The 71,845-nt window shown below is 49.3% G+C and overlaps 1 protein-coding gene and 6 non-coding genes across 7 annotated transcripts; 5 read left to right on the forward strand and 2 right to left on the reverse strand.

Moving 5' to 3' along the window:
• Window positions 1-22,498: 22,498 nt before the first annotated feature.
• Window positions 22,499-22,580, forward strand: trnas-uga (transfer RNA serine (anticodon UGA)). Its single transcript has one exon. It is a non-coding gene; the product is annotated as a tRNA-Ser (tRNA).
• A 5,232-nt stretch (window positions 22,581-27,812) lies between these two features.
• On the reverse strand, window positions 27,813-27,886 carry trnai-aau (transfer RNA isoleucine (anticodon AAU)). Its single transcript has one exon. It is a non-coding gene; the product is annotated as a tRNA-Ile (tRNA).
• Window positions 27,887-30,437: 2,551 nt separating this feature from the next.
• On the forward strand, window positions 30,438-30,511 carry trnai-aau (transfer RNA isoleucine (anticodon AAU)). The gene has a single exon. It is a non-coding gene; the product is annotated as a tRNA-Ile (tRNA).
• A 586-nt stretch (window positions 30,512-31,097) lies between these two features.
• trnas-cga (transfer RNA serine (anticodon CGA)) lies at window positions 31,098-31,179 on the reverse strand. The gene has a single exon. It is a non-coding gene; the product is annotated as a tRNA-Ser (tRNA).
• Window positions 31,180-36,564: 5,385 nt separating this feature from the next.
• Window positions 36,565-36,638, forward strand: trnai-aau (transfer RNA isoleucine (anticodon AAU)). The gene has a single exon. It is a non-coding gene; the product is annotated as a tRNA-Ile (tRNA).
• A 330-nt stretch (window positions 36,639-36,968) lies between these two features.
• On the forward strand, window positions 36,969-37,039 carry trnag-gcc (transfer RNA glycine (anticodon GCC)). Its single transcript has one exon. It is a non-coding gene; the product is annotated as a tRNA-Gly (tRNA).
• Window positions 37,040-47,431: 10,392 nt separating this feature from the next.
• LOC147085526 (uncharacterized) lies at window positions 47,432-50,286 on the forward strand. Its single transcript, XM_085979105.1, is given in 2 exon segments — window positions 47,432-48,073; window positions 48,076-50,286. Coding segments are annotated over 2 exon segments (2,853 nt in total).
• The last annotated feature ends 21,559 nt before the right edge of the window (window positions 50,287-71,845 follow it).

Raw genomic sequence — 71,845 nt, forward strand, 5'->3', positions numbered from 1 at the left:
AGCGAGAGGGTGGACTCCGGGCCATTGGGGTACCACACGTGCACATACGTGGGGTTTACCTCCATTAAGTCCACCTCATCAACGAGAGTGTCGTTCTTGGCCGACCGGACGAACCTCCGGAGTAGCACAGGGCCTGGAGCCAACAACCATGATGGTAGAGATGTCCCATGTGTAGAGCGACGCCAGAACTTGAAGAATTGCTCATGAGGTGTGACATTAGTGGATGTGGAGAGAAGAGACCTGATAGAGTGTAACACGTCGGGGAGCACAGTTTCCCACTGCTGGTCTGGTAGGTTGCATGACCACAGTACCAGACGGAGAGCGTTCCAGATGATGGCATTGTATCAGTCAACCTGTCCATTGCCGGTTGGGTGATATGGTGTCATCTTACTCGAGGCGATTCCCAGTTGGGTGAGATAACTTTTAAGTTCACTCGACATAAAGGAGGGACCCTGATCCGTGTGGATAAAATTGGCCATCCTGCAAAGTGAAAAGACCTGATCGAGGCAATTAATTACCGTAGAGGTAAGCATATTAGGACAGGGGAAGGCAAAGGGAAAGATTGAATACTCGTCTACCATCGTAATTAGGTAGGTGTTCCACGTCGATGAAGGCAATGGCCCTTAAAATCTATGCTGAGCCTCTGCATGGGCTGCATTGCATGTATGATTAAGTCATCTGATGGGCGGAAGAATTGTGGTTTCAATTCTGCACATATCCTACAGGAGGAGCATGTTTACTTTACGTCCTCTGTTGAGATTGGTAGATTTTTGGAGTGCACAAAGTGCAACATACGGGTAACGCCAGGATGGCATAAGTCCATATGCAGATCTGCCAGAGTCGACGTTGACATTGAAGTGCAAAATGCCCGTGTGAAGGTAACTGGGGCCACATTCTGTTTGCCGGGTCGGTAAAGGATAGTATATCCAAAGGCGGCCAGCTCCATCCTCCAGAGTTGAATTTTATTATTTTTGATATTCGTGCGCTTCCAGTTATCCAACATCAAGGCCACTGAGCGGTGGTCAGTTATGAGCGTGAAATGAAAACGAGCAATAAACTGACTCCATTGGCGTACAACCTCGATGATGGCTGTAGCCTCCTTCTCAGCGGGGGGGGGGGGGGGGGGGGGTTATAGAGCTCGCTACCGTGTAAGGTTCTGGATAGGAATGTCACGGGCCGACCAACTTGATTCAAGGTAGCTGAGATCACCACCTCCGATGCATCGCATTCGACCACAAAAGGAAGTCTTTCATCAATGGAGTGAAGCGTGGCTTTCTCCAGCTGTCGTTTGAGGAGGTTGAAGGCAGAAATAGCCGTTGCTTCTAATGGAAAAGACTTTGCATGAAGCAGCGGCTGTATTTTATCGGAGAAGTGAGGTATCCTCTTTGCATAATAAGCAAACATGCCAAGTGCCCGACGAAGAGAGCCGAGATTTGTAGGGGGAGGGAGCTCCTGAAATGGACAAAGTCGCTCTGGGTCCGGTTTATAACACCGTTGCCCACCCAGTAGCCGAGAATGTTCACTGATGGCACCGATTTCACCGATTTGGATTTGTTTAACTTTAAGTGGCGACGGCGGAGAATGTCAAAAAATCTCTGAAGATTGGCGTCATGCTCCTTTTGATCATGGCCAGCAATAGTGATATTGTCTAAATACGGAAAGATATCTGTCAAGTTCTCTTGCCGGACTAGGCCATCCATTGCCCATTGCAAGACGGCCACCCCATTGGTGACCCCAAATGGAAGGCAACAAAACTGATAAAGCCGACCATTGGCCCCTAAGGCCGTATACTTTTTGTCAGAGCATTTCAGCGGTACCTGATGGTACGTGCTCTTTAAATCAAAGTTTGAAAATACCTTGTATTTGGCAAGGTTGTTGACCGTGTCATCTATGCGTGGTAGAGTGTAAGCATCCAGATCGGTATATTGATTAATAGTCTGCGAATAATCAATACACAGACGTTTCTTATGTTGTTTTAAAGGGTTTTTCACAATGACCACTTGAGCCAGCCAGGGCAATGAACTCGGTTGGATAATACCTTCAGCTAAAAAGCGAGAGATTTCTGCCTTGATAAATGCTCGGTCGTCTTGGCAGAAGCGCCATGATTTGGTGGCTATGGGTTTAAAGCGGGGGGAGAGATTGGCAAACAGGGAGGGCTCACTAAGTAAGGCCACCGAGAGCGCACAAAACGGCACCTTAGAAATGGTAAGCTAAGGCTTCGACCCTCCAAACTCAAAAGTGAGTCTTTTGTGCTGCTTCTGGAAGTCCTGTCCCAGAAGCACATCGCTACATAAGTTTTCGAGTACTCCGAGTCGGGTGGAGGGATACGTGCGACCATTGAGGATGAGGTTGAAAAGACAGAAGCCAGAAGAATTGGTGGTCAGAGTCGTCAGAGCCATTGCAATCTCCCTGTCCGAGAGAAAAATGCACTGTTTTAACCTGCTGACAGCCTGCTTACTAATGAAGCTCTCAGAGCTGCAGGAGTCAATTAGCACGCTTGGATTGTGCCCATTTACTGAAACCTTCGTGGCTGCATGGGACAAACTTTGGAGAAAAACAGCTGTGATGGGAGGAGGGGTAATTTTCCATTCGGCAGCTGTAGCATTAGCAGTGGTTCTTGGGGGAGGAGCAGCTCCATAGATATCAGCTGTGATGCTAACAGGAGCTCTCGACTGGTATACTTTAGAGGAGTGGCCTTTCTTGGTAGCAGAGGCACGCGACTGGCATACCTTGGAAAAGTGTCCATTCTTGCTGCAATGATTGCAGGTCGCATTACAAGCTGGGCAAAATTTTCTGTAATGGAACGTACCTCCACACAAGAAAAGCTTTATTCCTGATTGCCAGGATGCTGCTAGGACGGGGTCGTCATCAGCAAAGGCCTCCAGGGTAGGGTCGTCGTCCATTAGAGTAGAGTCATCATCAGCGGGGGCATCCGCCCGAGACCTATCGAAAGACTTATTACAGGTGATAGCCGCCGCCCGTGCACGTGGTGGGAGATAAGTGTCTGCATTCTTCTTGGCCAAGTCCAGGGAACACGGCTGGTCAAAAGCAACCCATAAATTGAGGATTTTATTTTTCAGCAGGCGCTGACATATAAAAGGGGACGCAAACCCATTGATAAAGGAATCGCGGATTAGTTCCTCTTGATACTGTTCAGCTGTGACCGCTTTAAGGTTACAATCTTTGCTGAGCCTGTGGAGTTTCTGGAGCAATTCATCGAGTGCTTCCCCAGACTGCTGCCGAGTTGTGGCCAGTAGGTGTCGTGCAAAGATTTCATTATGGGACTTGACATATAGCTGCTGTAAAATTTTGATAGCAGCGCCGTAGTCTATACAGTCCTCAATATAATCATACACATCAGGGGATACATAGTTAATAAGCATTCATAACTTATTAGGGGCATCCGCCCCACATTCATCAAGAAAGTTGCTAAAGGTACGAAACCAATGCTTCCATACCTTCGCTGCTGCACGTGCATTCGGGTACAGGTCGAGACGAGCAGGTCTAAGGAGTTTTTCCATGATGGATCAGTTTCTTGGCAAAGTTCTTTTCTGTGGTTCGAGTTGCAGCTGGTTGTTCCGAATCACCCAAAGCGTGGAGACGATAACAAGTCGATTAAATTGACGTAATAAAGACTGACTACGCACTTGGCTGAACATAAAGCAAGGCTTTAATCGACTTGTAACAAAACATGGAGTTCTAGTTAGCAGTCACTTGCTTTCTGTCTCCAGATTGTCTCTGGCCAAGTTGGGCCCACGCCCGAGCATTTATACTTCTCGGATGGCGCCCTCAGCTGGCCATCCAGTAGTACTTCCTGAGTTACTTCTTGTAGAAGTTGCAATTTATGACAGCCTGTATGGGGCAGAAAGCACCAATCTATAGACCAGTTAGCCTAACAGCTGTCGTTGGGAAAAGGCTGGAGTCCTTCATTAAGGAAGCAGTAGCAGGCTATTTTGGAAAATCATAATGCAGTCAAGCAGAGTCAGTATGGTTTTATGAAAGGGAAATCATGTTTAACAACTTTGCTGGAGTTCTTTGAAGATGTGACGAGAAGGATGGACAAACGTGAGCCAATGGATGAGATGTATTTGGATTTCCAGAAGGCAATCGATAAGGTGCCACATAAAAGGTTACTGCATACGATAAGACCTCACGGATTTGGGCGTAATATATTAGCATGGATAGAGAATTGGCTAACTAACAGAAAGCAGAGAGTCGGGATAAATAGGTCAAATCCGGTTGGTGAACGGTAACTAGTGGGGTGCCACAGGGATCGGTGCTGGGGCCTCAACTATTTACAATCTACATTAACGACTTGGATGAAGGGACCAAGTGTAATGTAGCCATGTTTCTGGATGGGTGGGAAAGCAAGTTGTGCAAAGGACTCAAAGAATATGCAAAGGGATATAGGCAGGCTAAATGAGTGGACAAACATTTGGCAGATGGAGAATAATGTGGGAAAGTGCGAGGTTATCCACTTTGGCAGGAAAAATAAAAAAACGAATTATTATTTAAATAGAGAGATTACAAAATGCTACAGTTCAGAGGGACCTGGGTGCCCTTGTGCATGAAGCACAAAAAAGTTAGCATGCAGGTACAGCAAGGAGTCAAAAAGGCAAATGGAATGTTTGCCTTTATTGCAAAGGTGTTGGAGATAAAAAGCAGGCAGTCCTGCTCCAACTGTATAGGGAATTGGTGAGGCCACAACTTGAGTACTGTGTGAAGTTTGGGTCGCATTATCTGAGGAAGGATGACCTTGCCATGGAGGGAGTGCAGCGAAGATTCACCAGGATTATTAATAGGATGGCAGGAATGACGTATGAGGAGAGATTGGGTCAATGGGCTTATACTCGCTGAAGTTTAGAAGAATGAGAGGGGATCTCATTGAAACTTATAAAATTCTACCAGGACTAGAGACACTAGATGTAGGAAGGATGTTCCCGATGGCGGGGGAGTCCAGTACCAGGGGCCACAGTCTAAAGTTAAGGGGTAAGCCATTTAGGACAGAGATGTGGAGGAATTTCTTCACCCAGAGAGTGGTAAACCTGTGGAATTCACTACCACAGAAGGCAGTTGAGGCCAATTCACGAAAAATTTTCAAGAAGGAGTTAGATATAATTCTTAAGGCTAAAGGGATCAAGGGATATGGGGAGAAGGCAGGGGCAGGGTACAGAGTTTGGATGATCAGCCATGATCTCATTGAATGGCGGAGCAGACTCGAGGGGCCGAATGGCCTACACCTGCTGCTATCTTCTATGTTTCTATGTTTCTATGTTTAATACAAGTAACGGCATGTGTGCACACCCCCTGCAGGTCAAAGTTGCGCGGTGCTTGTTAACAGGACTGCATTATGTGTAACAGCAAGTGTTCGACCCGTGCTGGTCTTTTGCGCATGGTATACATTAGCCGGTCTGCAGTATAAGTAACGGCAGCATGCCCCTCCTGCTGATCGAACGTGCATGGTGCATGTTAGCAGGTCTGCAGTAAAATTAACGGCAAGAGAGCGCCTCCTGCTTATCTAAGGTGCGCGGTGCATGTTAACAGGACTGCATTATAAGTAACGGCGAGTGTGCGCCCCCTGCTGGTCTAATGTGCACAGTGCACGTTAGCCGGTCTGCAGTACAAGTAATGACGAGTGTGCGCCCGCTGCTGGTCTAAGGTGCCCGGTGCATGTTAGCAGGTCTGCAGTATAGGTAACGGCAAGAGTGCGCCTCCTGCTGATCTAAGGGACCTGGTGCATGTTAGCAGGCCTGCAGTATAGGTAATGGAGAGTGCGCGCCCCCTTCTGGTTTAATGCGCACAGTGTACGTTAGCGGGTCCGCAGTAAAAGTAACCGCAAATGTGCGCCCCCTGCTGGTCTAATGCGAACAGTGCACGGTAGCCGGTCTGCAGTATAAGTAACGGCAAGTGTGCGCCTGCTGCTGGTCTAAGGTGCCCGGTGCATGTTAGCATGTCTGCAGTATAAGTAACGGCGAGTGTGCGCCCGCTGCTGGTCTAAGGTGCCCGGTGCATGTTAGCAGGTCTGCAGGAGAGGTAATGGAGAGTGTTCGCCCCCTGCTGCTCTAATGCTCACGGAGCACGTTAGCGGGTCCGCAGTAAAAGTAACCGCGAATGTGCGCCCCTGCTGGTCTAAGGTGCACAGTGCACGTTAGCCGGTCTGCAGTATAAGTGCGAATGCAAGAGCGCCCTCTGGTGGTTTAATGCGGACAGTGTGATGCCTTCAACCATTAACGTGCTTGTGTTTGATAGTTATTTTTTTTTTTAATAAAGTGTTTATGAAGACATTAAGTTCCTGACACTGAAATAATTCAACTCAGAGGGAAAAAATGAGCAATTCTTACAGCAGATAATTTATTCTATGGGTGGAAGGAATGTCTAAGGGGGTTACCGAGTGATGTTGAAAACATTATTAACTTTTCTGCCATTCAGCCGAATTGTGATGAAATTTGAGGTTTTTCTCAATTTAAAGACTGTATTTTAAGGGGTTCAGTAAAAATGCTCAGTGTTTATGACACCGGGGCTCTGTTTGAGGAGCTGGTGAGTTTAACAGGGTCAGCACTGAATGCTGGAAGTTCTCTGAGAGTCTCTGTCTCTCTGAATGGTGCAGGTGGTGTGGGCGGGTCAGGGTTGATTGACAGCTGAAGGCTGTTTCTGGTTCAGTAAATGCAGAATGTTCCTTCCAAATGTTTTTTGATTGACAGCTGCAAACGACTTCTTTGTCTCAGGTCACATTAAGTGAATCATTCTTTGATCATTCCGTGTCTGCTTTAAAGGGGTTTGATATCAGTCACGGAACATTCTGAAGCTGCTTGACACGGGTTTACTGTCATTCTCGATCATTCTCTGTCTTCTTAAAATAGATTAACTCTCAGTCCCGGATCATCCACTCGGAGCAGCAGGGAGCAGCGAGGAGGAGCCCGGCTTAAAAACCGGCGGCAGTTGCGAGGCCCGACCACTCGGAGCAGCAGGGAGCAGCGAGGAGGAGCCCGGCTTAAAAACCGGCGGCAGTTGCGAGGCCCGACCACACGGAGCAGCAGGGAGCAGCGAGGAGGAGCCCGGCTTAAAAACCGGCGGCAGTTGCGAGGCCCGACCACTCGGAGCAGCAGGGAGCAGCGAGGAGGAGCCCGGCTTAAAAACCGGCGGCAGTTGCGAGGCCCGACCACTCGGAGCAGCGAGGAGGAGCCCGGCTTAAAAACCGGCGCCAGTTGCGAGGCCCGACCACTCGGAGCAGCAGGGAGCAGCGAGGAGGAGCCCGGCTTAAAAACCGGCGGCAGTTGCGAGGCCCGACCACTCGGAGCAGCAGGGAGCAGCGAGGAGGAGCCCGGCTTAAAAACCGGCGGCAGTTGCGAGGCCCGACCACTCGGAGCAGCAGGGAGCAGCGAGGAGGAGCCCGGCTTAAAAACCGGCGGCAGTTGCGAGGCCTGACCACTCGGAGCAGCGAGGAGGAGACCGGCTTAAAAACCGGCGGCAGTTGCGAGGCCCGACCACTCGGAGCAGCAGGGAGCAGCGAGGAGGAGCCCGGCTTAAAAACCGGCGGCAGTTGCGAGGCCCGACCACTCGGAGCAGCAGGGAGCAGCGAGGAGGAGCCCGGCTTAAAAACCGGCGGCAGTTGCGAGGCCCGACCACTCGGAGCAGCAGGGAGCAGAGAGGAGGAGCCCGGCTTAAAAACCGGCGGCAGTTGCGAGGCCCGACCACTCGGAGCAGCAGGGAGCAGCGAGGAGGAGCCCGGCTTAAAAACCGGCGGCAGTTGCGAGGCCCGACCACTCGGAGCAGCAGAGGAGAGAGGTAAAAAGTCATCAGTGTGTGACGTCACCAGGGAGCAGGTAAGTGATTGGTTGGTGAGTATTTCTCTTTTTTAAACTTTAACTCTGTAGTTTATACTGACTAGGGTCTTTTCTGATGTAGCAGGGACTGTAGGTAGACTATACAAGCGCCTTAGAGGTATCTTTAATTGGTGATAGTGAATTTAATTTAAATTAATTAAAGGGTAAGTCATGCCAGGAGAGCCCAGCCCCGTGATGTGCTCCTCTTGCTCTATGTGGGAATTCAGGGACACTGCCCCTGATGACCACGTGTGCAGGAAATGCATCCATCTGCAGCTACTAGCAGACCGCATTGAGGCGCTGGAGCTGCGGGTGGATGGGCTGTTGAGCATTCACGATGCTGAGAGGGTCGTGGATAGCACATTTAGTGAGTTGGTCACACCGCAGGGAAGGGTTGCACAGGAAGAAAGGAAATGGGTGACCACCAGGCGGAGCAATAGAAGCAGGCAGGTAGTGCAGGAGACCCCTGTGACCATTCCACTCTCAAACAGGTATACCGATTTGGATACTGTTGAGGGGGATGACTCACCAGGGGAAGGCAGCAGCAGCCAACTTCCTGGCACTGGGGGTGCTCCTGCTGCCCAGGAAGGGAGGAAAAAGAGTGGGAGAGCAATAGTAGTAGGGGATTCTATAGTAAGGGGAACAGATAGGCGTTTCTGTGGCCGTAGGATGGTTTGTTGCCTCCCTGGTGCCAGGGTCAAGGATGTCACTGAGCGGCTGCAGGGCATTCTGGAGGGGGAAGGTGAACAGGCAGAGGTCGTGGTCCACATTGGTACCAACGACATAGGTAAAAAGAGGGATGAGGTCCTGCAGCAAGAATTTAGGGAGCTAGGTGGAAGATTAAAGAGCAGGACCTCAAAGGTTGTAATCTCTGGATTACTCCCGGTGCCACGTGCTAGTGAGTATAGGAATAGGAAGATAGAACAGATGAATGCGTGGCTAAAGGGATGGTGCAGGGGGGAGGGCTTTAGTTTCCTGGATCACTGGGCCTGCTTCTGGGGAAGGTGGGACTTGTATAAGTCGGATTGTCTACACCTGAACCAGAGGGGGACCAATATCCTTGCGGGGAGGTTTGCTAGCACTGCTGGGGGGGGTTTAAACTAACTTGGCAGGGGGATGGGATACAGAGTGGAGCTATAGTAGGGGGTGATTTACAGCCAAATACAGAGGAAAAAACAAGTCAGCTTGGAAGGCAGAGAAAATATGTGAGGGCAAAAGGGAATATGGCAAGGCTGGAAGGCATTTATTTTAATGCAAGGAGTCTTGCAAATAAGGTGGATGAACTGAAGTTGTTGTTGAACACATGGGAGTACGATATTGTTGCTATCACGGAGACATGGTTGAGGGAGGGTCAGGACTGGCAGCTCAATATTCCGGGGTATAGAATCTTCAGGAGAGACAGAGGGGGGTGTGAAAGGGGAGGGGGTGTTGCAATATTAATTAAGGAGTCGATTAATGCTGTAAGGAGGGATGATATATTAGCGGGTTCCTCTAATGAGGCCATATGGGTAGAAATTAAAAACAAAAAGGGGGCAAGCACCTTGCTGGGAGTGTACTATAGGCCCCCAAACAGTCAGGGGGAGATAGAGGAACAGATATGTAGGCAAATCTCAGAGAAGTGCGAAAATAATAGGGTAATAATAGTGGGGGATTTCAACTTCCCCAATATTAATTGGGATAGTCAGAGTGTGAAAGGCTTAGAGGGTGCAGAATTCTTAAAGTGCATCCAGGAGAGCTTTTTGAGACAACATGTAGAAAGTCCTACAAGAGAGGGGGCGGTACTGGACCTAATTCTAGGGAATGTAGCCGGGCAAGTGGTGGAAGTGTCAGTAGGAGAGCATTTTGGCGACAGTGACCATAATTCGGTGAGATTTAAGGTGGTCATGGAAAAAGACAATGACGGCCCGGAAATAAGGGTTCTAAATTGGGGGATGGCCGATTTTAATATGATAAGGCAGGATCTGGCCAAAGTGGACTGGGAGCAGCTACTTATAGGAAAATCCACATCAAAGCAGTGGGAGGCTTTCAGAAGGGAAATAGAGAGAGTACAACGCCAACATGTTCCTGTAAAGGTCAAGGGTGGGACCAACAAGCAAAGGGAACCTTGGATGACAAGGGATATACAAAAATGCATTAGGAAAAAAAGGGGGGCTTTTGGCAGTTACAAAAGACTAAAGACGGAGGAAGCCCTAGAGGAGTATAAAAAGTGCAGGGGCATACTTAAAAAAGAAATTAGGAGGGCGAGGAGGGGCCATGAAATAACACTGGCGAGCAAAATAAAGGAAAATCCTAAGATGTTTTATAAGTATATTAAGGGCAAGAGGATAACCAGGGAAAGGGTAGGGCCCATTGGGGACCAAAGTGGCAATCTGTGTGTAGAGCCAGATGATGTAGGCGGGGTTTTAAATGAATTTTTTGCATCTGTGTTCACTATGGAGAAAGATGATGTAGACATATAAATCGGGCAAGGGGACTGTGACATACTTGAACATATTAGCATCGGGAGGGAGGAGGTACTAGCGGTTTTAGCAGGCCAAAAAGTGGATAAATCCCCAGGCCCGGACGAGATGTATCCCAGGCTGTTGTGTGAGGCAAGGGAGGAGATTGCAGGGGCTCTGACACAAATTTTCAGAACCTCTCTGGCCACAGGGGATGTACCAGAGGACTGGAGAACAGCTAACGTAGTACCATTATTCAAGAAGGGTAGCAGGGATAAACCAGGGAATTACAGGCCAGTGAGCCTAACATCTGTGGTAGGGAAATTATTGGAAAAAATTCTGAGGGACAAAATTAGTCTCCACTTGGAGAGGCAAGGATTAATCGGGGATAGTCAGCATGACTTTGTCAAGGGTAAATCATGTCTGACAAATCTGATTGAATTTTTCGAGGGGGTGACTAGGTGTGTGGATGAGGGAAATGCTGTGGATGTGGTTTACATGGACTTCAGTAAAGCTTTTGATAAAGCCCCGCATAGGAGACTGGTCAAGAAGGTAAGAGCCCATGGGATCCAGGGTGCCTTGGCGCGTTGGGAAACAGGAGGCTGAGAGGTGACCTTTAAAATTATTTAAATTATGAAGAGGTTTGATATTTCAAATTAATGAACAGATCCGCTTCGAACAGTGTTCAAACCATCACGCCTAAATCATATTGAACTTCAAGACCAACGCCGCAACCAATCAGATATCGCAGCTGAAAATACTCCTCTTTGAAACAGGCCCAGATGCAGAATGATCATAGAATCATAGAATGGTTACAGCACAGAAGGGGGCCATTCGGTCCATCAAGCCCGTTCTGGCTCTCTGTACGAGCACTTCAGCTAGTCCCACCCGCACACCTGCCCGTGCCCCGTAGCTCTGCAATTTTTGCTCATTCAGGTACTTATCCAAGTCCCTTTTGAAGGCCGTGATTGAATCTGCCTCCGCCACCATTTCCAGTTACAAACCAATCACTGCGTAAAAAAGTTTTTCCACGTGTCGCCTTTGGTTCTTCTGCAAATCACATTAAATCTGTGCCCTCCGGCTCTCGACCCTTCTGACATAAGAACATAAGAAATAGGAGCAGAACTAGGCCATTTGAACCTTCGAGCCATTACCTGCTCTGACTAGGCCGCTCATGATTTTGAAATGGCCCGGGACTGACATGATCTGTACAAACAGCACATCCCGTTTAAACAGACACGGAATGATCCGGGACTGACAGTACAACTCTTTTAAACAGACACAGAATTACCCGGGACTGACAGTACAACCCTTTTAAACAGACACGGAATGACCCGGGACTGACAGTACATCCCTTTTAAACAGACACAGAATGATCCGGGACTGACAGTACATCCCTTTTAAACAGACACAGAATGACCCGGGACTGACAGCACATCCCTTTTAAACAGACACGGAATGATCCGGGACTGACAGTACATCCCTTTTAAACAGACACAGAATGATCCGGGACTGACAGTACATCCCTTTTAAACAGACACAGAATGACCCGGGACTGACACCACATCCCTTTTAAACAGACACAAAATGACCCGGGACTGACAGCACATCCCTTTTAAACAGACACGGAATGATCCGAGACTGACAGTACAACCCTTTTAAACAGACACAGAATGACACGGGACTGACAGCACATCCCTTTTAAACAGACATAGAATGATCCGGGACTGACAGAACATCCCTTTTAAACAGACACAGAATGATCCGGGATTGACAGTTGATCCCTTTAAACAGACACAGAATGAATCACTTTCGCACTGGGACAAGTAAGTCGTTTGTATCATTCAGTCCAAAAAAGCTGATGGTTAGGAATTTCCTGAATTGATGAACCACAAACAGCCTTCAGTTGTCTGTAAATAAACAGACTTTCTACCATGCACCGTGCACATTCACCCACCGGGGCGCACAATCGCCTTTACTTACACTGCAGACCTGCTTACATGCACCGTGCCTGTTAACCCACCAGGTGGGGCACATTCGCCATCATTTTTAAAGTATACTTATATTAATAGCAATTTTTGTTAAACAAGTCTATTATTTTCCCCTAATACCCTGGTCCAGCAAAAGACTATCGAACTAAGATATACAATCATTAAATGATCTAGCAAAAACTGCCTTTTGTGGGAGGGAGTTCCACACTTCGACCTTTCTTTGTATGAAGAAATGTTTCCTAATTTCTCTCTTGAACGGCCTGGTTCCTATTTTAAGGTTTGGTCCCCTTGACCTAGACTCTTCCTCACCCCCCCGCACCCCACACCTGCCCCCCCCGCCACCCCCCATCCCTCGCCCCAGTGGAAAACGTTTCCCTCTGTCAACTCTATCAATTACCTTCAATATCCAAAAATCAGAACCTGCCCACATGGCAGACTGGTAAGACAGGTAAACGCCCAAAGGATCCAAGGAAAGTGACAAGTTGGAAGCAAAGGGTCGTGGTCGATGGGAGTTTGTGACTGGAAGACTGTTCAGTGGGGTTTAGGAGAGCTCAGTACTAGGTCCCTTGCTTTTTGTGTTATATATCACTGATGTAGAATTCAATGTAGGATTAAGAAGTTTGCCGATGTTGTATAAACATTGTCCATGTGGTTGTTAGTGAGGAAGAAAGCTCCAGACTGCAGGACGTTATCAATGATTTGGTCAGGTGGGCAGAAAAGTGGCAAATGGATTTCAATTCGTGGAAGTGAGAGGTAATGCATTAGGAGAGGGCTAACAGGACAAAGGAATACACAATAAATGGTAGGATATTGAGAAGCGTAAAAGAACAGAGGGACATTGGAGAGGATGTCCTCAGGTCCATGAAGGTAGCAGAACAGGTAGAAAAGGTGGTTAAGAAGGCAATTGCAAAAGACTGCGGATGCTGGAATCTGAAATAAAAACAAAAAGAGCTGGCAATATTCAGCAGGTCATTATTTCAGATTGCCTGCTGAATATTTCCAGCATTTTCTGTTTTTATTTCAGATGAGCTGCTGAATATTTCCAGCATTTTCTGTTTTTATTTCAGATGAGCTGCTGAATATGAGAATACCAAGGTCAAGGAAATAGAAACAAGAAACTGTGAAGGCAGCAAGAAGTAAAATAAAAAGGCTAAACTGATCTTTGGCTGCTAATATGGCTGGCGCCCACAATGTTACACCTTGCTGTTAGAAACACTGTAAGGCAGAGTGCAGAAGTTATACAGACAATAGGCGATCAGAAAACACATTACCGTGATTGCAAACGCATTACCATAATGTTTAGGTGATCAGGAACCCATTACCAGGATATTTACTTAACTGTAACCCATTCAGTAAAATGTGACTTCTTTATTTCAAACTGCCAGGCCAGGAAATCAAATTAACTGTCTACGTGCACAGCTCGGGATTGGTGCAGACTGTACGATGTGTTAATGTCTTCTCAAATGCAAGTATAATAATGTAACACACTGTAGGACAAACTGCTTGCTCTGTTGGATTCGCAGACTCTTGCAGGAGTCGGTGTCGATATATCAGAGTAAGACTCCGCGGATAATAAATCGTTTGAATTCTCCAGTTGTTCGACTCAGTGTTTACTGAGCCAGACTGAGGGTAAAAGAATCCGTTCTAACATTTGGTGTCAGAAGTGGGATCTCAACGGGCAGTCACCGAGAGTTTGCGAACTAGGAGCAGAATCATCTCGGACATGGAGGGAGGAAATGGGCCCCCGATGTGAGTAACTTTTGTACTGCCTCGGTTTTCCTCCGATTCCGCCAGCCCGACGATGAGTCGGCCAATCGCTAACTCCCGTGTGGTGTCCCGCCGAGATCCAGGTCAGTCTGGCGAACACTGGAAGGGATAGGTGATTAGGTCAGTGATCGGATATCACTGAGGGTCAGTGATCGGATATCACTGAGGGTCAGTGATCCGATATCACTGAGGGTCAGTGATCGGATATCACTGAGGGTCAGTGATCGGGTATCGCTGAGGGTCAGTGATCGGACATCACTGAGGGTCAGTATATGTACTGAGGGAATAACTAGGAACTGTGTAAACTTAGAAATAACACTTGTGTCAGGTAAAGAGTGTCGACCATGTATCTCACTTGGCCCGCCTAGGCTCTGAACAAGTTTAAAACGCGACTGTGTAAAGTTCACAAGGGGAGTAAGATGGGCGACTGTTTAGATACCACGACTGAATCGGGTAGCGCCTTACAGACCCTTTGTGAACAACATCCTGACAAAGCGAAGCAACTCAGACAGTTGTCGGGAGGATTGAATAAGAAATTAGGAAGTGATCAATGGCCACTAGGAGGAACTAAGAATCTAGATGCCGCTAAAAAGGCTCAAGAACTAATTTGGAAAAGTAACAGGGGTACCACAGCCAAAGAACTAATTGCCCTATGGAGACAGTACTGTCAGGAACTGAAAGAAACTTCCTTGTTAGCAAGCTGGCAGGATAATGCCTTAAAATTAGGAATAGCACTTACAGGGGGAGGGGTAGTCAAATCAGTAGAGGTATTGAAAAAGGAATGCGCTCATGAGAAACGCTCAAAACAGGAGTCTGAAAAGACCACGAGCGAGCCTGGAAAGGCTGATAAGAGTGGATTACGTAATCCAATGGTTGGCCTTGCCTTGACAGAGGGAGATGGTGATGATGATTTGGACAAATGGAATCACAGGGCTCAGGTTGTTCCCCACGCTCCCCCCCCCCCGTACGTTAACATTTATCCCCCGGTGGCACCCGCACCAGCTGTACAAACCACCGCGCCGACACCTCAAGTATCTGCCAGTGCCGTTTCCCCACCGCCGTCAGTCACAGTTCAAGTAAATAATCCCCCGCCGGTCCAGATGGGAGACCAACAACCGGGTCCCCAGTATACCGACCCTGTTGCCTTTTACACCCGACTCAGGACTAAGAATAATCGGCCCCCGACGACACCCTCCCCACCCCAACCCAGTCCATCAAGGTCACGAAAACGGAGAAATCAAAGGCAGATGATTCAAAGTCAGAGACTAGAGAGTCAGAGCCAGAGTACCCTCAAGGCTTTAAGGTCCTTTTTAGAGTGCCGGGACCATAGTGACATTGACAGTGGAGATTCAGGAGACGACTTGTCATCCCTGGAATCACGATCCGATACCGAGAGACCCGCCAGACATAAACCGACACCCCGGCAGTTGCCGGTGAGACAAATGCCTAACCCTGCCTTTAATGCAAATATTCCAGTGGCCGCCGATAACCCCCGAACCATAGGTATCTTCTACCCCTAGAAACCTAACGAGATAATGGCTATCTTAGCCGGGATGCCAGACAGGAAGAAATCCCCCACCTTGTTTGTAGAATTCCTCCGGACTACTGTACTCGTCTATAATGCTGAATCAAGAGACTTATGGGCGTTAGTACAGCAGATCTTGAATCCCGTCGAACATGCAAGGTTAACCTAGGCTTTGAGGATCATGCCACATTAGAGGCTCAACACACACAGAGTGCTGCTCGTGAACGCGCCATACTCACAGCTTTAACCACCACCCTGCAGAAACCCATTGATATATCCAAGTTGTTGGATACTGTACCACGAAAGGGCGAGGGAGCAGAGGAATTCCTAGAGAGATTCTCTGAGGTATATCGGAGTCAGTCAGGAGATGCTAATTACCGGAACGGAGCAAACTCGCCGCAATACTGTGCTATTCTGATAAATTGTCTACCAACCTCGGTGTCTGAAGCAATTAAGACTAACAATATGGACTGGTCAGAGAATAGTCCCAGCCAGATGGCCAGGGCAGTGAAATATTATTGGAAAGAGAGTAAGAGTCAGGAGAGTCAGCCCCAGGTCAAGGTCAAGACTGAGTACGTGATAAAAAAGGAAGAGCCAAAGCCCACCCAAGATGTGATACGATATCAGACGGAGCCCCAGTACTGCGTCCCAGGGTGGGTTGATAGACAAGGGTACAGAGATACCAGCCATCCCAACGGACCAACCGTCCCTAATTATGGCCCACCCTACGCTCCCCCAAGACAAAATTTCGGCGATAGAGGAAGAGGAGGGAGGCAAGCAGGGTCAGATACCTGTTTTAATTGTGGCCAGCAAGGCCATTGGAGCAGGGAATGTCCCTCCCGAAGACAAGGAAGAGGGGGCCACATGCAAGGACAACGGGGAGGTTGACAGGGAAATCGGGGACGAGGAAGATATACAGACTTCTCCCAGAATAATCCGTTTCCCCAGCACTGACTAGCCAACCTCGTGGCGAACGGGTTCCAGTCAGACAAGGAGCCCCTTTCTATCCCTGCTGATTGAAGGGAGCCGACATACGTTTCTGGTAGACACCGGAGCTGCTATGCCATCTGTCCGATCAGAGCTCAATCTCCCTAAATCCGGGGAGACACAAAGCCTGTCCGGATTCCAAGGACAAGTGTGCCAGTACCCAATATCAGAACCAGTTGAAGTAACATTTCAAAATGAGTCTGTGAAACACCAATTCGTGATCACAAATGGGCTGGATTGCAATCTCATGGCCAGAGACCTGTTATGTGCATTTCAATTAAGAAGCATTGTACTACTATCAACCCAGCATGTTTTCTCACAGAACCACCCCTCGAACAAACAGCCCCAGGACATGATTGTCTATTTTTAATCACGGAAGGTACCTCCGTCAGTGAGGATCTATCTGATGCCCCAATGCAGAGTCCTGACACAACCATGTATGTAGATGGAAGTGCGTCCGTCAGTCCCCTTGGGAAAAGACTTTCTGGATATGCAATCGCAGATCAGGACAGTAATACTTTGGAGTCTGCCGCCTTTGAGTTTCCGTATTCCGCCCAACAAGCAGAACTGTTCGCATTAATACGAGCTTGTATCTTAGGGAAGGACTTAAAGGTTAACGTTTATACAGACTCGAGATATGCCTTCGGAGTGGTTCATGATTTCGGACAATTATGGAAAAACAGAGGGTTCCTAACCTCTGCCGGAACACAGATATCCCATCAGAAATTAGTATCTGATTTGCTACAAGCCCTCATGCTACCAAAACAGATCTCCGTGATAAAGTGCTCCGCACACACAGCAGGACAGACCCCTGTAGATATAGGGAATAGATGCGCAGACCAGGAAGCTAGGGAAGCGTCCCAGGAACAACGAGTGGTTGTGACTAGAATGATGAGCCAGACTAAAAGCTCAAATAAAAGCAAGTCTCCCTCGGAAAAGCCAATGCCAACCATCCAAGACATCATTAAGTTACAGGAGGACGCTCCTGACCGTGATAAGGGACTGTGGAAACAGTTCGGTTGTACATATGATTGTGTGTCTAAATTATGGGTCACCCCTGCCGAGCAAAACTTGTATGTCAGATGAGCTAGCATTATGGGTTATTGAATGTATACACTTTGCAACTCATTGTGGTACCAGAGCAACTAGTGACACGTTATTAGCTACATGGTGGCATCCTAGATTACAAGCTCTGGCTCAAGGTATTAGCAGTCGCTGCCTCATTTGTCAGCAGCATAACCCGGGAAAAGGCATACCTTGTGAAATGGGTAAGACGCCATTACCCACGGGTCCCATTGAGACCCTCCAGATGGACTATATTGAGTTAGAAAGGTGTCAGTGTTATAAATATGTACTGGTTATTGTTGATGTATTTAGTAAGTGGATTGAGGCCTACCCGACTACGGATAACAAAGCCTCCACTGTTGTAAAAGTTTTAATGAGAGAAATTATTCCAAGGTACGGAATTCCAAACCGATTAAGTTCAGACAACGTCCCTCACTTTGTGGGTCTGGTAAACAAGGAGTTCTGCACTCAAATGGGCATCCAACAGCAGCTACATTGTGCCTACAGGCCACAGGCCGCCGGACTGGTCGAGCGGGCTAATCAGACCTTGAAAAATAAACTTGCCAAATTACAGGCCGAGACGGGAACTACATGGCTCAAATTACTCCCCGTGGCCTTGTTCCAAATACGTATTATCCCGGCTGGTGCCACCCCAACTGTTGCCAAAGTAGAGGGAAAGAGTGCTTGGGTCCACCTCCACCACTGTAAAATTGTCAGTAATGCTATGCCTAAAACTTAAAGAATGCTAACCTCTCTTGCTTCCAAGAAATCTCTCCCTAAACAGACGTGCTGCGCCGACCAGCCATGCAGACGTCGCTGTGGATCCTCTCTATCAGTGCCCTGATCACCCTTGGGAAAACTCAACGGCCCAGAAGGTGGACATGCCGGTGGAACCAACCCAAGCGGGTACACCACCTATGCCACGGAGACGTGCTTCGGTGCAATGATGATAACCCAGGCGGGTTCGGGAAATGGAACGTGATCAACTGGGACACCTACATTGGGCTTATTAGACAGCCCCACCGCTCGCTAATGCTGAGATACATACACAGAGGAACATTGCCATGCCATTGGACCAAGTGTAAATTTGATTACATCTGTTGACGCCAGGTGACCAAGTCTGTTACTGCAGGACCATGCAACCGAACTACCGATACCAAAGGACAAAGCTGTTATCCAAAGTCCAACCAGGAAAAGAAAAGAAATGGACTGCCCCCTATGAGCAGCTTCGACTATTCGAGGGTAGAAGGTATCCTCACAAAGAGATGTAAACGAGATCTCCAACACACTTTCCCTGAAGAAAACCCGACGGGCAACCTATTCCTCCAGACTCACGCAGCCCTATACTCACCAGAGTCAATTGTTTGTTATCCGCCCCTGATATCTGTTGAGGGGGTGTTTACCCCAACCCCGGTTATTGTTCCCCCGGACTTTCTTTTAGATGCTCACCTTCTCCCTCCCACAAACAATATAACAATACCCTATACCTTAACCCCGCCCGCCAATTGCCTGAAACCAAGCAGGAACCCTGGTGGCTATGAGAATTGTTGGATTGGGACGGGCTATGGCTGTAGGTCGGTATGGGTTAAGCAGAACTACACCTGCTTCATGACACGCTGCCTCCACCATCAGTGTACGATAGGACCAGACACCGGTAGCTGCACATGTGAGCAATCCGTATGTGTGTCAATAACCGAAGGAGTACAAGTTTTATGTGGAGAAGGGGATGGGACAACTCTGAAGGTAGGGGGGAAACCTTTATGCTAGTAAAAATAGCTAATACCCAGCCTACTGATACTCGTGAGATCCAAGGTTTTGACTATTTCCTTCCCCCGAGCCATTTAAGCACAAGGCAGAAACACGTATCTGTGATATATACCAAACCAGGCTACTTTTTCTTGAGCCAAGGAAAAGCCACTAATTTCATGGTAGTAGATACCGCCCCCAGACGGTAACCATCGCTACCTTAACCCCTATCACAGTACCCTGCCCCTCCCAATGGACATCCCACCGAAAAATAGTAGTCAGTGCAGCCTCGAAAGAGTTTTGCTCCAAGTGGAAAAATCCTGAATCCCTAGGAGGACACAGAACCTCTGTAGGATATGGATTTGCTGGCCTGTTCTCTATAGGCTATATTGGAGCCTATCTGGCCGCCAATAACCGGAACTACCTTATCTGTGGCCTCACCATCCTGGGTATGCTACCATGGGGGCCCTCGACGCAGTCACTAAAGAATTGTCGGAACTCAGGTTATTCACTATGCAAAACAGATATGCCCTAGACTACCTGCTGGCCCGAGAAGGTGGTGTCTGTGCAATAGTGAAAGGTAAATGCCTTATGGGAGTCCGAGACCAGACAAAGAACATCACCCGCTTTATCACTAAGCTAAGGGAGCAAATGGATAATATGAAGGAAGCAAGTAACTGGGGAGATTGGGGATTTGGAGGATGGTATGACTGGTTGATAAATATGGCTATGTACCTAGTAGTTGCAATCGCCTGTATTTTTATTGGACTAGCAATCATGAAATGTGTGCTAGGAAGAATGCAGCTAGTTTTGGAAAAAATAGGTAGCCCGAAGATGTTAATGGTAAGACTGACCAATGAATGTGAAATGAAGGAAGTAAAGTACGATGACAATGAAGAATTTGATCGACTAAATAAGATAGACGTAACCGAATAACGGTTGGTTATCATAGAATGATAAAAGGAGGGATTGAGAATACCAAGGTCAAAGAAATAGAAACAAGAAACTGTGAAGGCAGCAAGAAGTAAAATAAAAAGGCTAAACTGATCTTTGGCTGCTAATATGGCTGGCGCCCACAATGTTACACCTTGCTGTTAGAAACACTGTAAGGCAGAGTGCAGAAGTTATACAGACAATAGGTGATGAGAAAACACATTACCGTGATTGCAAACGCATTACCATAATGTTTAGGTGATCGGGAACCTATTACCAGGATATTTACTTAACTGTAATCCATTCAGTAAAATGTGACTTCTTTATTTCAAACTGCCAGGAAATCAAATTAACTGTATACGTGCACAGCTCGGGATTGGTGCAGACTGTACGATGTGTTAATGTCTTCTCAAATGCAAGTATAATAATGTAACACACTGTAGGACAAACTGCTTGCTCTGTTGGATTCGCAGACTCTTGCAGGAGTCGGTGTCGATATATCAGAGTAAGACTCCGCGGATAATAAATCGTTTGAATTCTCCAGTTGTTCGACTCAGTGTTTACTGAACCAGACTGAGGGTAAAAGAATCCGTTCTAACAAATATTTCCAGCACTTTCTGTTTTTATTATTGGTTAAAAAGTCCTAGGGAATATTTTACTTTATTAGGCGGCAGGTGGTTAAGGCAAATGGTATCTTGGCCTTCATAGCGAGAGGGTTTGAGCACAGGAACAGGGATGTCTTGCTGCAGTTGTACAGGGCCTTGGTGAGACCACATCTTGAGTATTGTGTGCAGTTTTGGTCGCCTTATCTGAGGAAGGACATTCTTGCCATGGAAGGAGTTCTGCATAGATTCACCAGGCAGATAGCTGGGATGGCAGGAATGATGTATGAGGGGAGATTGTGTCGATCGGGCTTATACTCACTGAGGTTTAGAAGAATGAGAGGGGATCTAATTGAAACGTATAAAATTCTGACAGGACTGGACTGACTAGATGCAGGAACGATGTTCCCGATGGTCGGTGAATCCAGAACCAGGTGTCACAGACCAAGGATAAGGGATAAGCCATTTAGGACAGAGATGAGGAGGAATTTCTTCATCCAGCGAGTGCTGAACCTGTGGAATTCTCTACCACAGAATGCAGCAGAGGCCAATACATTAAATATATTCAAGAAGGAATTGGATATATTTCTTAAGGCTAAAGGGATCAACGGTTATGGGGAGAAAGCAGGGACCGGGTACTGTATTTGGATGATCAGCCATGATCTCACTGAATGGTGGAGCAGGCTCGAGGGGCCGAACGGCCTACTCCTGCTCCTATCTTCTATGTTTCTATGTTTGTATTAGCCAAGGCATAGAATTCAAGAACAGTCTGGTTATGTTTGAACAGTATAAAACACTTGTTAGGCCACAGCTAGAGTACTGCAGACAGCTTTGGTCACCACAGTACAGGAAAGATGTTATTGCACTAGAGAGGGTACCGAGGAGATTTACTAGGATGTTGCCAGGACTGGAAAATTTTAGCTGTAAGTAAAGATTGAATAGGGTTGGGTTGTTATCTTTGGAGCAGAGGAGGTGGAGTGGAGACATAATTGAGGTGCATAAAATTCTGAGGGGCCAAGATATAGTGGATAGGAAGGACCTATTTCCCTTAGCAGAAATGTCAATGATCAGGGGCGTAGATTTAAAGTAACTGGTAAAATGATTAAAGAGGAGTTGACAAGAACCATTTTCACACAGAGAGTGGAGCGGATCTGGAAGTCACTACCGATCACATTAATAGAAAGCACTATGGACATGTACTTGAAGTGCTGTAAGCTACAGGGCTACGGACCCAGAGCTGGAAAGTGGGATTAGGCAAAATATCTCTTTTTCATCTGGCAAAGACACGATGGGCCGAATGGCCTCCTTCTCTGGCGTAAGTTTCTGTATTTCTATGATCACTGCCCTTAATCTTCAATATTCCAGGGAATACAAGCCTAGATTATGTGATCTCTGCTCATAGCCTAACCCTTGGAGCCCTGGTAACACACTCGTGAATCTGCACCACACTCCCTCCCAGGTCAATATATCCTTTCTAAGGTGCAGTGCGCAGAACTGTAGACAGTGATCTAACCAGGACGCTGTGCAGCTGTCACACAACTTCCTTCCATTTATATTGTGCAGGGAAGTTGTCTAATAGTTTGCATAGGTCATTTCACTGTTGAAAAGTTACATTTGCACAGCTGCGATGGCCGAGTGGTTAAGGCGTTGGACTTGAAATCCAATGGGGTTTCCCCGCGCAGGTTCGAACCCTGCTCGCAGCGATTCTACTGCAAATTCTTTATTTTATTTCATCGGTTCCCTGTGGAGATCACTGGCCCCCGAAACTGATTAGAATTCCCTCCACTGCACGTTATGACACTGATTAACCCAAAGCTGTTGTTCCAATTGGAAACACTAATTTGTCCTCAATTAGAAATTGTGGATTTGTTTGAAACTATTTGCAAAGATCAGTGAGAAATTTACACATAAGACAGCACGTAAAAATTCCATTTAATAAAGAACCCTGCAATGTTTGGAAGGAAAAGAGTGGAAACGCAGTTTGGTTTTCTAAAGTTGAACCCGAATTAAAAAGTGTGTAAAACGACCACGGCAGGACTCGAACCTGCAATCTTCTGATAGCATTCAGAATTTACACCGAAGTCAGACGCCTTATCCATTAGGCCACACGGCCACACAAAAGTTGACTCAACAAATCCTAATAATGAGTGATTAAACTCCGTTACTGTGTTCATTTCATTAACAACAGAGAATACTGGAATCACTCAGCAGGTCAGGCAGCATCGAGTGAGGGAGAAACAGAGTTAACCTTTCAGGTCGAACCCTTCGTCAGAACTGGAAAAGGTTAGGGAAGAGGGATTTTTAAGCAGGGGTGGGTGGAGGCGAGGTAAGAACAAAGGAAATGTCTGTGATAGAATGGACGGCAGGAGAGATTGACTTACAAAAGGGATGATGGTGCAAGGCAAAAGGAGAGGTAATAGGACAAGTTAACGAACAAAAGATGGCTCAAGATGAGGTGTGAATGATTATGGCAGAAACATTAACAACTGTCATGTGAGGAAAAATGAGAACAAATTAAAAAAATTAAAGAAATACAGGGGCCAATTTATAGTCTGAAATTGTTGAACTCAATGTTAAGTCCAGAAGGCTGTAAAGTGCCTAATAGAAAGATGAGGCGCTGTTCCTCGAGCTTACGTAGAGCTTCATTGGAACAGTGCAACAGGCCAAGGAAGGAGAGATCAGAGAGGGAGTGGAGCAGATAATTATCGTGACAGGTGACCGGAAGCTCGGGGTCACACTTGCCGACTGTTCTGCAAAGCGGTCACCCAATCTGCATTTGGTGTCACAATGTAGATTCAGCGAATACAGTAACTAAATTGTAAGAAGTACAGGTAATCGCTGATTCACCTGGAAGGAGTGTTTGCTGCCCTGGGCGATGGGAAGGAAGGAGGTAAAAAGGGCAGATGTTGCATCTCCTGCACTTGCATGGGATGGTGCCGGGCGAAGGAGAAGGGGTGTTGGGGTGATAGAGGAGTGGACCAGGCTGTCATGGAGAGAGCGGTCCCTTCGAAATGCTGAAAGGGAGGAGGGGAAGATGTGTTTGGTGGTGGGATCATGCTGGAGGTGGTGGAAATGGCGCAGGATGATCCGTTGAATGTGGAGGCGGGTGGGGTGAAAGGTGAGGACAAGGGGGGAACCCTATCATGTTTCTGGGAGTGAGCGGAAGGGGTGAGAGCAGTCGTGCGGGAAATGGAACAGACTCGGTCGAGTGTCATGTCAACCATGGTAGAGGGGGATCCTCAGTTGAGGAAAATGGAAGACATACCGGAAGCACTGGTATGGAAGGTGGCCTCATCAGAACAGATGCAACAGAGACAGAGAAACTGGGAGAATGGAATAGAATGGAATGGATAAATCCCCAGGGACTGATAATCTACATCCTAGTGTACTTAAGGAAGTGGCCCTAGAAATAGTAGATGCATTGCTGGTCATCTTCCAAAATTCGATAGACTCTGGAACAGTTCCCATGGATTGGAGGGTAGCTAATGTTACCCCACGATTCAAAAAAGGTGGTAGAGAGAAAACGGGGAATTATAGACCGGTAAGCCTGACATCGGTAGTGGGGGAAATGCTATGTGGATGTGGTGTATTTGGACATTCAGAAGGCTTTTGAGAAGGTCCCGCACAAGAGATTAGCGTGTAAAGTTAAGGCACATGGGATTGGGGGCAAGGTACTGACTTGGATAGATAACTGGTTGGCAGACAGGAAGCAAAGAGTTGGAATGAACGGGTCTTTTTCCGAGTGGCAGGCAGTGACTAGTGGGGTACCGCAGGGATTGGTGCTAGGACCCCAGTTATTCACAATATATATTAATGATCTAGAGGATGGAACTAGATGTAATATCTCCAAGTTTACAGATGACACAAAGCTGGGTGGGCATGTGTGCTGTGAGGAGGATGCCGAGAAACTCCAGTATGATTTGGACAGGTTGGGTGATTGGGAAGAAGCATGTCTGATGCAGTATAATGTGGATAAATGCGAGGTTGTCCACTTTGGTGGCAAAAACAGGAAGGCAGATTATTATCTGAATGTCAATAGATTGGGAGAAGGGGAAGTGCAACTAGACCTGGGTGTCCTTGTGCACCAGTCGCTGAAGGTAAGCATGCAGGTGCAGCAGGCGGTTAAGAAGGCAAATGGTATGTTGGCCTTCGTAGCGATAGAGTTCGAGTACAGGAACAAGGATGTCTTGCTGCAGTTGTACAGGACCTTGGTGAGACCACATCTTGAGCATTGTGTGCAGTTTTGGTCGCCTTATCTGAGGAAGGGTGTTCTTGCCATGGAGTGAGAGCAGTGAAGATTCACCAGACTGATACCTGGGATGGCAGGAATGACATATGAGGAGAGATTGGGTTGATTGGTCTGAGACTCGTGGAGTTTAGAAGAATGAGAGGTGATCTCATTGATACTTATAAAATACTAACAGGACTAGACAGACTAGATGCAGTAAGGATGTTCCCGATGGCCGGGGATTCCAGAACCAGGGGTCACAGCCTAAGGATAAGGGGTAAGCCATTTAGGACAGAGATGAGGAGGAATTACTTCATCCAGAGAGTGGTGAGCCTGTGGAATTCTCTACCACAGAAGTCAGTGGAGGCAAATTCATTAAATATATTCAAGAAGGAGTTAGATATATTTCTTAAGGCTAAAGGGATCAAGGGATATGGGGAGAAGGCAGGGACAGGGTACTGAATTTGGATGATCAGCCATGATCTCATTGAATGGTGGAGCAGGCTCGAGGGGCCGAATGCCTACTCCTGCTCCTATCTTCTATGTTTCTATGTTTCTATGAGTCCTTACAGCAAGCGTGGTGGGAGGAAGTGTGGTCCAGGTAGCTGTGGGAGTCAGTGGGCTTATAGTGGATGTTGGTCGATAGCCTATCCCCAGAAATGGAGACAGAGAAGTCGAGGAAGGGAAGGGAAGAGTCGGAGATGGACCATGTGAAGGTGAGGGAAGGGTGGAAATTGGAGGCAAAGTGAAAGAAATTATCTAGTTCAGAGCGAGAGCAGGAAACGGCACCAATACAATCATCGATGTACCGGAAAAAGAGGTGAGGAAGGGGACCTGAGTATGACTTGAACAAAGAATGTTCCACATATCCCACAAAAAGGCAGGCATAGCTAGGGCCCATGCAGGTACCTATAGCAACATCTTTAATTTGGAGGAAGTGAATGGAATCAAAAGAGAAGTTGTACAATGTGAGAACAAGTGCAGCCAGGCGGACAAAGGCGGTGGTGGATGGGGACTGGTGGGGCCTCTGTTCAAGGAAGAAGTGGAGCCGCTTAAGGCCGTCCTGGTGGTGGATGGAGGTGTAGAGGGAATGGACATCCAGAGTGGAAAGGAGACGTTTGGGGCCAGGAAACTGGAAACTGTTAAAATACGGAGGGTATTGGAAGAGTCGCGCATGTCGGTGGGAAGGGACAGGACAAGTCGAGAAAAAATAGAGTGAAGATAGGAAGAAATCAGTTCTGTGGAGCAAGAACAGGCTGCAACAATTGGTCAACCAGGGCAGTCCTGTTTGTGGATCTTGGGAAGGATGCAGAAGTGGGCAGTGCAGTGTTGAGGAACTGAGAGATTGGCGGCCATGGGGGGAAGATCTCCAGAGGAGATGAGGTCAGTGACAGTCTTGGAAACAATTGCTTGATGTTCAGTAGTGGGGTCATGGTCCAGGCTTAAGGTAGGAGGAGGTGTCATTGAGTTGCCGTTCAGCCTCCGGATGGTAGAGGACGGTTCTCCAAACAACAACAGCACCACCTTTGTCAGCAGGTTTAATGACAATGTTAGGGTTGGATCGGAGAGAACGGAGTGCTGCAAATTCAGAGGGAGATAGGTTGGAGTGGGTGAGGGGAGCAGGGAACTGGAGGTGGCCGATATCATTTCAGTCCCATTCTTTGCACTCCAAACCAACAGAGAGAGTAGACAATGGTAATGCAGTCGATGTAATTTATCTGGATTTTCAGAAGGCCTTCGATAATGTACCCCATAATAGACTGATGAACAAGGTCATAGAATCTGGAGTCAGGCGAGAAATAGTGGAATGGATTGCTGGCTGGTTTAAGGAGAGAAGGCAGATAGTCCGACTACCGGGTAGTTTATTCACAGTGGCAGAAGGTGGGTAGTGGTGTTCCACAAGTATCAGAGCTGGAGCCACTGCTGTTCGCAATTTATATTAACGATTTAGACTTAGTAATCAGAAACACAATTTATAAATTTGCAGATGACACCAAATTGGGGGGGATAGTCAATAATGAGGAGGACTGCAACAAGTTACAGGAGGACATTAATAAACTAGTAGAATGGGCATAGCATTCTTTAAAATTATGAAAGGTTTTGATAGAGTGGATACAGGGAGAATGATTCCACTTGTGGGGAAGAGCATAACTGGACGCCATCAATATAAGATAGTCAGCAAGAAATCCAATCGGGAATTCAGCAGAAACATCTTTACCCAGAGAGTGGTGAGAATGTGGAACTCGCTACCACAGGGAGTGGTTGAAGCGAATAGTTTAGATGCATTTTAGAGGAGGCTAGGTAAGCAAATGTGGGAGAAGTGAATAGAGGGTTATGCTGATAGATTTAGATGAGGAAAGACGGGAGGAGGCTCGAGTGAAGCATAAACTGCGGCATGGACTGGTTGGACCGAACGGTCTGTTTCTGGCGGTATGTTAATAATGAGTGATTAAACCCCGGGATTGTATTTATTTCAGTTCTATTCTTTGCACTCCAAACCAATCAGCAGCTGTGAACCGTTCACTGATTGAAATACGAGAAGTCCCGATGGATCTGGAATTGTTCATTTAATGTTGGAAACCTCCGCAGGTCATAACTCAGGATTTCCAGCTTTGCTTCAAAGTATTGCAGGTCCTGTGTGAGTTTCCATCCAAACTTTTCAACAAATAACAAAATCAAGAAACTACCCTCTCTACCAAAAATCAAATGGCCCGTACGGGGATCGAACCCGCGACCTTGGCGTTATTAGCACCACGCTCTAACCAACTGAGCTAACCGGCCATCGGGTTTGGGTCATGTGTATAAGCTTATATTTTCGAGACTCTAGCTGACGATTTCCTGCATTAATCTTTCAGCCTACAACCTGCAGTTGTCAATCATACACTATCCTATCGGCAAATACTGTACATATGTCACTGTGTGCCACACATGACAACAGCCAACACAAGTGCCAGGCAATGGCCAGCTCCAACAAGCGAAAGTCTAACCACCGCCCCTTCACATTCAACAGCAAGACCATCACCGAATCAGCTACCACCATTACCAACAACAACTTGCATTTATATAGCACCATTAACGTAGTAAAACGTCCCAAGGCCCTGCACAGGAGTATTTTCAGACAAAACATTTGACACCAATCCACATAAGGAGAAATTCGGGCAGGTGACCAAAAGCTTGGTCAAAGAGATAGGTTATAAGGAGCGTCTTAAAGGAGGAAAGAGAGGTGGACAGGATTAGGTAGGGAATTCCAAAGCTTAGGACAACAGGAAGGTTGAGCGATTATAATCAGGGATGCTCAAGAGGGCAGAATTAGAGGAGCGCAGATATCTCAGGGGGTTGTGGGGTTGAAGGAGATTACAGAGATAGGGAGGGGCGAGGCCGTGGAGGGAATAGAAAAGCAAAATATTATTAAAATGGAGAGAGACTACAGAATGCTGCGGTTCAGAGGGATCTGGGTGTCCTCGTACATGAAACACAAAAAGTTAGCATGCAGTAATTAAGTAGGCAAATAGAATGTTGGCCTTTATTGCAAGGGGCATGGAGTATAAAAGCAGGGAGGTCTTGCTACAACTGTACAGGTGAGGCCACGCCTAGAGTACTGCATACATTTTTGTTCTCCTTATTTAAGGAGGGATATACTTACATTGGAGACAGTTCAGAGAAGGTTCTCTAGGTTGATTCCTGGGATGAAGGGATTGTCTTATGAGGAAAGGTTGAGCAGGTTGGGCCTATACTCATTGGAGGTTAGAAGAATGAGAGGTGATCTTATGGAAACGTATAAGATTCTGAGGGGGCTTGACAGGGTAGATGCTGAGAGGGTGTTTTCCCTCATGGGGGAATCTAGAATCAGGTGGCATAGTTTCAGAATAAGGGTTTGTCCATTTAAGACGCAGATGAGGAGGAATTTCTTCTCTCAGAGGGTTGTGAATCTTTGGAATTATCTTCCCCAGAGAGCTGTGGAGCCTGAATCATTGATTATATTCAAGGCTGAGATCGACAGATTGTTGAACTATCGGAGAGTCAAGGGTTATGGAGAACAGGCAGAAAAGTGGAGTTGAGGCCAAGATCAGATCAGCCATGACCTTATTGAATGATGGAGCAGGTGTGAGGGGCCGAATGGCCTACTCCTGCTCCTATTTCTTATGTTCTTATGTTCTTATAAGGGTAGCCGGTGCATGGGGACACCATCACCTCCAAGTTCCCCTCCAAGTTGCACACCATCCAGACGTGTAAATATATCACCATAACTTCATCGTCGCTAGGTCAATATCCTGGAAATCCCTCCCTAACAGTACTATTGGAGTACCTTCACCACATTGACTGCAGCGGGTCAAGAGGGCTTCTCACTACCACCTTCTCAAGGGCAATTAGGGATGGGCAATTAATGCTGGCCTTGCCAGCGATGCACAAGTCCTAGGAACAAATTAAATTAAATTAAAATCGTCACGACTGGATGTGGCAGGATTGCAGAGCTTTGATCTGATCCGTTGGTTGTTGGATCGCTTAGCTCTGTCTACACATGCTGTTTCCATAGCTTAGCATGTGTGTAGTCCTGTGTTGTAGCTTCATGAGGTTGGCAGCTCATTTTCAGTACGCCTGGTGCTGCTCCTGAAATGCTCTTCTACACTCCTCATTGAACCAGGGTTGGTCCCCTGTCTTGATGCTAATGGTAGGGTGAGGGATATGCCGGTCCATAAGGTTACAGATTGTGGTGGAATACAATTCCAAAACTGAGGCCCCCTCTGCCCTCTCGGGTGGACATAAACGATCCCATGGCACTATTGGAAGAAGAGCAGGGGGTGGTGAGGTTTACCCCGGTGTCCTGTAGCCAATATTTATCCTGAAATCACCATCACTAAAACAGGTGATCCTCGATTATCACATTGTGGGAGCTTGCTGTGCACAAATTGGCTGCTGCTGTTTTTCCTACATTACAACAGTGACTACAACTACAACTACAACTACATTGCCTGTAAAGCGCTTTGAGACATCCTCAGGTGAAAGGCGCTGTAGAAATCAGAGTCTTTCTTTTACAGCCTTCGAAGTCACAGAATCACAGAAACCCCACAGTGCAGATAGAGGCCATTTCGGCCCATCGAGCCTGCACCGACACATATCCCACCCGATCCCCATAACCCCTGCACCAACACATATCCCACCCTATCCCCGTAACCCCACGTATTTAATCCCCCTAACACTAAGGGTTAATTTATCATAGCCAATCAACCTAACCCGCACATCTTTGGACTGTGGGAGGAAACCGGAGCACTGACAACTGACAAAAACCAAAAATCAACATAAATTGAATTTAACAGCAAAAGGAGTTAAGGCAGGCCGGTTAGCTCAGTAGGTTAGAGCGTGGTGCTAATAACGCCAAGGTCGCGGGTTCGATCCCCGTACGGGCCATTTACTTTTTGATGCTGTGGGTAGTTTCTTAATTTTGCTGTTTGCTGAAAAGATTGGAGCTGTAATACTTTGAAGCAAAGCTACAAAACCTTAGTTCTGCAGAGAGCTCAAGGAACTGGAAGGTTGACCTTGTGTCTATCTGTCCACAGATGGCGCTGATCTACAAATTGTTCTAACTGGTCGCGTGGCCTAATGGGTAAGGCGTCAGACTTCGGTATTAATTTCTGAGGTTATCAGAATATTGCAGGTTCGAGTCCAGCCACGGTCTTTTTACACACTTTTTAATTCGTGTTCAGTTTTATAAAACCAAACCGTGTTCCCACTTAGTAGCTGAAGGTGATTCCCTACCAAACACTGCAGGGCTCTTTATTAATTAGTATTTTTGATGCTGCTTTGTGTGTGTATTGCTCACTAGTTCCCAACAAATCCACAATATCTAATTGATGCCGATAAATTATTAGTGTTTCAATTGGAACTTTGGGTTAATCAGTGTAATAAAGTGCAGTGGAGGGAATTCTGATCAATTTCGAGGCCAGTTCTCGCCACAGGGAGCCGATGAAATAAAATAAAGATTTTGCATCAAAGTCGCTGCGAGCAGGGTTCGAACCTGCGCAGGGAAACCCCATTGGATTTCGAGTCCAACGCCTTAACCACTCGGCCATCGCAGCTGCACATTAACCATGCGAAAATGCTTCCTACTGTGAGTGAGTCAGGAACTAGCTCAGAGAAGACAGGTCATAAATACTCACCGATAAATCCAGCAGGGAATTCAGGATTACCTTCTTTGGCCAAAGAGCGCTGAGAATGCAGTAGTTGAGGCGAATACTACAGATGCATTTGAGAGGAAGGGAGAAAGGAATAGAAGGATATGCTGATAGGGTTTTTTAAATTCGTTTATGGGATGTGGGTGCTCTGGCAAGGCCAGCATTAAATGCCCATCCTTAATTGCCCCTTGAGAAGGTGGTGGTGAGCCGCCTTCTTGAACCGCTGCAGTCCGTGTGGTGAAGGTACTCCCACAGTGCTGTTAGGGAGGGAGTTCCAGGATTTTGACCCAGCGACGATGAAGGATCGGCAATATACTTCTAAGTCAGAATGGTGTGTGACTTGGAGGGGAACTTGGAGGTGGGGGTGTTCCCATGCTCCTGCTGCGCTTGTCCTTCTAGGTGGAAGAGATTGCGTGTTTGGCAGGTGCTGCTGAAGAAGCCTTGGTGAGTTGCTGCAGTGCATCTTGTAGATGATACGCACTGCAGCCACGGTGCGCCGGTGGTGGAGGGAGTGAATGGTTAAGGTGGTGGATGGGGTGCCAATCAAGTGGGCTGCATTGTCCTAGATGGTGTCGAACTTCTTGAGTGTTGTTGGAGCTGCACTCATCCAGGCAAGTGGAGAGTATTCCATCACACTCCTTACTTGTGCCTTGTAGATGGTAGAAAGTATTTGGGGAGTCAGGAGGTGAGACACCCGACGCAGAATGCCTAGCCTCTGACCTTCTCTTGTTGTCACAGTATTTATGTTCAATGGTAACCCCCAGGATGTTGGTGGTCAGCTCCTTTGTTCATGTTGGACCAAGGTTTTAATGAAGTCGGGAGCCGAGTGCTCTTGGCAGAACCCAAGCCGGGCATCAATGAGCAGTTTATTGGTCAGTAAGTGCCACTTTACAGCACTGTGGATGAAACCTTCCATCACTTTGCTGATGATTGAGAGTAGAGAGTAGACTGATGGGGTGGTAATTGGCTGGATTGGATTTGTCCTGCTTTTTGTGGACAGGACATACCTGGGCAGTCTTCCACATTGTTGGATAGATGCCAGTGTTGTAGCTGTACTAGAACAGCTTGGCTGGAGCACAAGTCTTCAGAATGATAGCCGGGGTGTTGTCAGGGCCCAGAGCCATTGCTGTATCCAGTGTGCTCAGCCTTTTCTTGATATCACGTGGAGTGAATCGAATTGGCTGAAGACTGGCTTCTGTGATGGTGGGGACCTCAGTAGGAGGCTGATATGGATCAGGCCAGGTGGTCCGTCCAGCTTCATTTTTATTATTTTGTTTCATAGCGGTTTGTTACAACTGAGTGTCTTGCGAGGCCATTTCAGAGGGCAGTTAAGAATCAACCACATTGCTATGGGACTGGAGTCACACAAAGGCCAGACCAGGTAAGGACGGCAGATTTCTTTCCCTGAAAGACATTAGTGAACCAGATGGGTTTTTACGACAATCCAATAGTTTTTTGGTTACCATTACCGATTCTAGTTTTATTTGGGGGGTGAGGAGAAATAGAGAAGGAGGAGCCTCGTGTGGAGACCAGTTCGTGCAAATGGACTGTTTCTGTGGGGCAGACTCTATAATATTATGTAACACCCGTTTTAATCAGACACAGAATGATCCGGGACTGACAGCACATCCCTTTTAAACAGACACAGAATGACCAGGGACCTACAGCACATCCCTTTTAAACAGACACAGAATGATCCGGGACTGACAGCACATCCCTTTTAAACAGACACAGAATGATCCGGGACTGACAGCACATCCCTTTTAAACAGACACAGAATGACCAGGGACTTACAGCACATCCCTTTTAAACAGACACAGAATGATCCGGGACTGACAGCACATCCCTTTTAAACAGACCCAGAATGACCAGGGACTGACAGCACATCCCTTTTAAACAGATACAGAATGACCAGGGACTTTCAGCACATCCCTTTTAAACAGACACAGAATGATCCGGGACTGACAGCACATTCCTTTTAAACAGACACAGAATGATCCGGGACTGACAGCACATCCCTTTTAAACAGACCCAGAATGACCAGGGACTGACAGCACATCCCTTTTAAACAGATACAGAATGACCAGGGACTGACAGCACATCCCTTTTAAACAGACACAGAATGATCCGGGACTGACAGCACATCCCTTTTAAACAGACTCAGAATGACCCGGGACTGACAGCACATCCCTTTTAAACAGACACAGAGTGATCCTGGACTGACAGTACATCCCTTTTAAACAGACACAGAATACTCCGGGACTGACAGCACATCCCTTTTAAACAGACACAGAGTGATCCTGGACTGACAGCACATCCCTTTTAAACAGTCACAGGATAATCCGTGACTGAAAGCATGTCCCTTTTAAACAGACACAGAATGACCCGGGACTGACAGCACATCCCTTTTAAACAGACACAGAATAATCCGGGACTGACAGCACATCCCTTTTAAACAGACACAGGATAATCCGGGACTGAAAGCTTGTCCCTTTTAAACAGACACAGAATGACCCGGGACTGACAGCACATCCCTTTTAAACAGACACAGAATAATCCTGGACTGACAGCATGTCCCTTTTAAACAGACACAGAATAAACCGGGACTGACAGCATGTCCCTTTTAAACAGACACAGAATGATCCGGGACTGAAAGTAGACCCCTTTTAAACAGTCATGGAATGCTGCCTGACCTGCAGAGTGTTTCCAGCATTTCATCTGTTTATATTTCAGATTTCCAGCATCAACACTATTTTGCTTTTGTAATAGAATTTTACGTAATTGGCTCTGTGGCGCAATGGATAGCGCATTGGACTTTTAGTTGGTATAGCAGATTAAGGCATTCAAAGGTTGTGGGTTCGAGTCCCACCAGAGTCGGATTTTGGGTCAGGGTTCGGTGGTTCCTCCACTGACGGTACATTTTGCAGTAAATCGGTAATTCAGAGAAGGGAAACTACCGCCCCGACACTTTCCCTCTGAGTACTCTCAACCCCTGAGTCAGTTACACAGGAGCAGGAGGAGGCCATTCAGTCCCATGGCCGTTTTACATAGGAACAGGAGGAGACCATTCAGTCCCATGACCCTTTTACACAGAAACAGGAGGAGGCCATTCAGCCCCTTTAGCCTGTTATACAGGAACAGGAGGAGGCCATTCAGCCCCTCGAGCCTGTTACACAGGGACAAGAGGAGGCCTTTAACGCCTCGAGCCTGTTGCATTGGACAGGAGGAAGCCGTTCAGCGATACAAGATCTGTACAAGAACAGTAGAACTCCATTCAGCCCCTCGAACCTGTTACATAGGATGAAGAGGAGGCAAATCAGACCCATGATCCAGTTATAAAGGAACAGGAGAAGGCAATTCAGACCAACGAGTCTGTTATAAAGGAACAGGAGGAGGCAATTCAGACCCACGAGTCTGTTTCACAGGAATAGCAGGAGGCCATTCAGCCCCTCAAACCTGCCAAACATGAACAGGAGGAGGACATTCAGTCCCTCAAGCCTGCTACACTGGAACAGGGGGAGGCAATTCAGACGCATGAGTCTGTTATACGGGAACAGGAGGAGGCCATTCAGCCCCTCAAGCCTGTTATACATGAACAGGAGGAGGCCATTCAGCCCCTCGAGCCTGTTATACATGCACAGGAGGATGCCATTCAGCCCCTCGAGCCTGTTACACAGTAACAGGAGGAGGCCATTCAGCCACTCAAGCCTGTTACACAGGAACAAGAGGAGACAATTCAGACACAAGAGCCTGTTGTACAGGAACAAGAGGAGGCTATTCAGCCTGTCGAGCGTGTTATACAGGAAAAGGAGGAAGCCATTCAGCCCCTCAAGCCTGTTAGACAGGAACAGGAGGAGGCCATTCAGCCCCTCGAGCCGGTTACACAGGAATAGGAGGAGGCCATTCAGCCCCTCAAGGCCGTTATACATGAACAGGAGGAGGCCATTCAGCCCCTCGAGCCTGTTATACATGCACAGGAGGATGCCATTCAGCCCCTTGAGCCTGTTACACAGGAACAGGAGGAGGCCATTCAGCCCCTTGAGTCTGTTATACAGGAACAGGAGGAGGCCATTCAGCCCTTCGAGTCTGTTATAAAGGAACAGGAGGAGGCCAATCAGCTCCTCGGGTATGTTACACATAAACAGGAAGAGGCCATTCAGCCCATCGAGCCTATCATGCAGGAACAGGAGGAGGCCATTCAGCCCCTCGAGCCTGTTATGCAGGAACAGGAGGAGGCTATTCAGCCTGTTAAGCCTGTTATGCAGGAAAAGGAGGAAGCCATTCAGCCCCTCAAGCCTGTTACACAGGAACAGGAGGAGGCCATTCAGCCCCTTGAGTCTGTTACACATAAATAGGAAGAGGCCATTCAGCCCATCGAGCCTATCATACAGGAACAGGAGGAGGCCATTCAGCCCCTCGAGCCTGTTATGCAGGAAGAGGAGGAGGCTTTTCAGCCTGTTAAGCCTGTTATGCTGGAAAAGGAGGAAGCCATTCAGCCCCTCAAGCCTGTTACACAGGAACAGGAGGAGGCCATTCAGCCCCTCGAGTCTGTTACACATAAATAGGAAGAGGCCATTCAGCCCCACAAGCCTGTTATACAGGAACTGGAGGAGGCCAATCAGCCCCTCGAGTCTGTATCACTGGAACAGGAGGAGGCCATTCAGCCCCTCGAGCCTGTTATGCAGGAACAGGAGGAGGCCATTCAGCCCCTCGAGCCTGTTATGCAGGAACAGGAGGAGGTTATTCAGCCTGTTAAGCCTGTTATGCAGGAAAAGGAGGAAGCCATTCAGCCCCTCAAGCCTGTTACACAGGAACATCATGGGCAAGGAAACCTCCTGCTGATTACCACCTACCACCCTCCCTCAGCTGATGAATCAGTACTCCTCCATGTTGAACACCACTTGGAAGAAGCACTGAAGGCAGCAAGGGCACAGAATGTACTCTGGGTGGGGGGCCTCAATGCCCATCACCAAGAGTGGCTCGGTAGCAGCACTACTGACCGAGTTGTTCGAGTCCTGAAGGATATGGCTGCCAGTCTGGGCCTGCGGCAGGTGGTGAGGGAACCAACACGAGGGGAAAACCTACTTGACCTCCTCCTGACCAATCTACCTGTCACAGATGCAAAACAGTTCAAAAAGTATTCATTGGCTGTAAAGCACTTTAGGATGTCCTGAGGTCGTGAAAGCCCTGTAGAAATGCAAGTCCTTCTTTTACAGCCTTCAAAGACAAAGTGACTTGGCGGGCAAAGACCAGAAACAGGGACGGTACTATAGATGAACCTTACAGATGGGCCGGTTAGCTCAGTTGGTTAGAGCGTGGTGCTAATAACGCCAAGGTCGCGGGTTCGATCCCCGTACGGGCCATTTATTTTTCGAGGGTAGGTTAGTTTCTTAATTTTGTAATTTTTGAGCAGTTTAAAAGTTTAAAAAGTTTGGAAGGAAACTCACACGGGACCTACAAAGCTGCAAAATCTTAGTTCTACCGAGAGCTCATGGACCTGAAAGGTTAACCCTGTGTTTTTCTGTCCACAGATGTTCCCTGACCTGTGGAGTGTTTCCAACATTTAATGAACAATTTCAGATCCAGCATCTGCTGCATTTCGCTTTTTATTTTACCGCAGTGTCCTCGCTTCTATTAACAAAAGTCAAAAATAAATTGTAGCTACTGGAAAATGGGTTTTATTGTCACTGTCAGCATTGGTGGTTCAGGGGTAGAATTCTCGCCTGCCACGCGGGAGACCCGGGTTCGATTCCCGGCCAATGCAGGTTAAAATTTTTAACAATTTATTTCAGAGCAAACACATCACATGAAACATTAATAATAAATTCGCTGTTCCTGTGTAACTGGATCAAGGGAATGAATGGCCTCCACCTGTTCCTGTGTAACAGGCTTGAGGGGCTGAATGTCCTCCTGTTCCATTGTAACAGGCTCGAGGGGCTGAATGGCCTCCTGTTCCAGTGCAACAGGCTTGAGGTGCTGAATGGCCTCCTCCTGTTCCTGTGCAACATGCTCGAGGGGCTGAATGGCCTCCTCCTGTTCCTGTGTAACATGCTCGAGGGGCTGAATGGCCTCCTCCTGTGTAACAGGCTCGAGGGGCTGAATGGCCTCCTGTTCCAGTGTAACGGGCTCGAGGGACTGAATGGCCTCCTCCTGTTCCTGTTTGACAGGCTCAAAGGGCTGAATGGCCTCCTCCTGTTCCTGTTTGACAGGCTCGATGGGCTGAATGGCCTGTTCCTGTTCGACAGGCTCGAGGGGCTGAATGGCCTCCTCCTGTTCCGGTTTGACAGGCTCGAGGGGCTGAATGGCCTCCCCCTGTTCCTGTTCGACAGGCTCAAGGGGCTGAATGGTCTCCTCCTGTCCCGGTTTGACAGGCTCGAGGGGCTGAATGGCCTCCTCCTGTTCCGGTTTGACAGGCTCGAGGGGCTGAATGGACTCCTCCTGTTCCGGTTTGACAGGCTAGAGGGACTGAATGGCCTCCTCCTGTTCCGGTTTGACAGGCTCGAGGGGCTGAATGGCCTCCTCCTGTTCCTGTTCGACAGGCTCAAGGGGCTGAATGGCCTCCTCCTGTTCCGGTTTGACAGGCTCGAGGGGCTGAATGGCCTCCTCCTGTTCCTGTTCGACAGGCTCAAGGGGCTGAATGGCCTCCTCCTGTTCCTATTGAACCATGTTTCAGGCACTAATGTGGCTGATGTTCCGATTGTGCCCTCTGCTGTCCCGGCGCAGAAAGAAACACAGTGCCCGTGTATAAAACCCAAAGTCCTTGTACTTTCTTTCTTTCTTTGAATCTTTCTTTCATTTCTTCCTTTTCTGTGCCATATGCTCCTTATTCTATTGTTGCTTAGTGATATATGTGTTCATATTTGCCGGTTTCAGCATGTTCATTGCTTCTGCTGCTTTGAATTGTGTCGAAAAAGTGAACTGAATTTCTCCACCTGTGTGAAGCATCCTCGTGTTCGAAGCTGTTTTGGTTTCAATCAAACAAACGCACAGATTACTCGAACTCGCTGAGACTTTCCTGGCCAGTATTTGTTTCTTGCTTCCTTGCATTTGGAAAGGCCCAGGCTTCATCCCCGGCCTGTGCTGAGGGAGCTGACCTGAGCCTGGGCAGCGGTTACAATTGGTGTCTGTGGCCCTGTGTTAGGGAGAGGGTGAATGAGCCTGGCTTCTTGTCCACTCGCCCTGCTGGCTGTGGGCAATCGCTGAGCAGAGGACCAGTTGTGATGGGTTTCAGCAGGAGGGGAGAGGTGGAGAAGGGAAGTTGTAAAGATAAAGAAAGGGGCTCCCAGCTGTTACAGCTGCTGCTGCCCACAGTAGGCAGTTTGGACAGTGGGTTACCACAGCCCATGACACACACGAGCCAATCCAGCCTCCTCGTGGACTGCCTTCACTTACACTTCTCCTTTTTAAGATGAAACTGTCATTTCATTCATGTGATGTCTAAACCACATCCCCTCTGATTGTCATTTCAAAACCATTGCACTTACAGTCTCAGCTCAACATCGGCAAACCCCAGCAGCAAGCAGGTGAGATTTACAATCTCTTAATGATCAATGATATTTCACTGGAACGTGTCAAATCAGTGCTATGTTGTTAAAGTCAACACAGGATGTCAAGGTCTTAGAGAGGGTGCAGAGGAGATTTACCAGAATGGTAAGGGATGAGGGAATTCAATTATGTGGAGAGACTGGAGAAGCTGGGATTGTTCTCCTTAGAGCAGAGAGGGTTAAGAGGAGATTTGATAGAGATTTTCAAAATTATGAATAGTTTTGATAGCATAAATAAGAAGAAAGTGTTTCCACTGGCAGACGGTTCGTTAACCAGAGGACACAGATTTATGGTGATTGGCAAAAGAACCAGAGGTGACATGAGGAAACATTTTTTTTAAGCAGCAAGTTGTTGTGATCTGGAATGCGCTGCCTGAAAGGGCGGTGGAAGCAGATTCAATAGTAACTTTCAAAAGGAAGTTGAATAAATACTTGAAGGAAAAACATTACAGGGCTATGGGGAAAGGGCAGGTGAATGAAATTAATTGCAGAGCTCTTTCAAAGTGCTGGCGCAGGGCTATGGGGAGAGAGTGGGGCACTGGGATTTATTTGGGATTGGTACAGGTCTATGGGGTGTGAGTGGGGCAGTGTGATTAGTTTGGGATTGATTCAGGGCTATGGGGTGAGAGAGGGGCAGTGGGATTAGTTTGTGATTGATACAGTTCTATGGGGTGTGAGCGGGGCAGTGGGATTAGTTTGGGATTGATTCAGGGCTATGGGGTGAGAGCGGGGCAGTGGGATTAGTTTGTGATTGATACAGGTCTATGGGGTGTGTGTGGGGCAGTGGGATTAGTTTGGGGATTGATACAGGGCTATGGGGAGATAGCGGGTCAGTGGGATTAGTTTGGGATTGTTACAGGGCTTTGGGGGGAGAGCGGGGCAGTGGGATTAGTTTGGGATTGATACAGGTCTATGGGGTGTGAGCGGGGCAATGGGATTAGTTTGGGGATTGATACAGGGCTATGGGGAGATAGCGGGTCAGTGGGATTAGTTTGGGATTGTTACAGGGCTTTGGGGAGAGAGCGGGACAGTGGGATTAGTTTGGGATTGTTACAGGGCTTTGGGGAGAGAGTGGGGCAGTGGGATTAGTTTGCGATTGATACAGGTCTCTGGGGAGATAGTGGGTCAGTGGGTTTAGTTTAGTATTGCTGTGGCAAAGACCCAGAATTAACACAGTGGGCCGAATGGTCTCCTCTGCTCTGTAAATATCTATTGTTGGAGACTCCTCGGCAGCTTTTAACACACCATTTGGTGGACATTTCCTCTCCATATTCTTCTCTAAATGTTCACTGACGGTCCCTTCACAGCTACCCAGGCTCCCTGTTTTTCGTGTTAGCAGCAAATGTCGATACGTCTGCCTCCTGTACCCAAGTCCAGATTGTTGAAATGGCAAGAAGGGCAACGGTCGCAGCAGTGATGCAGGGGGGCCAACTCTTTACATCGTCCAGTCAAAAAAACACCCAATAACTACCGCACTCTGCTTCTGCCTTTTAACCAGCTTCCTGGTTTCTAGAACGGTTTTTGGTTGAGTATTAATTTTATCCCATATAAGGACATAGAAACATGGAAGATAGCAGCAGGAGTAGGCCATTCGGCCCCTCGAGCCTGCTCCGCCATTCAATGCGATCATGGCTGATCATCCAAATTCAGTACCCAGTCCCTGTTTTCTCCCCATACCCCTTGATCCCTTTAGCCTTAAGAAATATATCCAACTCCTTCTTGAATATATTTAATGAACTGGCCTCTACTGCCTTCTGTGGTACAGAATTCCACAGGTTCACCACTCTCTGGGTGAAGAAATTCCTCCTCATCTCAGTCCTAAATGGCTTACCCCTTATCCTTAGACTGTGACCCCTGGTTCTGGACTCCCCGGCCATCGAGAACATCCTTCCTGCATCTGGTCTGTCCAGTCCTGTCAGAATTTTATAAGTTTCAATGAGATCCCCTCTCATTCTTCTAAACTCCAGCGAGTATAAGCCCAATCGACCCAATCTCTCCTCATACGTCATTCCTGCCATCCCAGGTATCAGCCTGGTGAACCTTCGCTGAACTCCTTCCATGGCAAGAACATCCTTCCTCAGATAAGGCGACCAAAACTGCACACAATACTCACGAAGTGGTCTCAACAAGGCCCTGTACAACTGCAGCAAGACATCCTTGTTCCTGTACTCAAACCCTCTCGCTACAAAGGCCAACATACCATTTGCCTTCTTAACTGCCTGCTGCACCTGCATGCTTACCTTCAGCGACTGCTGTACAAGGACACCCAGGTCTCATTGCACTTCCCCTTCTCCCAATCTATTGCTATTCAGATAATAATCTGCCTTTCTGTTTTTGACACCAAAGTGGATAACCTCGCATTTATCCACGTTATATTGCATCTGCCATGCTTTTGCCCAATCACCCAACCTGTCCAAATCATACTGGAGTTTCTCGGCATTCTCCTCACAGCACACACGCCCACCCAGCTTTGTGTCATCTGCAAACTTGGAGATATTACATCTAGTTCCCTTGTCTAGATCATTATTCTTTATTGTGAATAGCTGGGGTCGAAGGACCGATCCCTGCGGTGCCCCACTAGTCACTGCCTGCCACTCGGAAAAAGACCCATTTATTCCAACTCTTTGTCAACTGTCTGCCAACCAGTTCTCTATCCAAGTCAATACCTTGCCCCCAATCCCATGTGCCTTAACTTTACACGCTAATCTCTTATGCGGGACCTTATCGAAAGCCTTTTGAAAGTCCAAATACACCACATCCACTGGTACTCCATTATCTATTTTACCAGTTACATCCTCAAAAAATTCCAGTAGATTAGTCAAGCACGATTTACCTTTTGTAAATCCATGTTGACTTTGTCCGATCCTGTCACTGTTTTCCAAGTGCTCTGCTATTACATCTTTTATAATGGACTCCAGCATTTTCCCCACTACTGATGTCAGGTTTACCGGTCTGTAATTCCCATTTTTCTCTCTACCACCTGTTTTGAATAGTGGGGTAACATTAGCTACCCTCCAATCTATGGGTACTGTTCCAGATTCCATTGAATGTTGGAAGATGATCAGCAATGCATCTACTATTTCTAGAGCCACTTCCTTAAGTACCCAAGGATGTAAATTATCAGCCCCTGGGGATTTATCGGCCTTCAATCCCGTCAATTTCCCTAACACCATTTCCCGACAAATACTGATTTCTTTCAGTTCCTCCCTTTCATCAGACCCTATAAGACCATAAGAACATAAGAAATAGGAGCAGGAGTAGGCCAATTGGCCCCTCGAGCCTGCTCCGCCATTCAATAACATCATGGCTGATCTGATCCTAGCCGCCAATCTACTATCACAGAACCATCTCCTGAATCTAACAGAATTAGACACACGAAATCGGAGCAGGATCAGGCTACACAGCCCCTGGGCCCGCTCCGCTACCCACAGGGCCATGTCCGATCCGAACCTAGACTCATGTCCAAATTCCTGCCCGCTCCCCGTAACCCTTAATTCCCTTTACTTCCAGGAAACTGTCTATTTCTGTTTTAAATTTATGTAATGATGTAGCTTCTACAGCATTTTGGGGCAGCATATTCCATGGACCTACCACCCTCTGAATGAAGTAGTTCCTCCTCATCTCAGTTTTGAAAGAGCAGCCCCTTATTCTAAGACTATGCCCCCTAGTTCTAGTTTCACCCATCATCGGGAACATCCTCCCCGCATTCACCCGATCAAACCCATTCACAATCTTATATGTTTCAGTAAGATCGCCTCTCATTCTTCTGAACTCCAATGAGTAGAGTCCCAATCTACTCATCCTCTCCTCATATATCCATCCCCTCATCCCCGGGATTAACCGAGTGAACCTTCTTTGTACTGACTCGAGAGCAAGTATGTCTTTTCTTAAGTATGGACACCAAAACTGTATGCAGTATTCCAGGTGCGGTCTCACCAATACCTTGTACAACTGAAGCAATACCTCCCTATTTTTATATTCTATCCCCCTAGCAATGAAAGCCAACATTCCATTGGCCTTCTTAATCACTTGCTGCACCTGCATACTAACCTTTTGAGTTCCATGCACCAGGACCCCCAGATCCCTTTGTACTTCAGTACTTTCCAGTTTCTTGCCATTAAGATAATAACTTGCTCTCCGATTTTTCCTGCCAAAGTGCATAACCTCACACTTTCCAGTATTGTATTCCATCTGCCAAATCTCTGCCCACTTACTTAGCCTGTCTATGTCCCTTTGCAGGTTTTTTATGTCCTCCTCACTCACTACTTTCCCTCCCATCTTAGTATCATCTGCAAACTTTGATATGTTACACTCGGTCCCCTCCTCCAAATCGTTAATATAGATTGTAAAGAGTTGGGGACCCAGCACTGACCCCTGCGGAACACCACTAGTTACTGATTGCCAGTCTGAGAATGAACCATTTATCCCAACTCTCTGCCTTCTGTTAGATAGCCAATCCTCTATCCATGCCAGAATATTACCCCCAATCCCGTGATTTTTTATCTTAAGCAATAATCTTTTGTGTGGCACCTTGTCAAATGCCTTTTGGAAGTCTAAATACACTACGTCCACTGGTTCCCCTTTATCCACCCTATATGTTACTTCCTCAAAGAACTCCAGCAAATTTGTCAAACATGACTTCCCCTTCATAAAACCATGCTGACTTTGTCCTATTAAATTATGATTATCCAAATGTCCTGTTACTGTCTCCTTAATAATGGACTCCAAAATTTTACCTACCACAAACTTTAGGCTAACCGGTCTATAGTTTCCAGCCTTCTGTCTACTGCTCTTTTTAAATAAGGGTGTTACATTAGCAGTTTTCCAGTCTGCCGGGACCTTTGCTGAGTCCAGGGAGTTTTGGAAAATTATTACCAATGCATCCACAATCCCTACCGCCACTTCCCTCAAGACCCTAGGATGTAAGCCATCAGGTCCAGGTGATTTATCCGGCTTGAGTCCCAATATTTTACCGAGTACCACTTCCTTAGTGATTTTGATCGTGTTTCGCTCCTCCCCACCTATAGCCCCCTGTTTGTCCAGTGTTGGGATATTCTTAGTGTCCTCTACTGTAAAGACTGATACAAAATATTCATTCAGTGTTTTTGCCATCTCCATATTTCCCACCATTAATTTCCCGGTCTCATCCTCTAAGGGACCAACATTTACTTTAGCCACCCTTTTTCTTTTTATATAACTATAAAAACTCTTACTATCTGTTTTTATATTTTTTGCTAATTTACTTTCATAACATATCTTCCCTTTCTTAATCAATCTTTTTGTTATTTTTTGCTGTCTTTTAAAGTTTTCCCAATCCTCTATCCTCCCACTAGATTTGGCTACATTATATGCCCTTGTTTTTAGTCGAACACTATCCTTAATTTCTTTACTTAGCCACGGAATGTCTGTATTTTCTTTTACACCCTTTTCTTCTCAGTGGAATATATTTTTTTTGGAAGTTGTAAAATAACTCCTTAAATGTACACCACTGATCATGTATCGTCTTACCCTTTAATCTATTTTTCCAATCCACTCTACTCAATTCCGCTCTCATACCTTCATAGTCTCCTTTATTCAAGCTTAGCACGCTTGTTTGAGATCCAACCTTCTCACCCTCTAATTGAATATGGAATTCAACCATGTTATGGTCACTCATTCCAAGGGGATCCTTTACTAGGACATTTTTAATTAATCCTGTCTCGTTACACAGGACCAGATCTAAGGTTGCTTGCCCCCTGGTCGGTTCAGTTACATACTGCTCAAGAAACCCATCCCTAATACACTCAATGAACTCATCCTCAAGGCAGCCCTGCCCAATTTGATTTGTCCAATTAATATGATAGTTAAAATCCCCCATAATTATAGATGTTCCCTTATTACAAGCCTCAACTATTTCCTGATTGATACTCCGTCCAACAAAGTTGCAACTGTTCGGAGGCCTATAGACTACGCCCACTAGTGTTTTTTTCCCCTTATTATTCCTTACCTCCACCCAAACTGTTTCATTATCCTGATCTTTTGACCCAATATCATTTCTCTGTATTACAGTGGTTCCTTCCTTTATTAACATAGCCACCCCACCTCCCCTTCCTTCCTGCCTGTCCTTCCTGATCGTTAAATAACCTGGTATGTTTAATTCCCAGGCATTGTCACCCTGCAGCCATGTTTCTGTAATGGCCACAAGATCATACCCATATGTAGTTATTTGTGCCATTAACTCATCTATTTTGTTACGAATGCTACGTGCATTCAGATAGAGAACTTTCAAATATGTTTTGTGACACTTAGTTCCTGCTTTTGCCTTTTTTATTACTTTACCTTTTACTCCATACCTTCTGCCGCTTCCTGACACGCTCTGGTTTTAATTTCCCCACTGCTACCTAAGTCTATGACCTTCTCTGTTGTCATTTTTATTATTTGCTCTCTAGGAACCTCCCCCCCACTAGTTAGTTTAAAGCTCTCTCTACAGCTCTAGTTATATGATCCGCCAGGACTCTAGTCCCAGCACTGGCCAAGTGAAGCCCGTTCCAACGGAACAGCTCCCTCCTGCCCCAGTACTGGTGCCAGTGTCCCAGGAAGCAAAACCCATTTCTCCCACACCAGTCTTTGAGCCACGCATTTAACTCTCTAATTTTATTTGTCCTAGCCAAATTCGCTCGTGGCTCAGGTAATAATCCAGAGATTATTACCCTTGAGGTTCTGTTTTTTAATTTGACCCCTAGCTGCTCATACTCCTTTAACAGAACCGGCTTCCTAGTCCTATCTTCGTCGTTTGTACCAACATGGACCACGACAACTGGATCCACCCCCTCCCACTGCAAGTTTCTTTCCAGCCCAGAGGAGATGTCCTTAACCCTGGCACCGGGTAGGCAACACAGCCTTCGGGACTCTCGCTCTCGGCTGCAGATAACTCTATCTATCCCCCTAATAATACTATCCCCTACCACTACAACATTTCTATTTACTCCCCCCTCTTGAATGGCCCCCCGTTTCACGGTGCTGTGGCCAGGTTGCTCATCCTCCCTGCAGTCCCTGCTCCCATCAGCCATGGCTCAGTGGGAAGCACCCTTGCCCTGAGTAACTCTCGCTCTCCCCACTCCAGTGACTTGAGCACAAAAATCCAGGCTGACACTCCAATGCAGTACACAGAGGCGCCGTCTTTCAGATGAGATGTTAAACCGAGGCCGTGTCTGTCCTCTCAGGTGGGTGTTAAAGATCCTATGGCACTATTTCGAAGAAGAGCAGGAGAGTTCTCCCCTGAGTCCTGGGCCAATACTTATCCCTTAATCAACACAACTAAAACAGATTATCTGGTCATTATCACACTGCTGTTTGTGGGAGCTTGCTGTGCGCAAATTGCCTACCACATTTCCTACATTACAACAATGACGACACTTCATTGGTGCTAAAGCGTTGGGACGTCCTGAGGTCATGAAAGGCGCTGTAGAAATGCAATACTTTCTTTTTTCTTTCTCTGGGAGCTCACCCACCACCAATGTTAGGCCGACTGGTCTGTAGTTATCTGATTTATCCCTTTCACTCTGATTGAAGGGAGTTGTTATATTGGCAACAGCAGGCATGTGGTTCAACTTCCATATCCAAGGCTTACATAGAATTTTACAGCACAGACACAGGCCATTCGGCTCGACCGGTCCACGCCAGCGTTTATGCTCCACACGAGCCTCCTCCCACCCTACTTCATCTCGCACTATCACCACATCCTTCCATTCCTTTCTCCCTCAGGTCCTTATCTAGCTTCCCCTCAAATGACATTCGCCTCTATCACTCCTTGTGGTAGCATCTTCCACATTTTCACCACTCTCTGGGTAAAGAAATTGCTCCTGAATTCCCTACTGGATGAATTAGTGACTAACTCATATATATGGCCCACAGTTTTGGTCTCCCCCCACAACTAGAAATATCTTCTCTCTGTCTACCCTATCGAACCCCTTCATAATTTTAAAGACCTCTATCAGGTCATCTCTCAGTCTCTTTTCTAAAGAGCCCCAGCCTGTTTAATCTTTCCTGATAGTTGAAACCTCTCAGTTCTGGTACAAACCTTTTGTGCAGCTTCTCCAGTGCCTCTATATCCGTTTTGTAATATGGGGACCAGTGCACAGGATGTTTGGAGCATTGTCCTCAAAGCCTCTGTTATCTCCTCTCTGTCTTCCCTCAGTATTCGAGAACACAGTCATCAGGGTCTGGGGCCTTTGGCACTTCAATACAAAGAGGAAGCAGATCTTAATGAGAAAGTAGCCGTGGCATGGGAGAGCCGCAGGTGATGATGGAATGGGCGAGGTATGCAAGAGCGTGAGGTGTTCAGAGGAGTAAGGGGTCCTCAGGGGGCTGGTAATATCTGGACAGAAAGGAGCCTTCCGCATATCACAAATATTAAACATGGGAATGGCTTTTCAGAGTAGTGGAGAACAGAGTATCCATGGCAGCAGGTTAACTGATTTGCTTAATTTCTACTAAACTGACAATGTAAACCATCTCTGACTTTACAGGCTGTTCTGGCAGCGACAGAGAAAAAACATCTCACACCCACGGAATTTTTCTTGAGTGAGGTCCTGCAAAACATCTGAACCCTCGGACGGAAGAAGGAGGCTGTGATGTTGAGACTGAGCGTTGACTGGCTGCTGCTTCTCTGTGCCCTCTCCTGCAATGTGTTGGTGCCCACAGTCCCCGGGTACACTTTCAATAACTGCATGCAGGTTGCGAACCACAATGGTACATTTCAGTGCGTCCACCGCTTCCTGACACAGGTCTCTAGTGCCGTGTCCGACCTCCCAGCCAGCACCGTGCACTTGAACATCTCCCACAACTGGCTCACCCAACTGCAAGCGGACAGCTTCCACAGCCTGCCCAAGCTGCTCACCCTGCGGCTGGATTACAATCGGATTGAGAGTGTTTGCTGCGGTGCGTTCAGTAATCTCACCAGCCTACTGACCCTTAACCTGTCCTACAACAGTATCTCTCGTCTGAACTCTTCGGGCTTCCAAGAACTTGAAAAGTTAGATCAACTCCTGCTCCATCACAACCGCTTAGTCACAGTTGAACCCAAAGCCGTCGCTGCATTGAACAATCTTCAAACACTTGTCTTAAGCTCCAATAAACTCCAGAATTTCTCCCATCTGGTGAGCGCTGTCTCTGGGCTCAGTAATCTGACGCTCCTGGATCTGGGCAATAATCAACTCGCCTCCCTGCAACATCGAACCGCCCTCCCACCCTCCCTCCGAAACCTCTCCCTCTCTATAACAACTCTCTCACAACATTTGACTGCCAACGGAACTTCCTCAGCAACATTCTCAGGTTGGATCTGTCCAATAACAAACTCTCCGATGCTTTGGAATTTTCTAAAGTTGACCTGAGGAACATCTCGTGTTTGATCATCAAGAACAACCCCTTAAATGTCACCGAGTTTCTCAAATCTGCGAACCTGGATCTACAGAATGTTCAATACTCTGGGTTAAGGCTGCACAACCAGAGTCAGCTGTCCAACCTGTGCCACTATCTGGGTCTCAGGACTATGAAGAGCCTGGTCCTGCAGAACAATCAGATTTTATTCCTCCCTGCCCATTCCCTATCCCAGTGCCCACCCATCACCAGCTGGGATTTATCACACAATCTCCTCACATCTGTGGAGTGCTTTGAATTTGCATCGAAAAGAAAGCAAGTTGTTTCTTTCATTATCGAGCACAACAGAATCATCAAGTTACCTTCCTGTTACAAGGATGGGAAGGCAGTCGCGGTGTTTCCCAAGCTATCACTCCTAACCTTTCGCTACAACAGGATTTTCACCATTTATAGTCACGCCTTCTCTTATGCTCCCCATCTCCGGACCCGAAAGCTGAACATTAACAACATTGCTGTCATCAACAAGGCTGCCTTTTCTAACCTCACCAACTTGCAGGAGCTCCGACTCGACAACAACCTCATAACTGACATCTATGAACACACCTTCAGCAACCTTGGGAGTCTCAGGAATCTCAATCTCAGAAACAACAGGATCTCAATTGTTTTCAGCAAGGTGTTTGCAAATCTCAATAACCTGAACACATTGGACCTGGGAGGGAACAAAATTCGAAGCCTCACCAGCCAGTCTTTCTGTGGATTACACAACCTGACCAAGCTTTATCTCGATAGGAACTGTATAACCCGTATCAGCAGGGAGATCTTCGACATCCTCCCATCATTAGGAGTGTTGGACTTGGACAGTAACCGGATCAGATACAACACTGGCCTGATTGCAGCATCTCCCTTTGTTAACCTCACAAAGCTCTACATTCTCAAACTACAAGCCCAGCAACCCTACGGCATCAACATTATTCCTCCAAAGTTTTTCAATGGCCTCATCTCTTTAAGAGACCTGTATATAGGAGAGAATATAATGTCACTGTCCAAAGAAGGATTTGAAGACCTGATCAATTTGAGAATCCTCTCCATGCCCGATGCTTGCAATGGGATCCACAGTCTGAATCCAGGGATCTTCAAGAATCTCCAGAGTCTAGAGAGACTCAACCTTGAAAATGTCGGCCTCCAATCCATGTCTCTTGACGTCTTTGTAAACCTTTCCAACCTCAGGACATTGTTCTTGGGTAAAAACGCCATTCAGATCATCAATAGCACGGTTGTGGAACACCTGCCCTCCCTGACCTACCTGGATCTACGGAAGAACCCGTTCCCCTGCACCTGTGACATCAGTTGGTTCCAAAACTGGTCCCTGTCCAACCCCAGTGTGCAGGTTATCTATTTTTACAACCAAACATGTGCAGATCGGTCAACTGAATACTTGTATAAGTTTGATGCTCACGTTTGTTACTTGGACATTGGGCAGATCATGTTCCATATAACTGTGCCGGTCTTGATCTTGTTCATGTTCATCCCTATATTCTACAGCAAAGGGTACTGGCACATCAAGTGTGGGTTTTATATTTTCCGATCGTGGTTGAATGACCACAGAGGGAGAGGAGAGAGTCAGCAGTCCTACAGGTATGATGCATTTATCTCCTATAATTCTCAGGACGAAGACTGGGTTCTGCAAGAGTTGGTGCCAAACCTGGAAACGAGAGGACCTCAAAGCTTCAAACTCTGCCTCCACCACAGAGATTTTGAGCTGGGCAAATATATCATCGACAACATCGTGGACAGCATCTACCAGAGCAGGAAGACCATCTGTGTGATGAGCCGCAACTACCGGTACAGCGAGTGGTGCTCCATGGAACTGCAGCTAGCGAGCTACAGGCTCTTCCATGAGCTGAAAGATATCATCATCCTGATCTTCTTGGAGAAGATTCCAGATGCTGAACTCTCAACCTACCACAAGATGAGAAAGGTCATGAAAAAGAAGACCTACATCCAGTGGCCATCAGACATTGAAGCTCAAAAATTGTTTTGGGTCAAAGTGAGAGAAGCGATTAAAGGCTCGAACTGGGCCAAGGAGGGGAATCCCGCTGCTGAAAGTTAAGCTTCAAGGCCTAGAAATCCGCAGTCTTACCGCAGGCCCTTAAGGCCCGATTCGGGGAAACATGGTGGCTGCCGCACTTCCCATGTGTTTTGGAGTTCGCCGCTCAACTTACCGCCCTGTGTTAATTGCGAACAACTCCCCCAGTGGCTGCAGAATGGCCAGTGGAAGGCTGCTGACTTTCAGTGGGGGAGACTGCAAATGGCCTTGCAGGACGACCTCGAGCAGCTCTGGCCCTAGAAGGCCTGGCTGTAGACTGCACCACCTCGGCATGGGCGGCAGCAGCCTAGGCTGGCTGACAGGCAGCGGCAAGGGCAATGGTAGAGTGGCAGAGGTGGGAGTAGGAGTGCTGTCATCCTGAGAGATGGCAGCAGGTTCCTGCTCCCCAGACCCACTGCCACTCTCCCCAGGTGGTGACTCAACATTCCTAGCAATCTGTTTGTGGCCAGATGGCTGGGCGGCTGTGACACCCTGCAAGCCCCGTTCAACACTGGTAAACCCAGCCATGGTGGCAGCAGTCTGAGCTTGGGTGGCAGCAAACCGAGGCTGCAGGAGAGCACTCTGATACAGCGTGATCTTACAAGTGGCGCTCCAAATGGAATGACAATGAGGTGCTGCTGCATCAAAGAACCTCCCCTTTAAGTAGTGGAGAAAGCCGAGGCCTAACATGACTTGCAGTCAGACTGCACCCGATATTGGCCCATCTGTTGAGCGGTAAAGCAATGAGCAGCGGGTTTAGTGCTCAGGTCAGCACTATAATCATGTAAAAGAGCACTCAGCATGAATTTTGCGTGCTACTTAGACCACTTTGTCCAGACGCAGCTAAGTAACGCTGGGCCATGACTCCGCCCGTTTTCAGGCCATATCCGATTTCTTGGCCCGTGTTGCTCAAAGCCCCTTTGGTTCGAGTGGCAGGGCACCCACTCATCTCAGAACCCGCTGCCACGAACTTCCATCTACCTGTGACACAGTCAATTCAATTCAAATCGCTTTATTAGCATGACAAGGTACATTTTATGTTGCCAAAGCATCGAAAAACATTCATGGTTGTACACAAAAATACAGATCTATCTATACAGTGTATAAACAGATATATCCCTGAGTGTATAAATATACATTCATATAATTTGTATATTCTATTCTTATATTTAGTGGTTGTCCCTCTGTTTATGGCAAGCTGTAACATAGTGTGCCGCTAATGTTACACAATTTCTCTCTTCCCCTAGTAGGTATGGGAGTTTTTGGTCGTCATTCAAATTTCTGAATTCCGGGCATATTTTTGTGAATTTTGGGTAGAAATTCTCCCTTATGCCCTGATATTTTCTACAGGCTGTGAGGAAGTGCATCTCTGTCTCCACCACTCCCTAACTGCAGTGAGAGCATATCCTGTCCTCTCTTGGTAGCCAGGTCTGTCTGTGTCTACCTTTTTCGATCGCCAGGCTATGTTCACTAAGTCTGTACATTGTCAAGGTTTTTCTCAGTTTGCTATCCTTTACCATGGTCAGGTAATCAGCCATGTTGTATTGTCTGTTTAGGGCCAAGTAGCAATTGAGTTTGCTTTGGGTTTTTGTTGTTTCTGCCCAATATGACAGATATTTTTCCTTTTGCTTAGCGACGATTGTGTTGGGTCAATTTCTTTGTGTTACGCTGTCACTGTCCTGAGGCTGGTTATTGTTAGTAGTGTTAGTAGTTACTTCACTGAGTCCCAGGACTGGTTGACTGAGTGTGTTCTTCTTTATGGACCTCTCTTGGCATTTCAGGGCTTCGTAATGATAGCATTGGGGGTTGCTCATTTCTAGGTGTTTCCAAAATTTGGTGGCTCTTTTTTGGATAGTGATTATTAATGGATATTGACCTAGTTCTGCCCTGCATGCATTGTTTACGGTTTTCATTTGAGTCCGGAGGATACTTTTACAGAATTCTGCATGTAGGATCTCAGTTGGGTGTTTGTCCCATTTTGCAAATTCTTGTTGTGTTAGCGGTCCCCACACCTCATGCCATAGAGTGCAATTGGTTCAATTACTGATGTGAAAATTTTGAGCCAAATGCTTATTGGGATTTCTATTTGGATTGATTTTTTAATGGCATAGAAAGCCCTTCTTGCTTTCTCTTTCAGTTCATTCACAGCCAGATGGAAATTTCCCGTAGAACTGATTTTTAAGCCCAAGTATGTGTAGTTAGTGGTTTGTTCAATTTTGGTTGTTCCTAGTGTGAAATTTATTTTGGGTCCCTGATGTCTGGATCTTTGCTGGAACACAAGGACTTTGGTTTTTTGGGGATTTATTGTCAGGGCCCAGGTCTGGCAGTACGACTCCAGCAGATCCAGGTTCTGCTGTAGACCCTCCTTAGTTGGTGACAGCAGAACCAGGTCATCTGCATAGAGGAGAAATTTAACCTTGGATTCATATAGAGTGAGGCCGGGTGCTGTAGATTGTTCAAGTAGTTTTGCCAATTCATTTATGTAAATATTAAAGAGTGTCGGGGAGATGGGCGAGCCCTGCATCACCCCCCGCCCCTGTGGAAAGTATTTTGTTTGTTTGTCTCCAATTTTAACTGCACATTTGTTGTTTGTATACATTGATTTAATTACATCATATGTTTTTCCCCCTACCCCGCTTTCGATAAGTTTCAGGAATAAACTGTCATGCCAGATGGAATCGAAGGCCTTCTGGAAATCTATAAAGCATGCGTAGATTTTGCTTTTGTTTTGATGAACGTGTTTGTCAATTAGGGTCTGTAGGGTGAAGATATGATCTGATGTTCTATAGTTTGGCAGGAATCCAATTTGGCTTTTACTCAAGACATTGTGCTCCTCAAGGAAGTTTATAAGTCTTTTGTTTATGATACTACAGAATACCTTCCCCAGGTTACTGTTTACACAGATGCCTCGATAGTTATTTGGGTCGACTTTGTCCCCACTTTTGTATATGGGCATTATGAGTCCTTTGTTCCAGATATCAGGGAAGTAACCGACACTCAGAACCAAGTTGAAGAGCTTTAGGATAGCCAGTTTCATTTTATCGTCTGTGTGTTTGATCATCTCGCTTAGTATGCCGTCTGCACCGCAAGCTTTTCCTGGTCGCAGGTCCTTGAGTTTTTCAAATAGTTCTTTTTCTGTTAGTATGGAGTCTAGCGGGTTTTGGTTATCTTTTATGGCCATTTCGAGCTTTTCCAGTTTTTTGCATATTTGGTGTTGCTCTGGTCTTAGTGTGTTTTTCTGGTATAATTTTTCAAAGTGGTTTTCCCATGTGTCTCCATTTTGAATGGCCAATTCGTCGTGTTGTTTTTTGTGTAATGTATTCCAGTTGTCCCAGAAACAATTGGAATCAATGGATTCCTCAATGGAGCTGAGTGTATTCTTAATATATTGCTCTTTTTTGGTTCTGAGTGTGTTTCTGTATTGTGTTAGTGTCTGTCAATAAGTAAGGCGTAATTCCTCGTTTTCTGGCTGTCTGTGTTTTTGGTTTGATATTTTTCTAAGTTTTTTCCTCATGTTATGGCAATCTGGGTCAAGCCATTTTTCATAGTTTTTTGTTTTGGGTTTGTTCTTGCGAGCTTTCAAGTTTGACCTTGTTGCCAAATTATCAAAAATATTGTTAAGGTTATTCACTGCCCGGTTTACGCCTTCTTTATTGTGAGTGTATATGTTATCCAGAAAGTTGTCCAAGAGAGCTTGAGTTGATTCATTGCTAATTGCTTTCTGGTATTTTTCCGTGCTATTTTTGGCCCATCTGTATGATTTTTTGGTGTTGTACAGCTTACTGGGTTGTGTTTCTGTGTTGGTTGTTTCTGTCTTTTTAAGATACATAGTAATTTGATTGTGGTCTGACAGTGTTGTTTGTGGTTTGACTGTGAATGCTCTGAAAGAGGATGGCTCCAAATCTGTAATCATATCGTCTACTGTGCTGCCAAGAGGTGAGCAATAGGTCGATCTTCCTAGGAGTTCTCCCATGAATCTACCATTGACAATGTACAGACACAGGCCTCGACGGAGCTGTAGGAGCTGTTTTCCGTTGGTATTTGTCTGCTTGTCGCAGTTATGCCTGTATGGAAGGGAAGGGATATCGAAGTGCCTCCTTATTGTTAATCCTGTCATTGCTGCTATTGACCCAGGATAAGGCAAAGGTACAGACACACAATGTAAGCACAGAATAAAGCCTTAACCATCTGGCCCCCGCATGTCAGCTCACTGTCGTCTTTCCATCCAACATCTGCTTTAATCTGGGCCAGACTGATGGAGTGAACGACTCCGTGGTAATCTGACACTGGTGGACATCAATCCACAGCACAAGACTGTCCACACTGGAGCCCAACAGGAGATCTCAGTCAAACTCCCAGTGGCCTGAGGATTGGCTGGTGTGAGAAATCCAGCTAACAAACCTTTCATATTATCCGCTAATTTTGATACAATACTGGCTCCCACGACAGGATAGCCCTGGTGCTACCCATTGCAGGTAATTCCAGGATATACCTGCAGGGACAGTGATTACATGTAATGCCCAGATACCCTTGGTGGGACAGCGATTACAGGAAATGCCCAGATACCCCTGTTGGGACAGTGATTACAGGTAATGCCCAGATACCCCTGGTGGGACAGTGATTACAGGTAATGCCAAGATACCCCTGGTGGGACAGTGATTACAGGAAATGCCCAGATACCCCTCGTGGGACAGTGATTAGAGGTAATGCCCAGATACCCCTGGTGGGACAGTGATTACAGGTAATGCCTGAATATCCCTCATGTGAAGGTGATTACAGGTAATGCCCAGATACGCCTGGTGGGACAGTGAATACAGGTAATGCCCGGATACCCCTGGTGCGACAGTGAATACAGGTAATGCCCAGGTACCCCTGGTGGGACAGTGTTTTCAGGTAATGCCAAGATACCCCTGGTGGGGCAGTGATTACAGGAAATGCCCAGATACCCCTGTTGGGACAGTGATTACAGGTAATGCCCAGATACCCCTGGTGGGACGGCGATTACAGGTAATGTCCGGATACACCTGGTGGGACAGTGAATACAGGTAATGCCCAGATACCCCTGGTGGGACAGTGATTACAGGTAATGCCAAGATACCCCTGGTGGGACAGTGATTACAGGAAATGCCCAGATACCCCTGTTGGGACAGTGATTACAGGTAATGCCCAGATACCCCTGATGGGACGGTGATTACAGGTAATGTCTGGATACACCTGGTGGGACAGTGATTACAGGAAATGCCCAGATACCCCTGGTGGGACAGTGATTGCAGGTAATGCCCAGATACCCCTGGTGTGAAGGTGATTACAGGTAATGCCCAGATACCCCTGGTGGGACGGTGATTACAGGTAATGCCCAGATACCCCTGGTGGGACGGTGATTACAGGTAATGCCCAGATACCCCTGGTGGGATAGTGATTACTGGTAATGCCCGGATACCCCTCAGGTTAATTTGATTACAGGCAATGCCTGGATACCCCTGGTGGGACAGTGATTACAGGTAATGCCCAGATACCCCTGGTGGGACAGTGATTACAGGTAATGCCTGGATACCCCTCGTGGGACGGTGATTACAGTTAATGCCCAGATACCACTGGTGGGACGGTGATTGCAGGTAATGCCCAGATACCCCTGGTGGGATGGTGATTACAGGTAATGCACAGATACCCCTGGTGGGACGGTGATTACAGGTAATGCCCAGATACCCCTGGTGGGATAGTGATTACTGGTAATGCCCGGATACCCCTCATGTGAAGGTGATTACAGGCAATGCCTGGATACCCCTGGTGGGACAGTGATTACAGGTAATGCCCATATAGCCCTGGAGGGACGGTGATTACAGGCAATGCCCAGATACCCCTGGTGGGACAGTGATTACAGGAAATGCCCAGATACCCCTGGAGGGACAGTGATTACAGGTAATGCCCAGATACCCCTGGAGGGAAGGTGATTACGGGTAATGTCCAGATACCCCCGGTGGGACGGTGATTACAGGAAAAGCCCAGATACCCTGGTGGGACAGTGATTACAGGTAATGCCCAGATACCCCTGGTGGGACGGTGATTACAGGTAATGCCCAGATAACCCTGGAGGGACAGTGATTACAGGTAATGCCCAGATAACCCTGGAGGGACAGTGATTACAGGTAATGCCCAGATACCCCTGGTGGGACAGTGATTACAGGTAATGCGTGTATACCCCTGGTGTGAAGGTGATTACAGGCAATGCCTGGATACCCCTGGTGGGACAATGATTACAGGTAATGCCCAGATACCCCTGGTGGGACGGTGATTACAGGTAATGCCCAGATAATCCTGGTGCGACGGTGATTACAAGTAATGCCCAGACAACCCTGGAGGGACAGTGATTACAGGTAATGCACAGATACCCCTGGTGGGATAGTGATTACTGGTAATGCCCGGATACCCCTGGTGTGAAGGTGATTACAGGTAATGCCCAGATACCCCTGGTGGGATAGTGATTACTGGTAATGCCTGGATACCCCTGGTGTGAAGGTGATTACAGGCAATGCCTGGATACCCCTGGTGGGACAATGATTACAGGTAATGCCCAGATACCACTGGAGGGACAGTGATTACAGGTAATGCCCAGATACCCCTGGTGGGACGGTGGTTACAGGTAATGCCCAGATACCGCTGGTGGGATGGTGATTACCGGTAATGTCTGGATACCCCTGCTGGGACAGTGATTGCAGGTAATGCCCAGATACCCTGGTGGGACAGTGATTGCAGGTAATGCCCAGATACCCCTCGTGGGACAGTGATTACAGGTAATGCCCAGATACCCCTGGTGGGACGGTGATTACAGGTAAAGCCCGGATACCCCTGTTGTGAAGGTGATTACTGGTAATGCCCGGATACCCCTGGTGTGAAGGTGATTACAGGCAATGCCTGGATACCCCTGGTGGGACAATGATTACAGGTAATGCCCAGATACCCCTGGAGGGACAGTGATTACAGGTAATGCCCAGATACCCCTGGTGGGACGGTGATTACAGGTAATGCCCGGATACCGCTGGTGGGATGGTGATTACCGGTAATGTCTGGATACCCCTGCTGGGACAGTGATTGCAGGTAATGCCCAGATACCCCTGGTGGGACAGTGATTGCAGGTAATGCCCAGATACCCCTGGTGGGACGGTGATTACAGGTAATGCCCAGATACCTCTGGTGGGACGTTGATTACAGGTAAGGCCCGATACCCCCGGCTCTCTGTGGAATGAGGCCCGCTGACAGCCCCAGGGCTTTCCTGAGACGGTTGTGTGCTGTCCCCACCCACCCGTGGAATATGGCCCTCCTGCCTGGTGCACAGCGAGTCAGCCACAGATTATGAGGCTGCAGCACATCGAGGACCGAGCATTTGGGCGGCAGCTCACCAGCCCCACTTCCACACCTGTGGGGTCCGAAGAATGGAGGAGAGGCTGCCGAGACTGCAGCAGCGAAATCAGCCCAAGGCAATGATTAAGCGGTAGCTGTCACTGCTGACAGAGGCAGGACAGAACCAGTGCCCTCAGCCCCTGTACATTTATAGCACTGCACTGTCTATCTGATGCCAGCGAGTGGCGGCATTGACTGACAATGGGGAATATGACACTGATCTCCACACACCCATCACTGTGTTACAAAAACATTTTAAAAGACTTGCATTTCTGTACCAGCGTTCAGCACCTCAGGACGTCCCAAAGCACTTCACAGCCAATGAAGTACTTTTTGAAGTGCAGTCACTGTTCTAATGCAGGAAACACGGCAGCCAATTAGCGCACAGCAAGCTCCCACAAACAGCAATGTGATATGGCAAGATAATCTGTTTTTTCAGTCCTGTTGATTAAGGGATAAATATTGGCCCAGGACACCAGGGAGAATGACCATGCTCACCTTCGAATAGTGGCCGTGGGATCATTTACATCCACCTGAGAGAGCAGTTTAATGTCTCATCCGAAAGACGCACCTCCTACAGTGCGGCGCTCCCTCCCTCCCGACAGTGCGGTGCTCCCTCAGTACTACCTCTCTGATAGTGCAGCGATCCCTCAGTACTGCCCCTCCGACAGTGCAGCGCTCCCTCAGTACTGACCCTCTGACAGTGCAGCGCTCCCTCAGTACTGCCCCTCCAACAGTGCAGCGCTCCCTCAGTACTGACCCTCCGAAAGTGCGGCGCTCCCTCAGTATTGTCCCTCCGACAGTGCAGCGCTCCCTCAGTACTGCCCCTCCAACAGTGCAGCGTTCCCTCAGTACTGACCCTCCGAAAGTGCGGCGCTCCCTCAGTATTGCCCCTCCGACAGTGCGGCGCTCCATCAGTACTGCCCCTCCGACAGTGCATTGCTGCCTCAGTACCGTCCTTCCGATAGTGCGGCACTCCCTCAGTCCTGCCCCACCGACAGTGCGGCGCTCCCTCAGTCCTGCCCCTCCGACAGTGCAGCGCTCCCTCAGTACTGCCCCTCCGACAGTGCAGCACTCCCTCAGTCCTGCCCCTCCGACAGTGCAGCGCTCCCTCAATACTGCCCCTCCGACAGTGCAGCGCTCCCTCAGCAATGCTCCTCCAACAGTGCAGCGCTCCCTCAGTACTGCCCCTCCGACACTGTGGTGCTCCCTCAGTACTGCCCCTCCGACAGTGCGGCGCTCCCTCAGTACTGCCCCTCCGACAGTGTGGTGCTCCCTCAGTACTGCCCCTCCGACAGTGCGGCGATCCCTCAGTACTGCCCCTCCGACAGTGCAGCGCTCCCTCAGTACTGCCCCTCCGACAGTGCGGCGCTCCCCCAGTACCGCCCCTCCGATAGTGCAGCACTCCCTCAGTCCTGCCCCTCCAACAGTGCAGTGCTCCCTCAGTACTGCCCCTCCGACCGTGCGGCGCTGCCTCAGTACCGCCCCTCTGACAGTGCGCCGCTCCCTCAGTACTGCACTGGAGTGTCAGCCAGGACCATTCTGCACTGTGACTGCCCTGGTTACGGCAGGGAGGACGCCTGACCCTTGGCCTGACGAAACTCGCTGACTGCTCGGTACATAACCCGGTTATCTTATTCATATCTCTCTCGGCATCAATCTCCAACAGATCCTGTAGTGCCAAGCTTTCCTACAAAAGGAGGTTGAAAGTCCAAATATGTCCAATTCTGGGCACCGCACTTTAGGAAAGATGTGAAGGCCTTTGAGAGGGTGCAGCAAAGATTTACGAGAATGATTCCAGGATTGAGGGACTTCAGTTACATTGACAGACTGGAGAAGCTGGGGTTGTTCTCCTTGGAGCAGAAAAGATTGAGGGGAGATTTGATGGAGGTGCTCAAAATCATGAGGGGTCTGGACAGAGTAGAGAGTGACAAACTGATCCCATTGGCAGAAGGGTAGAGAATCAGAGGACACAGATTTAAGTTGATTTGCAAAAGAACCAAAGGTGACATAAGAAAAAACTTTTTTACGCAGCAAGGAGGAAAAATTCAGTTGTCTGCGCCTCCCGTTAGCGCCTTAAGAGGGCGCTAATGGGCCGCAGAACAACTAGCGCCCGGGCGCGGCGATGTTTGCATCGCTCGCATAATTAACTAGACATTTTGTGGCGGCGCTAAACACTACCGCCACGATCTCCTGCGCCGGTAGATCGTGCTGTCAGTCGAGTGCGCAACGCCCCGGTAGCACCCCGGACCGGATATTGAGTGGTGCCCCCTGGCTTACCACCTGCCGCTAGCAACGACAGGTTGAGGGGAGCGTTTTGCAGTCGGGAAGGGACTGGGGGAGCGCTATTTAAAGGCGACCGCTTCTGCCTTTTTTGTTGGTGACATTTTTGCACCACGCATTTTGGGAGAGAGAGAGAGAGACTTCTGGAGAGATTCAACGTGGTGTGAAGGAGTTTTGCATACTGAGCAGCCCTTTGCAGGTTCATTTTGATTTGCCCTTCCTTGTATCGATTTAGAAGAGCCTGTGGGGGCTGCACTCTGAGCTCTTTCCCTGGGCCTCTCCATTGTTCTTTCCAGCAGATTTGATGCACAGCTCTCTCCAGGCCGAGATTCAAGGCTGCAATGAGCAGGATGTGGATGGAGAGCAAGATCGACCCTCCCCTTTAAGATAAAAACAGAAAAATGCTGGAGAAACTCAGCAGGTCAAGCAGCATCTGTGAAGAGAGAAACAGAGTTAATGTTTCAGGTCGATGACCATTCGTCAGAACTGGTCGGCGCCAGTGTGTCTGTGGTCCATTGCTGACTGACATCACATGAGCTTTTCCAGCGCTGAGGTAGCGCCTCACTCCTCCGTCTATGCGCCTTAAGACAGGTGTGAAGCACGTGATTTCGCGCTCCAATCACCCCCTGGGGCGATAAAAGCCAAGTTTGCCATCAGAGGCGATAATTAGCGCCAGGCGCTAAACTTTGCGCACGGCCGCTAATGGCGCCCCAAACGGGGCGATACTGAATTTTGCCCCCCAAATGTTTAAGATCTGGAATGCACCGCCTGACAGGGTGGTGGAGGCAGACTCAATCATGGCTTTCAAAAGGGAGCTGGATAAGTTTCTGAAAGAAAGAAATTTGCAGGGCTAAGTGAAAAGGCGGGGGAGTGGGACTAGCTGAAGTGCTCTTGCAGAGAGCCGGCACAGGCTCGATGGGCAGAATGGCCTTCTTCCATGCTGTAACCATTCTATTATCCTAAATGGCCTCTGTTGGATTGCACTTCCCCTCCAGGTTAATCACCCTCTCAAAGAGCAGCGGGAAGTTTATAAGGAATGGCCTTTCCTTCCAATCCCATACTGCAAGCTCACCATCATACACATGCTCTTTAAATCTTCACTCATCAGACCAAAGATGCCCTGATTAAAAACACATCTATTAAAATAGAGGAATATTTGGTTTTGATCAATGCATTCACACCTACCTATATGTTCCACACCTGACCACAGCACACTCATTCGTCTTAGTTAGTGGGGGTGGTCCCCACAATAAAATATCCAGCCAACCTTGTCTGGGTTCAACACAGAATATGGTGATTTGGGCATGGTACAGGCAACTGGTGGATAGGGACCGTACTCCAGTAACAGGGAGTGCCCAGGGATTGTACCCCAGTAACAGGGAGTGCCCAGGGACTGTACCCCAGCAACAGGGAGAGTCCAGGGACTGTACCCCAGTAACAGGGAGTGCCCAGGGACCGTACCCCAGTAACAGGGAGTGCCCAGGGACAGTACCCCAGTAACAGGGAGTGCCCAGGGACCGTACCCCAGTAACAGGGAGTGCCCAGGGACTGTACCGCAGTAACAGGGAGTGCCCAGGGACTGTACCCCAGTAACAGGGAGTGCCCAGGGACTGTACCCCAGTGACAGGGAGTGCCCACGGACTGTACCACAGTAAAAGGGAGTGCCCAGGGACCGTACCCCTGTAACAGGGAGTGCCCAGGGACCGCAACCCAGTAACAGGGAGTGCCCAGGGACTGTGCACCAGTAAAAGGGAGTGCCCAGGGTCCATACCCCTGTAACAGGGTGTGCCCAGGGTCTGTACCCCAGTAACAGGGAGTGCCCAGGCACCGAACCCCAGTAAGAGAGTGCCCAGGGACTGAACCCCAGTAACAGGGAGTGCCCAGGGACTGTACCCCAGTAAAAGGGAGTGCCCAGGGACTGTACCCCATTAACAGGGAGTCCGCAGGACTGTACCCCAGTAACAGGGAGTGCCCAGGGACTGTACCCCAGTAACAGGGAGTGCCCAGGCACCGAACCCCAGTAAGAGAGTGCCCAGGGACTGAACCCCAGTAACAGGGAGTGCCCAGGGACTGTACCCCAGTAAAAGGGAGTGCCCAGGGACTGTACCCCATTAACAGGGAGTCCGCAGGACTGTACCCCAGTAACAGGGAGTGCCCAGGGACTCTACCCCAGTAACAGAGAGTGCCCAGGGACTGTACCCCAGTAACTGGGAGAGCCCAGAGACTGTACCCCAGTAACAGGGAGTGCCCAGGGTCTGTACCACAGTAACAGGGAGAGCCCAGGGACTGTACCCCAGTAACAGGGAATGCCAGGGACTGTACCCCAGTAAAAGGGAGTGCCCAGGGTCTGTACCCCAGTAACAGGGATTGCCCAGAGACTGTACCCCAGTAACAGGGAGTGCCCAGGGACTGTACCCCAGTAATAGACAGTGCCCAGGGACTGTACCCCAGTAACAGGAAGTGCGAGGGGACTGTAACCCAGTAACAGGGCGTGCCCAGGCACCGTACCCCAGTAACAGGGAGTGCCCAGGCACCGTACCCCAGTAATAGGCAGTGCCCAGGGACATTACCCCAGTAACAGGGAGTGCCCAGGGACCGTACTCCAGTAACAGGGTGTCCCCAGGGACTGTACCCCAGTAACAGGGAGTGCCCAGGGACTGTACCCCAGTAACAGGGAGTGCCCAGGGACTGTACCCCAGTAATAGGGAGTGCCCAGGGACTGTACCGGAGTAACATGGAGTGCCCAGGGACTGTACCCCAGTAACAGGGAGTGCCCAGGGGCTGTACCCCAGTAACAGGGAGTGCCAGGGGACTGTACCCCAGTAACAGGGAATGCCCAGGGACTGAACCCCAGTAAAAGTGAGTGCCCAGGGACTGCACCCCAGTAACAGGGAGGGCCCAGGGACTGTACCCCAGTAACAGGGAGTGCCCAGGGACTGTACCCCAGTAACAGGGAGTGCCAGTGGACTGTACCCCAGTAACAGTAAGTGCCCAGGGACGGTACCCCAGTAACAGGGAATGCCAGGGGACTGTACCCCAGTAACAGAGAGTGCCCAGGGACTGTACCCCAGTAAGAGGGAGTGCAAGGGGACTGTAAACCAGTAACAGGGAATGCCCAGGGACTGTACCCAAATAACAGGGAATGCCCAGGGACTGTACCCCAGTAACAGGGAGTGCCAGGGGACTGTACCCCAGTAACAGGGAGTGCCCAGGGACTGTACCCCAGTAACAGGGAATGCCCAGGGACTGTACCCCAGTAACAGGGAATGCCCAGGACTGTACCCCAGTAACATGGAGTGCCCAGGGACTGTGCCCCAGTAACAGGGAGTGCCCAGGGCCTGTACCCCAGTAACAGGGAGTCCACAGTGACTGTACCCCAGTAACAGGGAGAGCCCAAGGACCGTACCCCTGTAACAGGGTTTGCCCAGAGACTGTACCCCAGTAACAGGGAGTGCCCAGGGACTGTACCCCAGTAACAGGGAGTGCCCAGGGATTGGTTCCCAGTAACAGGGAGTGCCCAGGGAGTGTACCCCAGGAACAGGGAGTGCTCAGGGACTGTACCCCAGTAACAGGGAGTGCCCAGGGACTGTACCCCAGTAACAGAGATGCCCAGGGACTGTACCCCATTAACAGGGAGTGCCCAGGGACTGTACCCCAGTAACAGGGAGTGCCCAGTGACTGTACCCCAGTAACAGGGAGTGCCCATGGACTGTACCCCAGTAACAGGGACTGCCCAGGGAGCGTAATACAGTCACAGGGAGTGCCCAGGGACTGTACCCCAGTAACAGGGGGTGCGCAGGGACTGTACCCCAGTAACAGGGAGTGCCCAGGGACTGTACCCGAGTAACAGGGAGTGCCCGGGCACTGTACCCCAGTAACAACGAGTGCCCAGGGACTGTACCCCAGTAACAGGGAGTGCCCAGGAACTGTACCGCAGTAACAGGGAGTGCCCAGGGACGGTACCCCAGTAACAGGCAGTGCCAGGGGACTGTACCCCAGTAACAGGGAGTGCCCAGGGACTGTACCCCAGTAACAAGGAATGCCCAGCGACTGTACCCCAGTAGCAGGGAATGCCCAGGACTGTATCCCAGTAACATGAAGTGCCCAGGGACTGTACACCAATAACAGGGAGTGCCGAGGGCCTGTACCCCACTAACAGGGAGTGACCGGGGACTGTACCCCAGTAACAGGGAGAGCCCAGTGACTGTACCCCTGTAACAGGGAGTGCCCAGGGACCGTACCCCTGTAACAGGGATTGCCCAGGGACTGTGCCCCAGTAACAGGGAGTGCCCAGGGACTGTAACCCAGTAACAGAGAGTGCCAGGGGGCTGCACCCCAGTAACATGGAGTGCCCAGGGACTGTAACACATTAACAGGAAGTGCCCAGGGACTGTACCCCAGTAACAGGGACTGCCCAGGGACTGTACCCTGTAACAGAGAGTGCCCAGGGACTGTACCCCAGTAACAGTTAGTCCCCAGGGACTGTACCCCAGCAACAGAGTGTGCCCAGGGACTGTACCCCAGTAACAGGGAGTGCCCAGGGACTGTACACAAGTAACAGGGAGTGCCCAGTGACTGTACCCCAGTAACAGGGAGTGCCCAGGGACTGTACCCCAGTAACAGGGAGAGGCAATGGACTGTACCCCAGTAACAGGGAGTGCCCAGGAAGCGTAACCCAGTAACAGGGAGTGCCCAGGGACTGTACCCCAGTAACAGAGTGTGCACAGGAACTGTACCCCAGTAACAGGGAGTGCCCAGGGACTGTACCCCAGTAACAGGGAGTGCCTGGGCACCGTACCCCAGTAACAGGTTGTGCCCAGGGACTGTACCCCAGTAACAGGGTGTGCCCAGGAAATGTACCCCAGTAACAGGGAGTGCCCAGGGACCGTTCCCCAGAAACAGGGTGCGCCCAGGGACTGTAACCTGTAACATGGAGTGCCCAGGACTGTTCCTCAGTAACAGGGAGTGCCCGGGCACTGTACCCCAGTAACAGGGAGTGCCCAGGGAGCCTACCCCAGGAACAGGGAGTTCCCAGGGACTGTACCCCAGTAACAGGCAGTGCCCAGGGACTGTACCCCAGTAACACAGAGTGCCCTGGGACCGTACCCCATTAACAGGGAGTGCCATGGGACCGTACCCCAGTAACAGGGAGTGCCCAGGCACCGTAACCCAGTAACAGGGAGAGCCCAGGGACTGTACCCCAGTAACAGGGAGTGCCCGGGGACTGTACCCCAGTAACAGGGTGTGCCCAGCGACTGTATCCCAGTAACAGTGATTGCCCGTGGACTGTACCCCAGTAACAGGGAGTGCCCAGGTACTGTATTCCTGTAACAGGGAGTGCCCAGGGACTGTACTCCAGTAACAGGGAGTGCCCAGGGACTGTACCGCAGTAACAGGGAGTGCCCAGGTACTGTACCCCAGTAACATGGAGTGCCCGGGGACTGTACCCCAATAACAGTGAGTACCCGGGGACTGTACCCCAGTAACAGGGAGTACCCAGGGACCGTACCCCAGTAACAGAGAGTGGCCGGGGACTGTACCCCAGTAACAGGGAGTGCCCGGGGACTGTACCCCAGTAACATGGAGTGTGTTGCTTTTCATTGTGCGTTTGTGAGCGGTTTAAACAATCAATAGAAATAATATTACTGCAAAATCCAGGAGACCGCAGATTCCGAAACTATTGGAGCAGAGAAGGAGGCCATTCAGCCAATCGGACCTGTGCTTGCAGTGTAACGGTGCTATCCAGTTAGTCCCCCTCCCCGCTCCTTTCCTCAAACCCTGTTAAATCTTTCTTCTATATATATTTCTAACCTTCCCTTTTGAAAGTGAATAGGGAATCTGTAATGATTTCAAATTGATACCCTCTAGTTACCGACACACCAACCTGTGGGAATTCTTACTCTTGATTTATTTGATCAGATCTGCTCACCCTTTTGACCAGTTCTGTCAGGGAGCAAGAATCGGAATTGGGAGATATTCGGGGAGGTGACGAACGAGGATTTTGACGGTGGTGCGGGAGGTCGTGGTACAGAGGGGAAGGGGTTTACAGGGGAGCTCCTGAGTGTGGGGAAATGATAGTTGAGGTCTCGGTGCCGCGGTGGTGGAAGTGGAGGAAGGAGTGTGTGGGTGGGGTATAGGGTAGGGGGAGTAGCTTGAGGTTGGAGAGTGATTGGTGGGGTAGGACTGGAGGTGTAGCAATCGGGGCTTGAGCTGAATGTTAAGGGAGTTGGGCAGTAGGTGAGTGTTGGAGGAAGGACTGGAGGAGAAGGGGTAGGGGAGGTGCTGGAGGTGTAGAGATCAGCGGTATGGCTAGAGTGTTTGGGCTAGGGGTGTACAGGTGAGTGTTGGGCTGGAGTATACAGGTGAGGGGTGTGCTGGGGTGTACAGGTGAGGGGTGGGCTGGGGTGTACAGGTGAGGGTTGGGCTGCGGTGTATAGGTGAGTGGTGGGCTGGGGTGTACAGGTGAGGGGTGGGCTGGGGTGTACAGGTGAGGGGTGGGCTGGGGTGTACAGGTGAGTGTTGGGCTGGGGTGTACAGGAGAGGGTTGGGCTGGGGTGTACAGGTGAGGGGTGGGCTGGGGTGTAGAGGTGAGGGGTGGGCTGGGGTATACAGGTGAGGGGTGGACTGGGGTGTACTGGTGAGGGGTGGTCTGCGGGTGTACAGGTGAGGGGTGGGCTGGGTGTGTACAGGTGAAGGGTGGGCTGGGGGTGTACAGGTGAGTGGTGGGCTGGGGTATACAGGTGAGGGGTGGGCTGGGGGTGTACAGGTGAGGGGTGGGCTGGGGTGTACAGGTGAGTGTTGGGCTGGGGTGTACAGGTGATGGGTGGGCTGGGGTTTACAGGTGAGGGGTGGGCTGGGGTGTACAGGTGAGGGTTGGGCTGGGGTGTACAGGTGAGTGTTGGGCTGGGCTATACAGGTGAGTATTGGGCTGGGGTGTACAGGTGAGCGTTGGGCTGGGGTGTGAAGGTGAGGGTTGTGCTGGGGTGTACAGGTGAGGGTGGGCTGTGGTGTACAGGTGAGGGGCGGGCTGGGGTGTACAGGTGAGGGTTGGGCTTTGGGTGTACAGGTGAGTGGTGGGCTGGGGTGTACAGGTGAGGGATGGCCTGGGGTTTACAGGTGAGGGTTGGGTTGGGGTGTACAGGTGTGGGTTGGGCTGGGGTGTATAGGTGAGGGTTGGGCTGGGGTGTACAGGTGAGGGGTGGGCTGGGGTGTACAGGTGAGGGTTGGGCTGTGGTGTACAGGTGAGGGGCGGGCTGGGGTGTACTGGTGAGGAGCGGGCTGGGGGGTACAGGTGAGGGTTGGGCTGCGGGTGTACAGGTCAGTGGTGGGCTGGGGTGTACAGGTGAGGGGTGGGATGGGGTTTACAGGTGAGGGTTGGTCTGGGTGTGTACTGGTGGGGGTTGGGCTGGGGGTGTACAGGTGAGGGCTGGGCGGGGCTGTACAGGTGAGGGTTGGGCTGCGGGTGTACAGTTGAGTGGTGGGCTGGGGTGTACAGGAGAGTGCTGGGCTTGGGTGTTCTGGTGAGGGATGGGCTGGGGTGTACAGGTGAGGGTTGTGCTGGGGTGTACATGTGAGGGTTGGGCTGGGGTGTACAGGTGAGTGTTGGGCTGGGGTGTACAGGTGAGGGGTGGGCTGGGGTGTACAGGTGAGGGTTGGGCTGAAGTGTACAGGTGACGGTTGGGCTGGGATATACAGGTGAGTCCTGGGCTGGGGTGTACAGGTGAGGGTTGGGCTGAGGTGTACAGGTGAGGGGTGGGCTGGGGTATACAGTTGAGGTTTGGGCAGTGGTGTACATGTGAGGGGTGGGCTGGGGTATACAGGTGAGTGCTGGGCTGAGGGTGGATAGGTGAGGGTTCAGCTGGGATGTACAGGTGAGGAGTGGGCTGGGGGTGTACAGGTGAGGGTTGGGCTGGGGTGTACAGGTGAAGGGTGGGCTGGGGTGTACAGGTCAGGGTTGGGCTGGTGTGTACAGGTGAGGGTTGGGCTCTGGGTGTACAGGTGAGGGGTGGGCTAGGGATGTACAGGTGAGGGTTGGGCTGGGGTATACAGGTGAGGCCTGGGCTGGGCTTTGCAGGTGAGGGTTGGGCTGGGGTGTACATGTGAGGGCTGGGCTGGGGTATACAGGTGAGGGGTGGGCTGGGGTGTACAGGTGAGTGTTGGGCTGGGGGTATACAGGTGAGTGGTGGGCTGTGGGTATACAGGTGAGGGTTGGGCTGGGGGTTAACAGGTGAGGGTAGGGCTGGGGTGTACAGGTGAGGGGTGGTCTGGGGTGTGCTGGTGGGTGTTGGGCTGGTGTGTACAGGCGAGGGTTGGGCTGGGGGTGTACAGGTGAGGGGTGGGCTGTGGTGTATAGGTGAGGGTTGGGCTGGGAGTGTACAGGTGAGGGGTGGGCTGCGGGTGTACAGGTGAGGGGTGGGCTGGGGTGTACAGGTGAAGGTTGGGCTGGGGGTGTAGAGATTAGGGGTGGGCTGTGGGTGTAAATGTGAGGTCTGGGCTGCAGGTATACAGGTGAGGGTTGGGATGGGGTGTACAGTTGAGGGGCGTACCTAGAATGGATTTTAAAGCTGGTGGGCTGGGGAAGGTCAGGGTGTGGAAACGACTGTTAGCGGAGTTGGACTGTGGGTGGTGTGTGATTCTGGTGGGTCTGTTTGCCATGCAGAGAACTAAACCCACACGCTCTGCACCTCGTTTAAAATAGCTCAAGGTCAGGATTTTCCTATTGATTTTATGTGTTGTACAAAGCGTTAGTTTCGAGTCAGTTAGTGCAGCGTTTGAAGGACAGAAGGTCATTTCCTGAATGCAAATATCGAGTGAGAATAGTGCTGTAAATGGGACCGCCTGACTCCCGCTCACTCCAGCTCACCCAGCACTCTCCAGCCCACTCCAGCTCACTCATAAGAACATAAGAATTCGGAAGAGGAGTAGGGCAGACGGCCCCTCGAGTCTGTTCACCAATTCAATAAGATCATGGCTGATCATCATCACTTTTGCACTCTCCCGCACTCTCCAGCACCCTCACATGCACTCCTGCTCGCCCCCCCGACTCGCCCACTCACTCCCACACTCACTCCCGCTCTCCCGCTCACTCCCACACTCACTCCAGCCCTCCCACTCACTCCCACAATTATTCCAGCTCTCCCACTCACTCCAGCAATCACTCCAGCTCTCCCACTCACTCCCACACTCACTCCAGCTCTCCCGCTCACTCCCCAACTCACTCCAGCTCTCCCGCTCACTCCCACACACACTCCAGCTCTCCCACTCACTCCCACAGTCACTCCAGCTCTCCCGCTCACTCCCCCACTCACTCTAGCTCTCCCGCTCACTCCCACACGCACTCCAGCTCTCCCGCTCTCTCCCGCACTCACTCCATCTCTCCTGCTCACTCCCACACTCACTCCAGCTCCCCCGCACACTCCCACACTCACTCCAGCTCTCCCGCTCACTCCCATACTCACTCCAGCTCTCCCGCTCACTCGCACACTCACTCCAGCTTTCCCGCTCACTCCCACACTCACTCCAGCTCTCCCGCTCACTCCCACACACACTCCAGCTCTCCCGCTCACTTCCACACTCACTCCAGCTCTCCCGCTCACTCCCACACGCACTCCAGCTCTCCCGCCCACTCCCACACTCACTCCAGCTCTCCCGCTCACTCCCGCACACACTCCAGCTCTCCCACCCACTCCCACACTCACTCCAGCTCTCCCGCTCACTCCCTCACTCACTCCAGCACTCCCGCTCACTCCCACACTCACTCCAGCTCTCCCGCTCACTCTGACACTCACTCCAGCTCTCCCGCTCACTCCCACACTCACTCCAGCTCTCTCGTTCACTCCCACACTCACTCCAGCTCTCCCGCTCACTCCCACACTCACTCCAGCTCTCCCGCCCACTCCCACACTCACTCCAGCTCTCCCGCTCACTCCCACACTCACTCCAGCTCTCCCGCCCACTCCCACACTCACTCCAGCTCTCCCATTCATCCCACACACGCTCCAGCTCTCCCACTCACTCCCACACTCACTCAAGCTCTCCCGCCACTCCCACACTGACTCCAGCTCTCCCACTCACTCCTGCACTCACTCCAGCTCTCCCGCTCACTCCCACACACACTCCAGCCCTCCCGCCCACTCCCACACTCACTCCAGCTATCCCGCTCACTCCCACACTCACTCCAGCTCTCCTGCTCACTCCCACTCACTCCAGCTCTCCCGCTCACTCCCACACTCACTCCAGCACTCCCGCTCACTCCCACACTCACTCCAGCTCTCCCGCTCACTCCCACACTCACTTCAGCTCTCCAGCTCACTCCCGCACTCACTCCAGATCTCCTGCTCACTCCCACATTCACTCCAGCTCTCCCGCTCACTCCCGCACTCACTCCAACTCTCCCGCTCACTCCCACACTCACTCCAACACTCCCGCTCACTCCCTCACTCACTCCAGCTCTCCTGCTCACTCCCACACTCACTTCAGCTCTCCCGCTCACTCCCGCACTCACTCCAGCTCTTCCGCTCACTCCCACACTCACTCCAGCTCTCCCGCTCACTCCCACACTCACTCCAGCTCTCCCGCTCACTCACGCACTCACTCCAGCTCTGCCGCTCACTCCCACACTCATTCCAGCTCTCCCGCTCACTCCCGCACCCACTCCAGCTCTCCCGCTCACTCCCATACTCACTCCAGATCTCCCGCCTACTCCCGCACTCACTCCAGCTCTCCCGCTCACTCCCACACTCACTCCAGCTCTCCCGCTCACTCCCGCACTCACTCCAGCTCTCCCGCTCACTCCCACACACACTCCAGCCCTCCCGCTCACTCCCACTGTCACTCAAGCTCTCCCGCTCACTCCCACACTCACTCCAGCTCTCCCGCTCACTACCACACTCATTCCAGCTCTCCCGCTCACTCCCGCACACACTCCAGCACTCCCGCTCACTCCCACACTCACACCCGCTCTCCCACTCACTCCTACTCACTCCAGCTCTCCCACTCACTCCCACACTCACTCCAGCTCTCCCGCTCACTCCCACACTGACTCCAGCTCTCCCGCTCTCTCCCACACTCACTCCCGCTCTCCCACTCACTCCTACTCAATCCATCTCTCCCGCTCACTCCCACACTCACTCCAGCTCTCCCGCTCACTCCCACACTGACTCCAGCAATCCCGCTCACTCCCACACTCACTCCAGCTCTCCCGCTCACTCCCGCACTCACTCCAGCTCTCCCGCTCACTCCCTCACTCAATCCAGCTCTCCTGCTCAATCCCACACTCACTCGAGCTTTCCTGCTCACTCCCACACTCACTCCAGCTTTCCCGCTCACTCCCACATGCACTCCAGCTCTCCCGCTCACTCCCACTCACTCCAGCTCTCCCACTCACTCCCGCACTCCCCCGCTCGCTCCAGCTCTCCCACTCACTCCCACACTCACTCCAGCTCTCCCGCTCACTCCCACACTCACTCCAGCTCTCCCGCTCACTCCTACACTCACTCCAGCTCTCCCTCTCACTCCCACACTCACTCCAGCTCTCCTGCTCACTCCCACTCACTCCAGCTCTCCCGCTCACTCCCGCACTCACTCCAGCTCTCCCGCTCACTCCTACACTCACTCCAGCTCTCCCTCTCACTCCCACACTCACTCCAGCTCTCCCTCTCACTCCCACACTCACTCCAGCTCTCCCGCTCACTCCCCCTCACTCCAGCTCCCCCGCTCACTCCCGCCCTCCCCCGCTCGCTCCAGCTCTCGCTCACTGCCGCACTCCCCCGCTCGCTCCAGCTCTCTCCCATTCTATTGTCATGGGCTCAGTCCTCTGGCGTGGACCCTCCTGACTCACAGGCGATTGAGGGAGACCCACTGTGCCACGACTCGCACTGAGAGGCTCTGAGTTGCTGCATTA

This window comes from Somniosus microcephalus, unplaced genomic scaffold (assembly GCF_052327205.1).
Source record: "Somniosus microcephalus isolate GS21.2 unplaced genomic scaffold, FLI_Smic_1.0 unresolved_chr8, whole genome shotgun sequence".
NCBI classification, from domain to species: domain Eukaryota; kingdom Metazoa; phylum Chordata; class Chondrichthyes; order Squaliformes; family Somniosidae; genus Somniosus; species Somniosus microcephalus.